We start from the raw sequence: 72,089 nt of genomic DNA, 5'->3' as shown, positions 1-72,089 counted from the left end.
CTCCAATACACAGGGTATGCAGGAAAGCTGCGGACTTTGTATGGGGACCGGAACAGAAAAAGTCACTAGAATTAGCTAAGGAATATGTTCAGACATATACCCAATTGTATGTACCTCAACCTGGTGAAGAAATTATAATTGATATAATATATGCCAATGACTTTGGAAATTGGGGCATATATACTAAAAGTAATAGTCAGACTAAACCAGTTGGGTTTTACTCCAAAAGATTTCCTTTTTCAGAAAACAAGTACTCTTTCTTTGAAAAAACAGTGTGGACAGCTTATACGGCGGTACAGAGTCTAGGTTTTGTTTTAACTAATAGAATAGTTACATTAAGAACTCAGATACCAATTTTGGATTGGGTACGAACTAAGGAGGAAGACTTTAGAGGTTTACCCATGGAACAAAAAGTGTTGAAATGGAAATGGTATTTGTTAACTATAATTAATGATGCAACAGTGTCAGGGAATAATAAGACATTAAGGTTATCAGAATTAGTTTTTGCTCAGCCTATGGTAGAAGTACCGGTAGAGGTTAAACAACCAAAGACACAACCTATTGGAAAATGGGGGGCAGTTGCTTCTCATAAAAATGCATGGTTCACAGATGGATCAAGTAAAGTAGTAGGAAATGTCACTAAATGGAAAGCTGTGGCATATCGACCAAGTGATAAAAAGATCTTAGTTAAGGAAGGCTCGGATGCCTCAGCACAGTTAGCAGAACTCTGTGCAGTAAAATTGGCCGTTGAACAATCTATCCATGAAAAGAAAAAGTATATACACGTTTTTTCGGACTCATGGGCAGTTTGTAATGGTATTGCCATATGGTCTGCAAAGTGGAAGGAATCTGATTATAAAATTAATGGAAAAGATGTATGGGGAATACATATTTGGAAATTTCTTGCGGAGGCACCTATACATGTAAAGATAGCGCACGTTGATGCTCACACAGGACGTACAGATGAAATATCCAAATTTAATAATGTGGCAGACAAATTGAGTAAATTTGACTCCGAAGGGCTAAAATTGGTGAATAAGGCCCCTTGGAAAATATCAGATAGAACAGATACAAAGATTCGGTTGAAACGTGACCCAAATTGGCATATAAAACTTCCTGAATTGAATGCTGATATTTCGGATGATGAGATCCGACAATTGCATAAGGAATTAGGACATATTGGAACACATGGAATGTTCCAATGGTTTCAAGGAAGAAATATAAAACTAACCTGGGGAGCATGCAAGCGTGCGATATCTGGATGTGAATTATGCGCATCCTCGGTACAACGTTTCCGGAGGGATCCACCCCATAATAGGCCGTCACCAAGAGGATTTAATGAAAAGGTACAAATTGATTATATTGGTCCTTTGCAGAATGGAAAATATGTGTGTACTATGGTAGATTGTAGTACCGGATTGGGACATGCATGTGCAAGTAGACATGCAGATCAAAGCTCGACTATAAAAACTATTTGGAGCTGGTGTGCAGCATATGGATGTCCTTGGAATGTGACTTCTGATCAGGGTTCTCATTTTACTGGTAGAAATGTTCAGAAATTAGCTGACGTTTTAGGAATTAATTGGGATTTTCATTTGGCCTATAACCCACAAGCAGCAGGAAATATTGAAAGGTTCAATGGATTATTAAAAACTAAATTGTGGCAGATAGGACAAGATGTGCCATTTGACAAGGCAATACTGATTGCAGTTTTTGAACTTAATTCTAGGCAAAGACTGCACAGGAGATCACCCTTTGAGGAAACATTTCAAAAGGACATCGATGTGCAGGCAGACGGGGACCCAAACCCAGATAATATAAGACCATATAAGGTGTGGATTCGTAACAGAAAAGATAACTCTGTGATTAAAGGTGAGATTGTATCACACGGACAAGGAAATACCCTATGGGTATCAACTGGAAAAGGGGACCTCAGATTAGTAAAAAGCCAAGATGTTGTCACTAGGTAAACGTTTGTGTGTTTTGTTTAACATATGCTTTGTTATCCTGATTGTATATTCTTGCTTGTTTTTGGGTGGATATTTTCATTGTAACGAATGGCAGACAGCTCTTTTGAATGGTTCTACTTGTTTTAATCATAAATTGTTGGTACGAGATTTGCTACCCTGTTATGTACTTAATTATACACTATGTTTCTGGTAATGGCACCTAGGACTTTGTTACTTTTGCTATTTTTGCTACTTTTGATAGCCCTACAGTTCTATTCAGTAATGGGAAATCAAACTACAACTCCCACTACTTTTACTACTACAACTCCATATTATTTTGGTATCAGGAACATTAACCTGACCAAGTATTCTTACAAAGATTGGATCTTCAATTATATTAATTTCACTCATTCACTTCAAGAGTGTAATAATTCTTGTGCAGTAATACCACAATATTGGAGAAGTAACAAATTCCTACAAAATTTTACTGCTATTAGATACCTGTTTTATCATAATTATGCATTTTGCCACCATTATAACAAACACTCCGCACCTAAGGAGTGTGACCATTTTTGGGACATCAATACAGTTGGGGTATATAGCCCAATGTTTAGATCTAGTGCGGATGGAGGATATTCTAATAAATATGAAACTAACCCCCTCCGATGTCATCTGGTACCTGGGATTATGGATATGTGGTCTTATAAGCCACATTTTGTATATTATTATAGGAAACTTGGAGGCAAACCTTTAGTTAAGAGCTATAATGCTACAGCAGCAGTGCTTAATAATCCAAACCTTACTGTATATACTTTTGAGGAGTCTACAGAGGAGGATGACTTTACATGTATAAAAGCAGCAGAAAAGGATGTTGCATCACTGCCTTTTCAGGTTTGGGTGTCCAACAAACAGAATGATTATAATTTATTCGATTATGAATATGAAGAATATGACTATTCTTCATATGATGATGGAGAAGAAGGAGGTTCTGGTGAATTTACAACTACAACCCCACGAACAACTACGTTGGGGATAAATTTGTTGCCATATAATGATTCTAAGGAAATGTTGGATGAATGGAAGAGATTGCCTAGACATTTACAAGGAGCTAGACCGTTGCCTAGATGGCCGCAAGTTTTAGTTGAACCCTATGGGACATGGTGTCCAAAAGAGTTACAGCAGTATCTAGATTCCATGAGCACTAAACAAAGGAATATGTCTATATATATTGAAGATGTGCAAAGCAGAATTCATTTGAATTATACCCATTATGTTTCTTGTGTAGCGTATTTTCCTAATTTACCTATATATGGAAAGTTCGAGATCCTACAGAATCCTGATAGATCCTTAGAAATACGGAACCAATCTTATCTTACTATAGATAATTGGTGGAAGGTCAATACCTTAGGTACCGCCACCTGGCGATCACCTGTTGTGTTGACCGACCCTTTACCACAGCCATTTACCCATAACTTGGTTAAACCAGTGGCCACGCCTCCTAAAATAAAGGACAAAATCGGGTATGTTTGTATCCGCAGCATTTTTGGAGATATGCTTAACCGAACACAGGGACAAGCATTTATTGGTAGAGTTTGCTTCCCTGTTGATTCAACCTTCCTTAAGTGGTGCCAATATAGATATTATTATAAAATTGGTAATTATTCATCTGTAACTTATAAGATTCACACACAGGCCTGTAGGCTGGGTCCGGCTTACAGGACGACTGGGGTATTACATCCTGAATTTGGAATGTTTAATCACTCTGGATGGCTATTATTTGAAAACAAAACAAGGAGGTATGTCTTTAAAAATGCCAATAATGAATGGGACCTCTCAGAGATTGTGGATAGCCCGAAATTGGGACAGAGAGTGCATAGTCCAGGGTTACATGATTATAAATTCACCGTGGACAAATACATTGTTAACCAGACAGTATGGAAAAACTACACACAATATTATAATATATTTAATTGGACATGGTGTTATAATTTTAGTAGACAAAATTGTGTACAGAATCCTCTTCATGCTGTATATTTGAATGCCTCTCATATGCATCTTGAGGTGAATAATACGTGGCATAGGTTTGATAATCAGTCCTGGCAACCTGTATTGGTTGTCACACCTAAGGATATTTTGGAAAAACACTTGTATAATGTTACATTTCTGCAGGTAGATTATACTTATAATGGATCCAAAGGAGAATCTTCAAAGTGGCCTTATTATAAATGCCAAGACTGTACCTTTAAGTTTTATGATAATTTCTTTGGGACTTTGATTCCCGTGTTCAATTTGAGTGATGACAAAATCAGAGTGAATGTCCATAATATGTCAATCCCGATGGGAGTTGATTCTAATTATGTGGACACTAAAAATGTTAGTTTAGCTATGGAAAGATCTATTTGCAGATGGTTTCCACATTCATGGCAATATGTGATTGGTATTCATAGGTCTATTATGCATAATGATTCCACGTACTATGATATTCCTCTTGATGTAAATATAACTGGAAATGTTTCCAAACATTATGAAGGTGGTAATGTTGTATTAGGCAATGAGGAAAAACAAACGAGGGATTATACTTTACATCCAACAGTATATTCTCTTGAATTTGTACCACCAGATTTGGATGAAGTTACTTTAGTGAATTACAAAACAGACACTTACCTGGTAAATGCTGATGACTACTGGTCATTAAAGACCGGGTGCCCTAGAGCACAGCTCTGGGATACTATAATTAGATACCATGTGGATATAGCAGATAGAAAAACTCTGAAATGGTGGTTGACACAAGGAATGGATTTCTCTACTTGGTCTAGTAAAATATATCCAGGAAAATTACCTTATTACTGGTATATGTTATTACCAGGAAGTGACAATGAATGGAATCTTTATGATATTGTAACACATGATGTTTTACATAATAATACTGATGTGTTTGATGCACATGCAGGTAATCATATTATATATAGTACAAAGATGGATATGCAGAAATGCTACATGGAACCGACCTCTTTGAATCCTTGTTTAATCGATAGAGGAGGATTTGATGAAACCAAGGGATGGGTTACTGCCCATTTCCCAAGAGCGGTCCTCTTCCCACGCAAGGAAAAGGACGGTAATTTTATGAAGACTTTAGAGGCTCCAGGATTTTTACCTTTATTACATCAGCCAGTTAGATTTTTGATACAACCACAAGTACAGCCAATTGTGTTACGATTGTCTGTTAGTGATTTGTTGAAAGGTGAAACTGTATGTCCTTCTTTTGAGTCTACTGTGTTGCCAGATTTGTTTTATTCAGTTCAAAGAAATGCAGCAGGACGGAGACCTTTGCAGTTCGCAGCGATTGGCGCTTTCCTGGCCGGAGCAGCTTTGGGGGCAGCGATCGCTGGAGCAATGACGGAGGAACTTCGAGTGGAAATTTCAGCTCTTCGAGGACTTCAGAATAAACAGAACTTTGTTATCTCACAATTATCTAAAAATCTGCACTCCGCATCTTTACTTATGGAAAGACTTTCTGCAGAACAGGAACTTTTGAAACATCATGTTGATTCACTAAGTAAGGTAATTGAGACTATGGATGCATCATGGAATGTACGTATGAAACAATTGGAGGCAACTCAGGAGTGTGAACATCTACAAGCAATGATCACCGCGGGATTAGAAGAAATAAGACTGTTATTTAGAACTGGCATAGGCATGGAAACTGCATCAGCTATAACCATATTAGATCCTACAAAGGATTCTTGGTGTGAAACTGGTGTTTGCATGATTAATTTATGGCAAATGTCGACATCTAAGGTTGTAATAGGATATCCAACTAAGGCTATACCGAAGAAAATTGGTAAAGATTGGATAATACCGTTTGATAAGTTTTATTGGTTAAAATGGAACAATATGTCTTATTATGTGCCTAGTGAAGCCACTTATGCTATAGGTAAAACAACTATTATAGCATATGATCTTTTCTCAGATGAACCTAGGACTTCTGATATAACTATATCTATGCCTCAGGCTACTCTGTTCGATCTTGGGAATTTTAATATGTTGTCTTGTTATCCTGAACCTTACATGGTTCGACGATGGCAAAACATTTCTTATAGTGATTCTTTAAGTTTGAATGCTGGTTGTCATGTACATACTAATGTCATGATGATGGAACATATGAATCTAACTGTTAAGAAACATCTATTTAGGTCTAAGGATTTTATTGCTACGCAAAACTTACGAGTCCTGACTCAGGTGGTTTATATGTCTAATCATACTTTTGGGCTACATTCTTTTGTACCCCAGCCACCTCTGTCAGAAGAATATAAAAATATGATGAAAGCAACAGAGGCAGCTAAGTCCATTTATGCTTCATTAGGAAAGGAAATTGAGACAGTACATAATCAAACTACTGAACTTCTCCAAAGATTTTCAGGTGAAACTCATAAAGTTAAAATGTTAGTTGATTCTGGATATTTGATTCCGCGTGACTTTCAGTATACTTATGATTGTAGTTTTGTAGGTTTCTTTAGAAAATTAGTTCATGCAGATGTTAGTTGCATTATGAGATGGAATCCTTTCCATTGGATTAAGGAAGGATTGCTATATGTATGTTGTTTTGTATTATTAGTATTATGCATTAAGGTTTGTTTAAAGATTAATAAGTCTGCAGGAAAGAAAACTTACATTAAAATGGATAAACTTCAACATTACAGAGACCATGAAGCGAAAGGCACTAAGAAAATTAAATCCAAGAAGGAGAAGGACGGCAAGATCGAGGAATTATTCTGAACAGTTGCACTATGCAAATTGTCATCTTTGCATCGAATTTCATGTAAATACATGGTTTTTATATAGTGCATATACACTGTTTGGGCAGGAACGTTTTTCTCTTTTATGTAGACTAGTAACCTTACGCAGTGGACCATGGTGTCCGCTGGATAATAATTTGGAGGGTATTGTACCTTCTTTATGTGTATTCTTAAATCATGTTTGGAACTGTATTCCTAATATTAATTCGCACTGTAATGTTTATTGTAGGTATGATGTACACTCGTGTGTTAAGGGTTTATTTGGATTGTTCACGGAAGTAATGAAGTCTGATCATGATTTGTTGACACAACAATCTAATGCATTTGCTTTTTACATTAATGGGATTATTTCCCTTAGCTATGATAGATCATCGTTGTTTGGTGATGAGGTATTATGTAGGAGTTTTGCGCAATGCAGACGGAGGAAGACGTATAACCCTAGATCTTTGTTTGATATATGCTTAAGGAATATCTGTAAGCCTTATTTTGTTAAATTGTGGACTTATGTCGATTGTCATCAAAACTTACCCAGACTTGGTTAACGTTATAGAATTTCTTGAGGAACTATGTCTGTGGACCAGATAATCATCAGACGGATATTAGGACGCAAATTGAGGAACGACCTGTTGTTCCGGAAGGATCGCATGACTCCAATTCCGATGTTCTTGGAAAAAGATGTTGATTATCCATTTATGATAATTCACAATATGGTGATAGATTTATCTTTAGTGAAGGATTTGAATTTTGATGTTTATTCACGACTGACACATCCTTTTGTGCCACATGTGAAAGCTCCCTTTTGCTGTGAGATTCGTGCTATGCTTCATCCTTTTCTGCACTCCTGTGTGGTCGGTGGCTGCATGGATGCCGTGGATTGCATCTTCCAATCTGAAGAAGATTGGTTTGGAGGGCCGCGACAGCCCATACGTTTCCCCGAGGACGGGCAACTTCCGAATGGACGACCTAAGACAGGGGACCGTACTTGTCGCTTTGATACATCGGCACCATCAGTACCATCGGCGCCTCCGTATCAAGGGGGTGGAATGACAGGAGTAAACATCAAGGATGAATAAACAACAATGGATCAGCAGAGAAACTTGTTTGGACTTGTTTGGACTTGTTTGGACTTTGCAGTAACTCAGTGACTTTTTAGTGCTGGTCACAAGATGACCAGAGAGTGTGTCTATGTTAGATAAGTGGATGATATAACCTTTTTGAGTGTGGATGATGTAACCTTCTAAGTTGTGGTCATAGGATAACAAAGTAGTCAGGCAGTATGCTTATGTTAGATAAGTTAGGTATGAACAACTTGTAAAGTATATAAGCGCGGGGGAAACTCCATGTAATTGCTCACAACTAACTCTCGTCGCCTGAGAGTAAGATCGTGCAGTTGTGTGCCAGCCACCTCGTGTATTGCTTTGTGTGGTGTGCGAATAAACCAGCATTTCAAAAGGCAATCGAGTTCGTGCTTGGTGTTCGCGTACGTCGCGGTCCGGGGTCCAGTGCAGATATCCGGAAGGGAACTCCTGGTAACCAGACAAGGCTGAGAAGCTGCTCGTGACAATCTGGTAAAGGAGAGAATTATCAGTCCACTCAGGTGAACAGAACATATATTAGGTGTTTCAAAAGTGTGATTGTTAACATGGGACCTTGACTAATAAATATTAGCTGTAAGAACAGAAAAGAGATGTTGAAAATACACAGAGATAGTAACTATAGGAAGCAGTCACTGGCCATAGGACTGGAAAAGAAAAGGAAAAGAGCCTATAATTCAGAGGAAGCACCCCCAAAGAGTTGGTGCTGTGTCTTTGAGGAAAGCACTATGAAACCAGGTCTCTGATCTCCAGGCTGGAGAAGGTAGAGTTAATCTAACAGGTACTAAGAACTCTGTGAAAGGTACAGAGCTCAGTACCCAGGAGCATGTGCCCCAGTTGTGAGGGAACATAGCACACTATATACTTATGTATTGAAGGAATCACATTCTGGTTGCTCACAGAGCCTGTTGCTGGAAGTGGCAAGAAAAGCTACAGACTGGAGCCAGCTGTATGCATTGCTGGAACGCAGCTGCTAGAAACTATAAAACCAGGAAGGAAGCCCCTTTCTCTCTTGTCATTTTTCAACCTCTCTCTAGTGACTCCTACTGGTAGAACCCAACAGGAAGCCAGCTGATAAGCCAATCTGAGAGAGTTATTTGGGGAGTTCCATGCCCAACCTCATAGAAGAATAAGAAAAGGCTTCTTGGAGTTGAGAGACAATAGCTAAATAATCAGTACCAGAGAGGCATGTGTACCAGAAGCTAAAAGAAGAATGAGGTTTATACAAGAAAAGTTAGGAAAACTCCAACAAATGCAGGAAGTAGGTCAAGGAGAATAGACTTTTGAATCCTGTGATTAAGTTATCAATGAAATGATCTTAAATGGGTAAATGTTGAAGTAAATACTTGTTAAAAATCTTAGAAACATATAACTAAAAAGAACTTTTTTAATCTTAGAAACTGCTTTTAATGCCTTTGAAAAACTAGTTATGTCAGTTTTCCCATTACTTTAAGAATTTTAAAAGTATTAGAAAAAACTTTTATTATATCTATAGGGAATGCAAGAACTAATATTCTGGAATACGTATAACCAAAACAGAAATGATGAAAGTATTATTAGTGAAGTGTAATGTTTTAAAAAATCACTTTACTAAAATTGTACAGACTGGTCCAAGAAATGTATTTATAAAATATTTTGTTCTCCACGTTTTTAGTGCCAACACATTTTTAGAATTCTTATCAAATTCCATTGAAATAGTGCAAGTAGACCTTAGGAAACATCAATTTAATATTGTGCTAGGATGCCACTGGCACTGCAGTGGAGATTCTCAGCATGGAAGAGTGGCATAAAGAAAATTCTCTTCCTCCCTCCTGCAGAGACTAAGATTCCATCACACCATCCTCTTTCCCTTTCCGCCTACAGAGCTTAAAAAATCTGCCTAGAATGTACATTCCACAGTCCTCTGAAGTATTATAGCAATATTAATAAATTCTTCACATGACATTTGGACAAAAGCCAATGATAAATATAAAAACTTAGCCGACTTTCAGATCTAAAATGGATTTTTAATATCCATGTTTACAAAAAAAAGGAAAGCTACATTTTTTAATGGCAAATTGCAGTCATTTTGTAATAAGTATCAAGTTAACAGCTTATGCTAAATGCTGTGGGTGCTACTGTATTTATTTGCGTGACAGAGCATGGAACTGGCACTATGCTTTGTTGGTGGAATGGTGGGTCAGAGGTTGAAAGGTATGAAAATATTCTAATTTTATGCAAAAAAAAGAAATGATTGAATGAAAGTAGAGCATGATGATAAAGTTTCCTCTTTTGCTAAATTATTCCTCTATCCTCTTTGGGAAACAACTTACATATACAAGGAGGTTGTTTTAAGCCTTTTAAGTGCTGTTTTCAGAAGTTGTGCCTCCAAACATCCTGGATTGGTTCACTCTTTAGAAAGTGATATGCAAATGGAGTCCACACACACACACACACACACACACCCCTCAACCACAGTTCAAAGAGATTACTGGACAAGTTGCTGTTTGATGGAGAAATGGGGGCATACTCATGGCCAAAGGAGTCTTGTCCAAGTTAATTCATACTGAGTCCATAAGTAATCATTATATAAAATATACATAGTCAGGTAACACGTAACGATTACTACCTATAACTGTAGCCTTGTACCATTTCTGAATAAATATTCAAAATAATCATATAAACCAGTAAATATTATTGCCATTTGGCATATGAAGAATTTGAGGCTCAAAGAGGAACATGCCCAAGATCATAGGGCTAGTAAAGGACAGAATCAGAAAGAGTTCTCCATTCCAAGCTCTTTCCACTAAACTGTACTGCAAAAATGCCTCTGTGCTTCTACCTACATACAGTAACTACTTATTTCTGGTCTTCTATGGTTTACAACACTGTGGGGCATCATTGACTCATCTGTGTAGGAAAACAATGCCCTTGGATTCCTTCTTTGAAATTATTCTGCTACCAAGTATATTGATACTGTCCCACAAACTGCAGTGAAAAGCCCTTCAGGAAGATCTGTGCTGAGCTGGGAGTGATTGTAAGAGTGACTACGGCTCCGTGTGAACAGTGTGGGTCCAAACATAGGAAAGAGGGATCACTGATATTTTTAAAGGAGAAGGATATTTTGTCATGAGGCCAAGAATACAGTATTAATGACACTGAAGACATCTGAATATGGGCTCTTTCTTTGAGTGTTCTTCAGGGAATCTCCACTGAGGGACACAATGCCTGGTACAAAGATCAGCCATTTAAAAAAAAAATTAATGAATTTAAAAAATAGACATACCTTGAATTTCTAAAAAGTATTTGGATATTAAAAGATAATAAAAGCAGGGCTTAAAGGAATAAGATATTTTTCCTGAAAGTTGTTCCTCAGTAAATCTATTCTTAATGTATTAAAAGTTGATTGTTGGACAAAGATTCATAATCGTGAGAGTCTTGTGAGCTAGTGAATGACCAAGGAACAAATGCTATTTTCTTCATTTCAAAGCTAAAGAAAGTCCTGGTTGAAAAGTATAAGACATCAATTCCTTGTACCATCTTAAAATATCTTTATAGAAATATTCTGATTGAAGGATGGAGTTAGTAATAAACAGCTGTAATTTCTGTGATAAAGAGAAAATATTTCAGTTTAGAAATATATTTCAGTTTTCTTTGGGATTTGTCAGATTGAAAAGGTAAGGGAGAAAAAATAAGAAACTGGAGTGTTTTTAAAATATAAAAAATATTTTGGCAATATTCTTCCACATCTAAGTTACCCAAAGCTAGAATTGCTCTCAGTGGACCCAGATCTGTCCACTAAAGCTAAAATTCTGTTCCTTAGCCAATTAAATGCACACTACACTGAGATCCAAAGTGTGTCCTGCATTCCAGAACTAGTAAACTGACTCCTAGAGCAGTGCAGTCTCTATCAGAGCAAACTGCGGCAGCTGAGGTTCAGCAATAGGTTAAAATGTGTGCAAAGACTAAAAAATAGTATAGTTTGAGCTGGGTTGACCAAATGGCTGAAAGTAAACATAAAATCATACAGTAAGACTATAAGAAACAAACTTCAAAATACTGGCACGTGAGTTCAAGTCACATTTCTGAAAGAAAGAAAGAGAGAGAAAAGGAGGGAGAGAGGGAGAAAAGAAAAATTGCAGGTGAAAGAATTATGGAAAATGGTCCATGAACGCATATACATATTAAGCTTTGACTGTTATCTATTGACGGACAACAATATTCATCATAATATATGTACAAAATATACTACATGTTAGACATTATATATATATATATATATGTACAAAATATACTACATGTTAGACATATATAGTCTAACATGTAGTATATTTTAGACTACATGTTAGACTATATATATAGTCTAACATGTAGTATATTTTGTGTATATATATATATATATATATATATATATATATATATATATATAACATATTGTGTTAGTTTTTCATAGCTGGGACAAAAATACCTGGCAAGAGCAACATAGAGAAGAAAAAGCTTGTTTTAGCTCATATTTCCAAGGTTCAGTCCATGGTTGGCCAACTCTATTGTTCTGGGCCTAAGATGAGGCAGAAGATCATGGTGGAAGGGCGTGGTGGAGGAAAGCTGCTCAGCTCATGGCATCTGGGAAATAAAGAGAAAAATAAGAAGCCAGATGGACAAGATCTAATCCCCAAGAGCACAGTACCTACTTTCTCAACCACATCCTACCTTCCTACAGTTACCACCCAGTATTCCATTTAAATTATTAATCTATCAAGTGGATTAATTCATGGACAAGGCTACAGCTATTATAATTTAATCATTTCACCTCTGAACATACTTGCATTGTCAAACATATGAGCTTTTGGGAGAACACCTCATATCCAAATAATATACTATGTATTATGTAAACACATAATCATTTTTTAAACTTATGTAGGTATAGTAACATTTAATATCAGGCAAATTTAGTTTAACAGTTACTGTATATATAGTTGCTTTTATATTATTTTACATCTTTCCCACTAATAGACTTTTTCAAAAGTGGTTTTAAAAATTGTAGAAAATGTGAAATTTTTATGTTAAAAATGATTCCCATACTCTGAAATGTTGTTTAGTCATGGTGCGGGTACCAAATGCAAAATTAGCAGAAGAATATTACATTTTCAAAAAAAGATACCTCCTATGCCATATTTTTGTTAACTGGAAAAAATATATCTTCCTTAAGTGAAAATGTTGATGTGTTACTAATTTCTTAATAACATCATAACACTATAATTTATGGAAGTCTAATTATTTACCTTAAAATCGTAAGAAGTGAAATTTTAATCACAATAATTAGAAACAAGTGACTGACATATATTATTTTCATTATAAAACACTCAATAGACTTTTTCATAAACTTGCTTCTTTATACAAATTTCAATGTGTTCATGTTCCAATATCTTATTTTCTATTAAAAAAAGGTTGCTAAATTTGATAATGTTCACATTCGAGACTTCAAATTATTTTTTAATAAATTTGAATATTAATTTCAAAACTGTTTTCATTGCCATCTAATCAATTATTTGTGGTAAAGATAAATATACTGACAGCTAAAACCATATTCAGAAATATATCTAGTAAATTATTGTTGCAATGCAATATCTTAGGAGAGTACTCACACAGTCTAGGATCCAAAACAAAGATCTTATATGTTCATCAGAAAATTTCATTTGTGATTTTTTTTGTGGAGTTACATTATTTCACTTTCCAATTAACTCTTCAAATTTTATGTGACCTTATATCATCCAGAATCTTGCTTTGAGCAGTGTGACCCTATAATGCTGAAAAGAAGGTGACAAGCTTGCATGGTTATAAAAACCTCCTTTAAAAACTTAAATTATACTATTTGCAGTAGCACACATCCATAATCCCAGCCCTCTCAGAATAAAAAGGGCTTCGAATGTATCTCAGTGGTAAAGCACTCTTGCGTCCAATCCCTGGCACCAAAAAACAAAACAAAATAACTTATATTGTGGTACCCAATACAGAAAAGAATGATTTGATTTTGAAATGCAGATGAATTGATCATAGGATTAATTTTTCCCCTTACATTAATTTTTTCCCTTACATTCTATATTATGAAAAGACAATGACATCAGTGCTATAGTTTAATTATTCAAAGAATTTCTTAATCTCAATATTTTCCAGTGCCATAAGAATACTAAATTTTTTTCTGATACAATGATACTTAAAACATCATGACCAATTAAAAATGAGAAAAATTAAATTTTAAAGTAGACATTTTTTATAATCCCATAGCTTGTGCCCTCAAATCTGTTTTTATTAATATAATCCACAGTTTCAAAAGAATCTATCCATAATACTTCTGTTATTTTCTAGTGGCACAATAATTTTATGGTGATTTTGATAATCACTTCAATTTATACTGAATAGATGTATTTTCTATATTCTTCACATTTTTCACTGAGGCTGGAAGGTATGATTATAGTTTCTGGACAATATTTTTAAGATCAGTGCTATTAAAAATATACTTTTTGCCTTCACGGTGGCACATAACCTGTAACCCCAGTTGCTCGGAAGGTTGAGTCAGGAGGATCTTGAGCTCTAACCCAGCCTCAGCAAAAGTGAGCCACTAAGCAACTCAGTGAGACCCTGTCTCTAAATAAAATACATAATAGGGTTGGGGATTTGGCTCAGTGGTCGAGTGCCCCTGAGTTCAATCCCTGATACAAAAAAAAAAAAAAAAAAAAAACCTCTTTAACAAAGTTGAAGAATGCACAGAATAAAGCACATGATACACCCGGAACTTTTTTCATAGTTTTTCTATTGCAAGTGCTTGTACTTTCCACTCATTTGGGGGCATTATAATAATGTCTTATTTTGCCTGGGTGCACATTTGTGAGCAGCATCAGCGAGAATTATTTTTCACAAAAATAAAAAATCCTAAGGCTGGGGATATAGCTCGGCTGGTAGAGTGTTTGCCTAGCATGCACAAGGCCCTGGGTTCAATCCCCAGTACCACCAAAAAAAAAAAAAAAAAAAAGTAAATAAATAAATAAATAAATCCTAAAAAAATGAAACACTTAGTATTTTTATAAAAAATATTTACTTCCTGTTTCATTTCTGACATGACTTCAGCTTGGAACTCAGCATTCCCAGCCTTTCAACAAGAAAAATGGCAAACAAATTGAAAATCAGTGACTCTCCTGGACCTGACAGAGAACTCGAGGACACAAAGCAAATCACCACCCCAGATCTGGAGAGACAAACAAATATAAAGAAACACAGCTGAGATGAGCTTAGCAAGGGCAGAAACCAATGACTCATACATCAGAAGGGACTTAAATACTAATTAGTGAATTGCTTAAAGCAGAGGACTGCCTTTAGAATGAAAAACTCCTATAGGGTACAGTCTTCTGCAGGAGAGGAGAGTTTCTTGGGTTTTTACCTCCAGGAGTTCAATCATGTATTTATATTGGAGATCAAAGAAAAAAATCATTTTTCTATTTCTAGCAGAGTGAGGGGAAAAGTAACCACTTTGAAATATACCCCATGTGTCCTCCATAACAAAGGCCTATCCCAAAGTGACAACAGAGGACACACAAACAAGGACACTAGATGAAATTGAAGCTCTGTAGCCATAGGTTACATCAAGGTGTGTCATATTGAAACTGCAGAAAACCAAACACAGAGAAAGTCTTAAAAGAAGACAGAAGTGGTGATGTGTGTGAGGCAGGGGGAATCACCTTACCTATACAGTGGGGAAAGTAAGGATGACAGTAGATTTTTTTACTTAAAAAAATATGAAAGGAAGAAGAGAACGTACCAAAGTTTTTAAAGTTGAAAGAAAAGACAAAATAAAAACCAACTTATAATTCTATGTCCAGGAAAATTATCCTACAAAAAGAAAGTAGAACTATAAAGACTTTCTCAAGGAAACAAAAACTGAGAAATTTATTGCCAACTGACCCACTCTGCAAGAAATATTAAAAGATACTGTTTAGGGAGAAAAGAAAAATTATATATAGGTCATAAGCTGAGATTATATAAAAAAGGAAACGTAAGAGAAAGAATATGAATGTAAAATAAAATCTTTTATTTTTCTTGTTCTTAATGTAACAATCAAGTATTAAGAGTAATAGTGTTGTGTGTGATTGTAGCATATGGATGACCATTATTTAAGAAACAGGAGAGATAAATTTCAAATATGATCATAAAATTTCAAATATGATCATAAGCTTTTAACACTACCCAGAAAGAAGTACAGGATTTTTTAAAAATAGACTTAGATTGTGGAAAATTTATACTGCAAACCCTAGAGCAACCACTAAAAGGATTTTAAAAGCAAGTATAATTGATGTGTTAAGAGAAGAGAAAATGAAATCATATAAAATGCATAATTAAAACAAGAGAAGGCAGAAGAGGGGAAATAAAAAAGAAATGAAAAACAAGTGTGACAAATAGAAAACAGTTACAGACATGTTCGATGTTAACCCAACTCTATCAATAATCACTTTCAATATGAATGTTCAAAATACACCAATTAAAAGACAGAGACAGGGTTGATTAAAAACAGCCCCCACTATATGTCATCTCTTAAAAAAATCTTTATGAAGACATGGATAGGTTAAAAGAGAAAGATATACCATGGAAACACCAATGAATAGAAATAGCTAGGATAATTTCAGATACTTCAAAACAAGGGGGGGTATGAGAGAAGAAGAGGCTACTATACAATGATAAAGGAATCATTTTTCCAAGAAAAAAAATCTTGAGCTTGTGTATGACTACCAATAGACCTCGAAGTCTGAACCCATCACAGCCAAGAGGATCCTAAGACATGAAAATTAGACATAATGATATGTCCTGGACTGGACGCTGGAATAGGAACAGACAATAGGTAAAAACTAAGGAAATTTAGTTAAAAATAATGTATAAATATTGGCTCACTAATATTAAGCACAAATGAACAATATTAACAATGGGGAAACTAGCTAGATGGATGTGTCGGAACTCTCTGTTCTAAATCTTCTCAATTCTTCCATAAATCTTAAACTGTTTAAAAATAAACTAACAACTTTTTTACAATAAATCACAATTTCATTTTTTTGTATTTTTTATGATGCTTTATTTTTATTCTTAGGTTTATTTGAAAACCCACTAAAGCATAAAACATAAAAAAAAAACCATAAAACTTCCATGTATATTTTTTAAATTCTACTTTGGGATGGTAAGAGGAAAATGGGTATCAGAAAATAACCCATGTCTTCCTTTTTTTCTTTTTTTTTTTTTTTCCTGTTTTATTGATTGATTTATTTTCCTCATTTTTATTGGTGCATTGTAGTTGTACATATGATGGGATTTGTTGTTGCATATTCATACATGCCTACACTATAACAATATAATTTTGCCAATATCACTTTCCAGCACTTATCATTTTTCTTTATGATTTAATAAATCTCCATTCTGTATTCATCCATTTATGGACATCTAGGCTTGTTACATAGTTTGTATATTGTAAATCATGCTGCTACAAACATGGGTATGCATGTATCACTACAGTTTGATGATTTTAATTCTCTAGGATAAACACTGAGGAGTGTTATAGCTGGGTCATATGGTGGTTCCCATTTCTAGCCTTTTGAGAAAGCTCCATACTGATTTCCATAATGGTTGTACTAATTTACAATCCCATCAACAGTATAAAAATGTTCATTTTTCGCCACATCCCCTCCAGTATTTATTATTGTTTGTATTCTTAATGACGGCCCTTCTAATTGGACAAGATGAGATCTTAGTAGAGTTTTGATTTGCATTATCCTAATTGTTAATGATAGTCAACATGTTTTCATACTTTTTTGGCTATTTGCATTTTTTCTTTTGAGAAGTGTTTGTTAGTTCATTTGTCCATTTTATTAATTTGGTTATGGGGGGGGTGTTTTTGAGTTCTTTATATATTCTGGATATTAATACTCTGTCAGAAGAGTAGTTAGCAAAGATTTCCTCCTATACTGTGAGTTCTCTCTTCACATTCCTAATTATTTCCTTTGCTGTGTGGAAGCTTTTAATTTGATGCCATCCCATTTATTAACTCTTGGTTTTGTTTCCTGAGCTTTAGGGGTTCTATCAATGAAGTCGTTGCCTGTGCTCTTTTGACACAAGTCCTTTACAAGATTTATCTTTGTGAATATTATCTCCTAGTCTGTGTCTAATCTTTTCCCTTTTCAACTGTATTTTGAGAAATGGAAGTTCTAAATTTTGATATCTTCATTTTTTAATTTATGGTTTGTGTACTTTCAGTTCTAAGAAATCTTTACGTAGTCCCAAATCACAATATTTTTTCTGCCTGTTCTTTTGTAGAAATTTGATGGTTTAAGTTTTTCCATTTAGGTCTAGCGTGCTTATTGTACTTATTGAGTCCATTCATTTTCTTTGGTGGTGTAAGATAAGGGTTAAGGGTGTTTGTTTTTTTCATTTAAAAATTCAGTTTTTCCAAAGTGATTATTATTTTTTAACTTAATCACTGAGTCACAACCCCAGCCCTTTTTAATTTTTATTTTGAGATAGGGTTTGTATAAGTCGCTTAGGGCCTGAATAAGTTGTTAAACCTGGCTTTGAACTTGAGATATCTCTTCCTCAGCCACTTGAACTGCTGTGATTACAGACATGTGCCACCACGTCTGGCTCAAGAAGTTTTAAAAAAACATTTTCCCCTATTATTTATTAATTTATTTTGGCAATTTTGTGGAAAGCCAATTGACCATTTATGTGTGGGCTTTTTTCGGGACTCTGAATTCAGTTTCATAGATTTGTATGTCTGTATAGTAACACCATGCTGTCTTGATTGTTTCAGCTTTACAATAAATATTAAACTTATTATTGCTCCTTGTATCACAGAAAATGTTTGGCATTTGGTTTTTTGGGATTGGCTTACTGCACTTAGCATAATATTTTCCAACTATATCCATTTACCTGTAAATGCCATGATTTTATTCTCTTTTAATGTTGAGTAATATTCCATTGAGTATATATACCACAGTTTCTTTATCCATTCATCTATTGAAAGGCATCTAAGTTGGCTCCACAGTTTAGCTGTTGTGAATTTTGCTGCTATAAACATCGATATGGATATATCCCTGTAGTATGCAGATTTTAAATTGTTTGTGTATAAACTAAGAAGTGGGATAGCTGGGTCAAATGGTGGTTCCTCTATAAGTTTTCCAAGGAATTTCCATACTGCTTTCCATAGTGGCTGCACTAATTTTCAGTCCCACCAGCAGTGTATGAGTGTGGTTTTTCTGCCACATCTTCGAAGACAAGATTGTTATATTTACTTTACATCCTGGGATTTTTTTTCTTTTTAAATTTTTATTTGTTCTTTTTAGTTATACATGACAGTAGAATCTATTTTGATATATTTATACAAGCATGGAATACATCTTATTCTAATTAGGATCCGAATCTTGTGGTTGTATATGATATTGAGATTCACTGTGGTGTATTCATATATGTACTTAGGAAAGTTGTGCCAGAGTCATCCATTGTCTGTCCTAGTCTCGGCCCCCCTCCTTTCTCTTCATTCCCCTTTATCTAATTCAATGAACTTCTATTCTTCCCTCCTACCCTCTTGTTGTGGTTTAGCATCCACTTATCAGAGAGAACATTCAACCTTTTTATGCGGATTGGTTTATTGCACTTAGCATGCTAGTCTCCAGATCCATCCATTTACTGGTGAATGTCATAAATTCATTCTTCTTTATGATTGAGAAATATTCCACTGTGTATATATACCACAATTTATTTATCCATTTATCTGTTTATGGGCATCTAGTTTGGTCCCATAGCTTAGCTATTGTGAATTGTGCTGCTATAAATATTAATATTGTTGCATCATTATAGTATGTTGATTTTAACTCCTTTAGATATATATGGAGGAGTGGGATAACTAAGTCAAATGGTGGACCCATTCCTAGTTTTTTGAAGAATATCCATACTGCTTTCCAGAGTAGTTGCACTAATTTGCAGTGTCACCAACAATATATGAGTGTACTTTTTCCCCCCACATCCTTGCTAACTTTTATTGTTGTTTGTATTTTTGAGAATTGCCATTCTGGTTGGAGTGAGGTAAAATCTCTGTGTAGCTTTAATTTGCATTTCTCTAATTGCTAGAGATGTTGAACATTTTTTCAAATATTTGTTAATCATTCATATTTCTTCTTTTGAGAAGTGTCTGTTTAGTTCCTTTGCCCATTTATTGTTTTTTGTTTTGTTTTGTTTTTGTTTTTGTTTAACCCATTTTTGGTTAACAGCTTTTTTGAGGTTTTTGTACATCCTACAAATAAATATCTTATCTGAGGTACAGGTGGTAAAACGTTTCTCCCATTCTGTAGGCTTTCTCTTCGTGTTCTTGATTGTTTCCTAGGCCATGAAGAAGCTTTTTATTTTGATATCATCTAATTTTTTGATTTTTGATTTTACTTCTTGTGGCTTTAGGAGTCTTGTTGAGGAAGTCAGTTCCTAAGCCAACATGTTGGAGTGTGGGCATACATTTTCTTCAAGTAGGTGCAGGATTTTTGGTCTAATACCTAGGTCTTTAATCCATGTGATTGATATATTTTTTTCTATTCTTTCATCTTCAGTCTGTGGATGTCTTTGTGTCTGAGGTGAGTCTCTTGGAGACCACATATCATTGAGTCTTGTTTTTTAATAAAATCTGCCAGACTATGTCTTTTGATTGATGAGTTTAGGACATTTACATTTAATGTTAATATTTAGAGATGATTTTTATTCTCTGTCATTTTGATTTATTTCTAGTTTTTAATTTGTCTGACTATTCTTCTAGTGTAGTGATAGAGTGTTTTACTCCACTCTCAGGGTGGGGTAGCTGTAGAGTTCTGTGAGAAGAGTTCTTACTGTAAGAAGACCTCCTAAAGGTGGGGTTTAGGTCTATTCAGGCAATTGGTGATTTGTCTAAAGATTTTAAATCGTATCTCCAGGGCCTGGCCGCAGCTGCCTATGCAGGCTGGGATACTGCCACCAGTAGTCTCCCCTGGTTTCCACTGCTATGGTGGAAGAGCCAGTCCTTCACCTCTCCACCACCCATGGATCCTGTCCTTCCTGGCTTCCCAGGCTCAGTCCCCAAACACATAGTCACTCCCACTTGGCCCAATCAAATCCCAGCCCACTACAGCTGGTCCTGCAAGCCACCAGACTCAAAGGGAGGGAGGGACCTGGTATTTTTCAGGTCTCTATGACCCCTGTTCTCCTGAATTAAACATTCTCCATGTTTAATCTCCTGATCTCCTAGGCTCACAGTGTTGTGTGGCAGGTGTCTATCAGGTCTGCTTTTCAGACCCAGCTCAGATTTCCTAGGTCAGAGCTCCTGAACTTGCTCCCACTGCCTCAGGCTGCCCTAGTACAGAGGAAATATGACTCCTGCCCCAGATCTCCATGTAAAAACCGGGAGACATGTGGCATCTTTCCCACACAACAATATAGTGCGACACACCCTCTGGATCAGTATGGCAGTGCTCTTGATCTCTGGTTTCTCAGTATCAGAACACGCATGCCACAGTGCCACCTGAAATGCTGGTTCTCTTAGTCCCCTCCCCATTTTACCTGCAGTGGATCAGCTTTGGCACTCACTGGCTTGCAGTGGGCTTTCTTCTTTTGTTTTATTGTATCCAACCTTCTGAGTCCTAAAGCTGTTTTGAGAGTCCACCATTAAAAAATCCTTCTTTTACCCACCTCACTGAGAAACTATTCATCTGTTTTCTTGGTCTCATGCCACAGAGCAGCTTCAAAAACAGCCTTCTCTACTCTGCCATCTTCTGAGGGTCCTCACCTGTGCCTTTCTTGAAAAATATCTTTCTTAAATTTCTAATTATGTAACAGGGAAAGCAGCCTCACTCATGGATTGCTTTCTGTTATCTGTGATGCAGGTTTCTGGAAGCCTGACAGGTCAAGTTCACTGATACTCCTTCCTTTCTGGCTGAATTGGCATAGAAAAGATAGGAGTAGAGACAGACTAGACTATTGCAATAGTTTCATAATTTGGGCAGAAAGATTTTCATGCTTACTCCTTCTCACCCTTATCCTGTCAATATCACTAGAGGTAGATCATAGCTTCTATTTTTCTTGCAGTCTACTACATGGGATAGAAGCTAGACAAATTAGTGGCTAACTGCATATATGTATAATATAATGATATGCATAAGACCTTAGTTTGATTCTCCAAACACTCTGAAATATGAATTATGTGTCTAAAGTTAATCAGGCAACAAGGTAAGTCACACTGGCTTTAAATTATATGCTGTAGTATTTTGTTCAAGAAAAACCAAGGTTCGTGGATTCAAGTTGAAAGAGAGAATATTTAACATAAGACGAATATTTGTTTTTAGGACTCTAAAAGCACAACTCAGAGACAGGTGTGATGATTTGGATTGTGAAAGCTCAACAGTCTGCATCTCTGCCCTTCACATGGTTCTCCAGCATCTGCATGTCATGTGTAATTCTGTCCACTGGCCATGCAGTGCCATCACTGTGATGCTTTCCTTTGGTTGAAGAACAAAGCACTTCCTGATATGGAGGACACATTCCTTGAACAAAAATGAACAGTTCTAGAATCTAAGGCTAGAGTTTACTATAGCTATTTATTGACCAGAGAAACAGAATTTCAGAAGGCTCATGCTGATTAGGTTGTACTAAGCATAACAAAATATGAATGTAAAATACAATGGGTTTACCTATGCAAATGACTTTCAGAGAAACATCAAAATTTTTCTTTCTTCCTTAAATGTTAGTAGTTTGATATTCTCAGTATTTGTTAAAATAATCATTTGTTCATTCAAAAGTTACGCTTCATAACCGAATATTTCTCCACAGCACAATAATCGATGTTAATTGTTTGCTGCTTCTCATTTTCCAATATGTTAATTTTTGTCCATTGAATTTACTACACAACATATGATCAAATACTAGTCTGAATGACATTGCTTCACAAATAAAAAATCTCCCATTATTTATCTCATTATGGCAATGTGATCTTTTCACCCTATTATGAGTCTAAGGGAGTTCTATCATAACAGTGAAATTGGTGAAAAAGTTAATTTTTTCCTACTTAAGAAAATTTAACCATACTTAGTCATATCTAATTTTATTGTATCATGTTTTGGTAACATTGCAATGTTTTCCTGAGATCCTAAAACTTTTATAACCATATACAATATTTATTTGTTTTTTAATAATATTCCCTCTTATCTTTTTTTAAAAAAGAAAAACTTTATTTTATTTATTTATTTTATATGTGGTGCCGAGGATTGAACTCAGTGCTTCACATGTGCCAGTCAAGTGCTCTATCACTGAGCCACAACCCCAGCCCCTATATACAACATTTGTATACAAAAAGTACATCCAAAACGTGGGGTCAACATTCCAACATATAGACACAGTAAACAACATTCTTACTAGGGCCCCTAAAGCTCAGAAAACAGTGCTAACAGTTAATAACTAGGATGACACCCTAGCAAAAAGCTTCACAGCAAAGGAAACAATTAAGAATGTGAAGAGAGGAGACTGCAGAATGAGGGAAAAATGTTGCTAGCTACTTTTCTGACAAAAGATTCATATCCAGAATATAAAAAGAACTCAATAAACTTAACACCCCAAAAACCAAATAACCCAATTAACAATGGGCAAATAAATTAGACAATTCTCAAAAGTAGAAATACAAAATGGCCAAAAATATATATGAAAAAAAAAATTCAACATTGTTAGAAATTAGGAAAAAGCAAATCAAAACCACACTGTGGCTTTATCTCACTCCAATTAGAATGGAAGTCAACAAAAATACAAACAGTAATAAACACTGAAGAGGATGTGGAGAAAAGGGAACACTTTTACATTTTGGGTAAGATATAAATGAGGATAATTGCTTTGAAAATCAGTATGGAGCTTCTTCCAAAAGACTAGGAATAAAACTATCATGTGGCTCTGCTGTCCCACTCCTAGGTATTTATCCTGAAGAATTAAAGTCATCATGCTACGGTGATACATGCATTCCTGTGTTCACAGCAGTACAATTCACAATAGCCATACTATGGAATCAGCCTAGGTGTCAGTGAATGGATGAATGGATAAGAAGTGTATATGCACAATGGAAGGTTTTTTAGCCATACAGAAGAATGAACTTATGTCATTTGTAGGAAAATGGATGGAGCAAACATTATGTTAAGCAAAATAAACCAAATTCAGAAAGTCAAGGGTTGTAAGCTTCCTCTCATATATAGAAGCTAGAGGGGAAAAAGGAAAAGAAAGGTGGTGGGGGGCGAAGCAGGGGTGGGTTTGTGAAAATCAAAGACAGAGCAGTAGAGTAGAAGAAAGGGGGATGAATGAGAGGAAGGAAAGGGGAAATACTGGGAAATGATATTGGCCAAATTATACTGCTATATTGCATGCATGTATGAATATGTAATAATGCATCTAATCATTATAATGCAGCAATACTAAATATGGGAAGAAATTTTAAAATAACAATAAGAACTACATCCAACACAACACAATCAAGACAAATTTAAAGCAACAAGGGCCAATATTAAAAACACAAGCACCCACACATACATATGCAAATTTTTATGTAACTGGAAGCAAGATGAATACTTTCAAAACCATACCTATTTATTAGGCATGCAAATTTAGAGGTAACATAAATCACTTCTAGAAAACAAAGACTACATCACCTCCATGACATAATTAACGAGCATACACTCAGAGAAAGAAAGGAAAAAAACAAAGCAGAGAGAAAGAGAACCAAGTTTTTTAGTGAACTTTGTTATATTACAGCCCATACAGCAAAAATAAACTGGCCATATTAACGTTTCCTAATTTTTCAAAATTGATTTTATTCCTACCATTGTACTGTGGACAGCTTTTAGAGAATATAATTCACTCCAATGTATTTATTCTAAATCTTTACAACCATATTAGAGTTGATTATCATACAGAATTTAATTGCAGGAATTTCCCATTTAACTCACAATAAAATACTATTAATAATTGTGCTTATAAATTTCATTTAAAAAATAATTGTAAAGCACACTGAAGAGAAAACTGATATGCAGGGAAGTCACTTGTGAGGGCAAGACTTTGAGATGGCAAGACAGCAGGGAGAAGGGCTGAATTGAAAATCTTCTGATTTTTTATTCCCTTTCCACATTTACTGGTGAAGAATTTTGGGTGTTTAATCTCCCTAGATCTCAGCTATTTCCCTCCTATAAATGGATATAATAATATTTATTACACAAGATCGTTTTGAATATAAAATGAGATATCAAATATTAAAATCAAATATTAAAGTGTTAAACAACTGTAACTGGAGATATATATTATTATTTAAATAGAAACTTGTGTTTTTTGTTTTGTTTTTGTTTTTGTTTTGCTGTACTAGGAATTGAGATCAGGACCTCACATTGTATGCCAGGCAAGTGCCTTACCACTGAGTGATATCGTCATCCAATTTTAATTTTTACTTTGAGACTGGGTCTCCCTAAATTGCTCAGATTGGCCCTGAATTTGTCAGCCTCCTACCTCAGCCTGCTGAGCAACATACACCACTAAGCCTGATCCTTTGTTCTTTTTAAGATTAACAAATTAGCAATAAAAAGGAGTGACTTCAGTTTTTACCATAATATCTGGCCTCACAAATTCCATTTGATTTAGAAACATGTATGTCATAAGTACCTGTGGAAAATGTATCAAAAGCCATTGTGTACTTAATCAATGGCTGCATTGACATGCAATATGTTGTTAGTCAGCACTGACTATATTAGACTATGATAACAACAAAACCCCCAAGCCTCAGTGACTTGCAACAAAGATCTATTTCTCACTCACATATGTTTTCTGTGAGCTCTCAGTGGCTCGGCCCTGTGCTTTTTCTGTGTTCTTTACTCCGGGCAGAAAGAGTAGCACCACTTGGGAAGCATTCTGCTCTAAGAGAAGAAACAAGAATAATGGCAGCACCGTGTGAGGACTCTGAAACCTTCTACTCAGATATGGAATGCATCCATTCTGCTCACAATCCATTTGCTAATGGAAGTCACATGGCCAACACTGATGTCATCTTGATGGGAGGAACATTTCTGCCAGAAGGAAGGTCAGCAGGGAAGGGTCCCTATAGATACCCATATTTAAAACAAACAATATGGTCTACTACACAATAGATACAGTATAAATAGACACAATTATACCCAACACTTATTCTTACCATCTTCCTATATACTCACTTTTATAAATCACCTGAAAAACAGAAGTAGGAAATCTATTAGAAATGTTCAAACCACCTCTTATAAAATGATATGGATAGTTTTTTGTTTTTTTTTTTTTTAATCTCAGTTTTGAATACTAGTGGTAACCGAATGAGCATTTAAACTTAGGAAAAAGTAGATGGACTTTTCACAATTTCAACAGGGAAGTAATTCTGTGAAGTACCCACAACGGTCTGAGTTGTCTTTCAGGCCATGATGCTGTAGGAGTATTCACAAATATCTTAAGCGACTTAAGGGAGGGAGAAAAGTTTAAGCAGGAATTTCAAGGGAAGAAGTGCACTGAACTTAAATTTGATTTTCTACCTAGGAAAAATGACTTTGACTGGGAAGGAAGCATCAATGAGCTTTCCAACATGTGGTTGGGAGGCTATATTTTACAAAGCAATTGTTTGAGCACATTGACTTCTTTCTCTTAGGAAATGTTAATGAGATATGTAAAAGTTCTTTGAAGCATAGTCAAAGATACTAAAATAACAATTGCTATCAATTTAGTGATGTACCAAATGAATAAACCATTTTGGTTGACTCTCTACTGTAAATAAGTAAATACACTCCCTTGCCTACAGTAGAATTTAACACTATTTTGCAGAGGATAGAGAAATCTATTGGGATCTAGTCTTTTCTGGATATTTATTACAATGAAGCTTTCAAACCATGACAAAGCTTAGCGGATAAAGAATAAATAAATAACTATAAAGGAAAGTACCAGTCTTGAGGCAACTAACCCACAAGAGCCTAAAAACTACACCTGTTATGCTAAGAACATAACATTTCTAAAAAAAACTGAAGTCAAATGCAAAGAAGCAGAATATTTAGTGATATCATGACACATAACCCAGTAGTAAAAGAAACTGAGAACCTAAAATATATTAACATTAAAAACTCTATAACATAACGGGTTTATTAATCAAAATAAGAACAAATAGATTTACAAAATACTTTGGATAAATATCATTATGGCTCAGATTTTTGTTCTTTTGCACATGAGACTCAAGTGGAGAAAATTTTACCAAAAAAAAAAAAAAAAAAGAAGAGCCCAAAGGACAATTGTTTCACTGAAAATGTCAAATTGTACTTGACAAAACATTTTAAAGACTTCCTTCCAGGAGGAAGTTACATCCAGGAGAAGCTGCTTCCAGGAGGAAGTTTCTTCTGATTTGGGATTCCCTTGGGCTGACCCTTTCCCCCGGGTAAGAATAGGATCTCTCTTCTTTGTTATCTCTGAATGTTATATTTTGTTGCCCTTTAGCAGAGTTTGTAAATGGAATTAGCATGGCAAGGACCTATTTCTCATATTTTAAATACCTTGTGTTAGGGCCTGTATGTACTACCCAGGCAACTGACTCAAGTATTCAAAAGCATATGGTGAACATATGTTGGTCATATATATATATATGTATGTTTTCATTTAATAAGTACTCCATCCGTGAACTAAGCAGATAAAGTGAACAGTGGTTTGTACTGTTTAGGTACATCAATGATTTTTGTCCTTGATTTCTCTCTTTTGATTGTCAAAATGTTCATGTAAGTCCCCATTTCACTTAGAAAAACATTAATATTTAGACAGTCCACATACATTTCTTATTAGAAAAGCATTCCTCCTTTAATATGTGGACACAAATCTACAATTTCACTTTTTGCATGAGATTTTTCTTAAGTATAAATAATAACAATCATTTTTTAGAGTTGATTCTTTTACAAAATAAACAAAAGAAGTTCCCTCAAATGTAAATTTATTTCAAAGAAACAAAGTGTACTGTGGTTAGAAAGCTAATACCTTATACAAAATATGAAACAGTCTTATTTAATTATGTCTTATACAATCTAAAAAAATTATTTTCTAAAGGAGTCTTTTTATTTCAATGTCAAGTTTATTGACTAGCATTAAGCAGTATTAGAATATTATCCTATTTTTAAATGATCACTCCAACCTTTTGAAAGAAACAGGAAGATAAACTTAGGATAGAATTGTTTTATTTAATTTTTGTTCTCTTTTGGCATTCTGAAAATGTTTACCTTTTTCAATTTGAGCAAAACTGTGGAAATAATTAGAATAAAAGAGATTTCTATCAGAATATTTGATCATCTTTAATGAAACTCTATTTTTAGAACTATAATTGAAAAAACATAAGTAAATATTTTAAAAATCTAAGTATTTATATAAGTATTTGAATAAGTGCATTCAAAATATTAATTAATAACTGGCAAATTTACTAATTTGTTTCTAACACAAACATGAAAATTAATTAGGACTAAATAAATACATGTATGTTATATCAATATAATATATATGCACAAGTAATATATAAACCACTATTATCAGAAAACAAAGATGTTCTTACCAAAAAGAAAGTACAGAAAATCAACTGTCCCACTATTTTCTTGGGGAATATTTTGATTTTGTTTTTTCATTTGTTTAGGAAAATATCACTGCCTCATAATTCCCTCATTTCAAAATGTTATCTAATTACTACTTGGCCCTTTCTAGCAATCCTTTACACTCCTGTCAAAGTGACATCTTGGGGATGACTGTGTCCTATGGCTTACATGGTTTCCCTTATCTTCAGGATGAAATCCATGTTGCTGGAGCACATCATGCAAGGGTATTGCTCATCTGACCTCTGCCTACACCCTTTCTTATTTTCTATTATTTTCCCCACCTATTAGCTCTTGTCCAAATGATAACACTCCCTCACCTTTCTGTATGTTTTCACATATCTCATTCTCAACCTAAACTAGTCAATGTCAACCTCATCCTTCCTCCACACTTCAACCCAGTTGAATCCTAATGTTTTCTTGATTCAACTCAAGAATCACGTCCCCCTAGATGCTTTATAGACCACTTTTCCTTTCCCATCCTCGTGTCCATTTCCAATCCCCAACTCCCACACTAACATTCACAGTAACCTTTAAAACACAAAAGCTAACATATTGCAACACAGGAAAACTATCCACTGACATGAATTAATCATTATGTAATGCCAAATCTATTCTTGCTTTGGCTTTCTTCTCAGTGACCCAACATGAGAGGGTATACATCATAGACACACCACCACCATCACCACCAGCACTGGTATCAGAGGTTAGATCAGGACCAAAAATTAGCAGATGAGTATTCAGAATAACTGCATCTCTTTTTAGCACCCCCCCATATTATTTTAGTTATAAGTCTACAAAACTACCTTCTGATTGAGAAATGGATGCAAGAATTGCATTCATCAACACTGAAAGAAAAAAAAAATGCTTACCCAGTAGAGAAAATATTCCTCAACCCTGAGAAATCCTATACAAGCCAAATAAATAATGCAATTTCATAGCCACACAGAACTGGCTCCAGGCCACAATTGTGTTTGAAAATGGGTGGGACCTAGTGGAAGCATCACTGTGGTAGAGAAGAAAGAGTTTCTCCAGGGCCTACCTGTGTCAGCGAGCAGCATCAGGCCACACGTGTTCTCTCCCATGATGCCTGTCAGAGCCCATGCACTCTCCTGCACTTCCCAGCTACTCCTGGGGCCTGCGGTCAGACTGGCATCTCAACCAAAAGAAAGGAGACCTCAGCCATTTGGAAGCACTTACTTGGTTTTTGTTGTTGTTGTTGTTTTTTGTTTTTACTTCTGGAGCAAATCCCTATATTGCTCTGAGACAGGGAGCAATGTGCCCTCTTTTTAGATAACACAGCATTGAGATAGCCAAAGAATAAAATGTGAAATGGAAAAAAGAGGCAGTAGGCAGTCCATTTTAAGTGTCTGCCAAACAGAAATGAGCATAGTCACCCCAAAGCTTTCCATTTTCCTTTGAAGCAGTCTACAACTTTTTCAGTTAAAAAAATGATCGACCTAAGTGAGCAGGAAATTGGGTATCTGGGTTATGGAAGAGCCTACCTAAAAAGGCTGAATATTATTTTCCTATTTCTAAACAAGTATCTCCATATTACTATGCCATATCAAAAACCAATTTTTTTTTTTTTTTTGTTAGTGAGGAGTGACTTTTTTTCCTGCTGAGGATAGAGTTTTCTTTGTAATAATTAAAAATGCAAACACGGAGGTATGGGGAATAAAGAAGAAATTCAGTAACCTCACTTTCCTGCCTCTACATAAAACTTGCCAGACTTCAACCAACTGTGTTCTCCACCTACAAAATTCAAACATTTCCTGGATTCAGTTTATTCTCACTGAAAAGACATTTCATGAACTGTATAACATTAATCTACATGCTGATTAAAATAATCTTCCTAAGTTTTAATCTTTCAATGGATCAAGCAGGAAAAAAATGATATATAAAGAACATTTTGAATTTTCTCCCAAAATCAGCCAGAAAGAAAATAACTTAATTACACCTAAAAAGAACTTTTTGCCTATGGTAATCTTTATGTCATGAATGTATCCATTTGAGACATATTCTCTGATTATTTTGTATGTTGAAAGCAAGTTTGGAAATGTTTGAAAGAGCACATTAAAATAGAGTATAGGGCTGGGTTTGTGTCTCAGTGGAAGAGCACTTGCTTAGCATATGTGAGGCACTGGGTTAAATTCTCAGCACCACATATCAATAAATAAAATAAAGTTCCATTGACAACAACAACAAAAAGCCAATTATATTATTTTAAAAAATAGAGTATAATCCTCCCTAAAATATTAGAATGCTATTACTATTACAATCTTAAAACTCATTTTTACTATTCAGTTTTCTTCTTACCTGCAAGTAGAGTCAAGTGAGTGGAAATAAGAGGTTGTGACAAAAATGTTTGATAGTGTTAAGTTTCAGAGCTCAGTCATGGTGGGAAGAGGGGAGTGTGAAGAATTCTAAGGCCACGCTGATGCTCAACAAGCCCTGGACAGAGGTAAAACATGAGTGTGCTTGATAGGAAAGATCCATATTCCCTTTAATTAAATTTCATCTTCTTACTGAACATATCCCCAAAAAGATAATTACTGAAACTCCACTTAGAGATAAGATAATTGAGCCCCAGAATCATTACAAGTTATTGAGCTATTAGCAGATCCAAGACTCAGGCTTCTTGTGCTTTTTCTATTATATCATGTTTTTCTCATTACACCAAGTTTTTCTTTATGAAAGAACTGTGGCATGGTAATGAAAAGAACACAATTTTCAAGAAAGCTTTACTTGCCCAATGTTCAAATCCAGAATGTTCTCTGATAGGAACAATGGAAAACCAGAATTTTTCTTAGAGAAACATTTCAAATTTCAATAATAATGTCTCTCAGTGAAATCTTGTTCCAAATCCCTTTGAACCAACAAGAAGAAATAATAACAGGGAAAGAGCACATCTGAGTCCTGTTTCCCACATATAAGAGCAGATAAAAATGTGCCCTCAAAAGAAGGCACTTCCTAAAAAGTGTAATAGACATTGTGGACAAAATAAGTGACAATAATTGCTATTTTCCCTCTTTCTCATTTTTCCTTTTTGTCCAGTCGTCTTCTCCTATGGCACATGCAATGAAAATAACACTTTTGGACCATGATTTGACAGCCCTAATGTGGAGGCTCTAGTTAATGAGAATCCATACATCAGTTGGATTTCTGGGTCACTAAGAAAGCATGTGGTATGCCCACTGCAGCCACTGTGCCTTGTCACCGAGGCACATATCCTCCACTCCTGTCAGGGCCAGCTGCTTACTGCTCTGTGTCCTCCAGACTCACATCAAAATGCTGAGCATACTATTCATGGGCTCATTTCCCTTTCAGATCTGCTCATAGGAAGAAGGGTTGATCATCATTGATTGACCTGTGGTTTTTCTTAGAGGAAAATTATTATGGGAATACTGGGAATTGAAACATTCTTGTAGTTGATTAGTAAAGTAGTACTCAAATTATTTTCTCAAGGAAGGACATCCGAAAGCAAAATGCATTCAGTTTACCTCTCCCTACAGTAATGATCTTTAGAAATTTTTCCATCTGAACCTACATAAGAGTAGAACTAGATCAGTTAGTTACCTGATAATTCATGCAAATTTTATAAGTCCAGATGCTGGTGATATAAAGGAAAAACTCAAAAGACAGTAAATATCTAAGCAATAAAGAAGCCTCACTTAGATAACTAAAAAGATCACTTTTAGATAACTCCAAAGATCGTTTTTTTGTTTTGTTTTGTTTTGTTTTCTTGTGGAAAGCAAATTACATCTCTAAAATTCACCCCACCAGTGAAATACTTACAGCAGATAAAAATACATGCTTTTGTTTTACTGGAATATAGGAGAACTTTGTGATTGTATTAATGTTGACATAGCAAAACCAGGATGAAATTTCCCAGAATCCTCTTCCCGTGTAAATATGGCAGAGAGGCAGCCAAAAGACAACTATTTGTAATATTTAAAATGCTGGAGTGAAGCTGCACGTGTCTAGCTCTGGGGTTGGTGTGGAGGATCAGGTATCACTAATGCTTGTGAACTCTTCACTAATCTGTGGCTCATTTGCTGGGAACAGGCACACTGCTGCCTCTCCAGCTCCCACCAGATCTCCTGAATTCAGCTTTCCTGAGTCCTGAGTCCTGAGTCGGATGCATGCATGCAGCTTCTTGTCAAAGGGCATTGGCTTCTTCTGCAAAGCTCCTGTACTATTAAGATCAGAAGCAATAAGGGACAGTTCCTCCACTACACCCTCACATGTTCTACATTGTCTACATTCTCCTCTATGTCAGGGCCAGCATTTCCTTATGACAGCCGGCCTAAGGCAACTTCACACCACCAGCAGCCTTCCAGCTGCCACAACTGCATAATGTGTATTTCTCCAGCAATTTCCTTACTCCATCTCACTTATACTGGCTCCACTTGCCATTTTCACCCCTGAATCACACTCAAGAACAGAAATGGATCCTAATCAAGGAACTGGTGACAAGACTCTGGCTGGAATTTAAGAAATGGTATTGACCAATAACTATCATACACCTTTTGTTCTCCCCTGTTGGACAAGGGTGTCTTTTGCAGTTATTCTCTGACTACCCCACCATGTGTATGTGGGAGTAGATGATTCATCTCTATAGGTCACAGAGCTTCATGTTGAAAAGAACTATCCTTAAAGAACACACGAGGAAACTCTGCATATCAGAATCTGAGTAGATGATGAGATCCTGGACTTCAAACCTGAGCCCCTGTTGATGTTAGAGAGATAAGATTCAGCCTTGAGAAGGTATCAGAGAACACTGTATGTGGAATAGATAATAGAGTTGATGTCAGATGGTGGACTATCATTGCTAGTTTCTAAAGATTGTCCCCCAATCAGTCCCAGCAGCCAGTACCCATGCCCTTATGTAGTACCTCCCTTTGAGTCTTGACTATCACTGTGACTCACTTTGACTACTTGAGCAATGGCTTGTCTCTCCCACTTCTCCACTCTTTCTGTTACTTTCATTTCCAGTTTCGTTCACTCCAATCCACTAACCACATCATGGCTAGGTTAAGTCATCTAAGACTATAATCCTCATTATATTCCCTTACTATTAAATAACTCTTCTAGGGAGCCCATTACACATGAGGGTCTTCTCCCATCTCTATGTATACCCGTTTTCTAGTACCCTCCAGAATGATTTTCCCCACTCCAGCCAAGATTATATTTTAATATTTCTAGCTATGCCATGGGTTTGCCATCTCTGTAGGTTTACTTACCTTGTTCTCCCAATAGAAGATTTTCAATCCTGCTTGTTACCTGAATAAGATCTACCTTTCAATGTTCAACTTAAGTCCCATCATCTCTATGAAGTTCCCTAGATCCTTTTTCTGCCCTTTCTATCACAAACTTCTTATAAAAATCTTAATAATATATACATATGTATAATTTATTAATTAGCTTATAGTTATCTTGGAGAATTGACTATGTTTTATTTATCTTTGACTTTTCAGGGCAGACAGAAGTAAGTACCTCTTGGATTGGTAAACTTGTTTTTCATTTTATACTCTTCAATTAAGGTATTTTAAGGGAAGATAAATTTCCCAACCCATACTAAGACAATTGTACTGATGACTTTTAATGAAATTTTTAGTAAAACTATTGCTATCTCTGGTATTCACACTCAGAAGATGACCACAGAGTAATTATGCTTAATCTTTATAAGTATGAAAATCTCTTTTTAATTAAAAATGTTATGAATTCCCTTGCTGCCTGTGATTGTACTTTTGACAAAATACATAACAAAAAAGTCACTCTGCATTCCCTGATAGTGTACAGTGAATGCATTTTTATTAAACCCAGTTTATTAAACCCATAAAATTAAAAATCATAAATCTCTGTCATCTGCTATTTATTTATTTTGTCTATAGTTAATTATTGAGAAAATTATCAATTCTAGAACACCTTGCAATAATTTCATTGCCTCCAAATTCCACTCTTTCATTCTATATTGGCATCCCTCTATTGGATTTTTTTAAAAGAAGCATGACTGTTTCCCTCAATATCACTCTACAAAAGCTCAGCCTAATATAATGAAAACCTAGATGCTCATAAATAAATGATTGGGTCCATTATAATAGATATGTGCAGTGATCATGAATGTAATAATAAAATTAAATTTTTATAATAATGTAGAAAAATTACTTTTAGCGCTCCATTAAATGTGTGTGTGTATATATATATATATGTATACATGTGTATATATATAAACATATGTATATAATAAACAGACTTTTTAAAATTTTAATCTAATTTATTCTCTTAAACTCCCATTGATAAACTTACAGCTCAGTGATAGCATGTTCATGTAGCAACAATTCAGATGAAGTTATAGAACATTACTGTCATTGCCAAAGTCTCCATTTTGTCCCCTCCCAGTTATTACCACCTCTCAAAGGGAATCACTACTTTGATTTCTGGCAGTGTAAATTTTTCTTGCCTGTGTTTGAGCTTTCTACAAAGGAAATCAGATAGAATGTGTTATTTTCATCTATATTTTTCACTCACCTTATGTTTATGAGATTTCTCATGTTGTTTCACATAGCCATAGTTTACAAATCTATTGTTGATGGATATTTGCCTTGTTTGAAGTTTTTAGAAAAGTTGCCATGAGCAGTCTTGGTCTAATTTAATAGTGAATGGGATTTATAAGCTGAGCTTTTGTAAATATTGTAAAAGTATCTTCTAAAGGACTTGTACCAATTTACATTCCAACCAGTAGAGAATAAACTTTCTGTGTGCTCCATATCCTCACCAACTCTTGGATATCATCTTCTGTAAAGGGTAAGTTCAAACTTTATTGATTTTATAAAATTCACAACATCCCTTTTTTATTTCCTTTAAAATTTATTTATTCTGCAAGTAAGTCCTTTGTTATATATGAATATATATTTTCTTACTATATGGCTTTACTCTTTATCCATTGGTTTCTTTTGATGAACCATACTCTCTAATATTAATGGAATGCAATTATCAATCTTTGTCTTTACTGTTAGAACTTCTTTTTCCCCCATAGCTTTATTGAGATAAAATAAAATGCACATATTTGAAGTATGCAATATGATCAGTTTTAACATGTATGTAACCAATACAATCAATATAAAAAGTATTTCTATTACTTTTTTTAATTTGAAATCATGCAGACTAGAACACATTTTTTAAAAACTCTGTGTGTGAATACCAGAAATAGCAATAGTTTTACTAAAAATTTTATTAAAAGTCATCAGTATGATTGTCTCAGTATAGGTTGGGAAATTTATCTTCCCTTAAAATACTTTAATTGAAGAGCATAAAATGAAAAATAAGTTTACCAATCCAAGAGGTATTTTCTTCCGTTTGCATTGAGGATATAACACTTTAATCTGCTTTCTCTTTGTTTACCATATCCTTCATGAAGTGGACCATTCATACTCTAAGGAGACAGCTGCAAAGTTTCCTAGGTCACTTTGCTGGGTCTAGCTAACACCTTGAAGCCATCCATTCTCTGCCTTTTTGTTTGTTTGTCTCTATGTATTTCTTACCTACATATACATTGCAGTTCATCTGTTAGTTTGTTACATTCTATAACTGAGAATTCACCTTTAAATATATTCCTGCACCTGGAATCTTTTAGTCAAAATCATGGGACGGACTTCTATTGGAGATTTGATCATTCACACTATTTACTATAAAGTTAATAATCATTTTAAATAATATTTATTCCCTCAAGGACCTCACCATAACCATCCTCCACCTCAGAAAGTGCATATTTATTCACATTCTTTGTTTTCTCTCTCTAAATGAGTACTTAGCCCGCACACACACACAAAAAAAATATTTTTCCCAAAGCCATGGTAACTATTTTTAAAAGGTTCCTCTGCATTTTGTCTTTATCTAATAGCTTATTTTTACAATGTGTATTAAAGTAATGTGACCATATATGATAGATTCTAACAACTTGTCAAACATATAGTTGAAAGTCATTTATTACATATTCCCATTAAATGCATTAAATTCAAAAGATTCTAACTCAGAAACTTTCATTGGCACCTTAACAGTTGCTTATTAGAAAGTTTTCCTTCATAACTCTGTGTTCTGAAGCTGAGTGATTCTAGAATGAATTAAAGTACATTGGAAGGACATTGCTTCTTAATCTCTTCTTACAGCTGACCATTCCTTGTTTGTTTGTTTGTTTTGACTTTTTTCCTAAATGATGTAGTGTGAATATTGTGCATAATTTTATAAAAGACATAGGTGCACATATCAATGAAGTTATAGATACAGGAAAATAATCAGACAATATTTTTCCAAGTCTCTATGCTACTAAATTCATCCAAGTCTATGATCAAAACGATTGTAACTCATGTGGTAAGAAAGGAAAGTCCCAGTTTTGCATTTTACTCCTTAAAATCTCTGGAAATTGAGAAGGGTTATTTATATATTTTAAAAAGCGAATATTGACTGTTACATAGCACCTGACAAACCTCAAATGATCATGGAACTAAATGTTAAAAAAAAACCACAAAACTCTAAAGTTTCCAGGTAAAATGTCTGAGAAAATCTTGGCAAACTTGGATTCGGTGCAGATTTTTAAAAGACAAGGAAAAGGAGAAAACGTCAATGACAGAATTGATTTGAGGCTTCATTAAAATTTAAAACTAATATACTTCAAAACATACTGAATTGTAATTAAGCTGTAATTCCTAATGTGATGCTATTTGGAAATGTGGGCTTTGGGAATTCACTGAATCTAGATGAGGTCATGAGGGTGGTTTGGTGCCTCATTATAGGATTAGTGTCCTTATAAGAAGAGACACCAGATAGCTTGCTTCTTCTTTACCCTTCAACCATCCATAGAGAAGGTAGCTGACTATAAGCCAAGAAAAGAGGACTCAGAATGAAACCTACCTCATTACCACCTTGATCATAGACTTCTGAGCATCCAGAACTGTGAAAAATAGATTTCTAGTGTTTAAGGTACCAAGTTTATGCTGTTTTCTATGATACACAAGCCTTTTAGTTTTTAGAGTTTCCGTTAAATGTGAGGAGGGACTTGGAATGCACTATAATGTTCAAATACCTTGATTCCACGCCAGACCTTTTATAATTAATATTAAATTATGATGGAGCTGTGTTGTCTTGAGCAAATTATTAAAAATCTTAAGCTCAGCCTCTTCACTAGCAAAAGAAAGAAAAGGGTTTTCGTGAGCATTAAATGAGATAATATATGCATGAAATGTTTTGTATACAGCAGGTGTTCAATAAATGTTAGTTCTTCCTGTGTAGCAAAAGCTGACCCTAGGAAGATAATTCATTGAAGTCCAATAAAAAAATTTCAATGAACTCTGTCAAATACACATAAGCTGGAATCCATGCCCAGCATTTACCCTTTTAGGTAATACTTAGAGTAGGTGAATCCTTGAAGTTAAAAATTAAAACACAGTTCCTGTCATATTAGATGCAAACTACAAATGTTTGTAGTAGAAATGACTGAAGCTCAGTGGATTGGTTTAGAAGGACAAATGTCAAATGACAGAATTACAAGTCTCTGTATCTATAAAGTAGAAACACATTTTAGGTTGTGTGAACATAGAACTATTATCAATGTACGCCAAGTCACACCAACTCTGACCCCTCCATTTATTTCTCCATTGTGGTTGTAGACTGGCACTCATTACAACGTGTTTAAAGAGGAGCAAGTAGGGAAACCTAGAGCTCACTGAGATATCCCTTGGAGCAGGAATTTGTTGAAGTTTCTAAACAGTAATTTTTTATATTTATCTCCAGGAAAGAGAAATAATACTAAATAATATTCTTGAATATAGTCAGCCAAATTCAAATTAGTTTTAGTAAATCCTTCACATAATATACAATTCATGACGGACTCAGCATCCGTTTAATCCCAACCAACGGCACAAAAACCTACTCTTGTAACTCTGGACATCCAGAGTACAAAGGCCATTGCATTGGATTCACTCTGTGAATGGTCAGCACTGACCTCTAGTGGCAAGCATGATGAATCGCAGCTCTGTCCTTCTTCCGTGACCCCAGGGTAGACACCCACTCCAGGGCGAGCTTTGGTAGGGAGAACAGTACTGGACCCCTGCAGCTCTAGGTGCCAAATGCAATCACGTTTATACTTTTTTTTGTTTGGGGGTAATGAGTACTTCTTCCATTTCCTAGTAGAAATCTGAAAGGGGTGGTTTGTCTAGCTTGAAGGGAACACTTTAAGAAACAAGATAATCACTCTGACCTAAGATTTAGAACCTGGACACTTGGCCTCAGGAGCGCAGCACCCATACAAACTAAGCAGAATAAACACAATGATTGTACATATGCATCTATTTGTTTTCCTTACGTTTCCTAGGGAGCATGTAAAGACAGTGTTAGAAACTGCTCTATGCAGAAAAGCAATAAGACCTTGTAAGGAAGGCACAGAAGAAACAAAAGCACAGCGCTGCTCCCAGGCACGTTGGAAACTAATAGGGAAGAGAAAACTCAATTTGATTTTTCTACCTCTCCTACAGGAATCCAACATGCAAGCGACTGTAAATAAAAATGAGGAAGGAGAAAGAGGAAATGGAGAAATAGGAGGTAACTTTAAACTGAGGCTCTTAACTTTTATGGAGCAGGGAATACACATGATCTTAAAAAGTTATCTATCCCAATCCTATCAAAGACAGGAAAATAATAAGTAAAGAAGTTGACTCTTTTTTTTTTTTTGTGGGGGAGGGTACTGGGGATTGAACTCAGAGGCACTCTACCCTGAGCCCAGCCCCAGCCCTATTTTGTATTTTATTTAGAGACACCGTCTCACTGAGTTGCTTAGCACCTCGCTTTTGGAGGCTGGCTTTGAACTCCAGGCTCCCAAGCTGCTGGGATTACAGGCTTGTGCCACCTGGCTAGGAATTTGACTCTTTTGAAGTCCCAAATCTTTAAATGGGACAAAGTGAGTCAAAAATCCCACTGCAGTTTTTCTGCCCCTCGACCTACCTTAAGTGAACTAAGCTTCTGTTCAGTTTGGACTTTGAAAGGAATCTGGAATGTAAAATGGGCTATTTTAAAGAAAATCATTTCTCCTCTAACTATAGAGATAATGTCATTTCATTGAAATATACATTTATCACTGCTCAATGCAAATAGGAAAAGGATGAAGGGAATATGGGATAATTTGTTCTTATTTTATTTATCTTCTGTGTTACACATCAACATGACTCCAAATTTACCTCATTCAAAGTGCAATGTCCTCTTCTTGCCTTCTTCTCTTGAATATAAATATCTGCAAAATTCAAATTATTTCCAAGAGAGTCTCCCTGGCCTCTCCCTCATTAACACTACTTATTTTTCTGTTTTCACTTCAGACAGCAAAGCAAGAGGGGCTGTTGAACATTGTTCCTAGAACAACATTTAAAAGTGAGAAATAGGAGAGTAGAAATTTATGGGAAATCCCTTTTCTTCAAGATTTCCATCTAGGGGTTTTGGAGTGTTTGGATAAGTTTCAAATAAACATCCTTTTTCTTAGAATAGTCGATGCATTTTTTTAGCCTCCAGGGGGGAACACTGATCTGTTAAAATTGTCATTTTTTAACTAAATTATAATTTGCTAATCCCTTAAGGACATCTGACAGGCTTCATGGCTACTCTGACAGACTTCAATATGTTTTAAATAAAATTGAGAAAAGCTTATTTGGAGAACGTACTATAGCACAGAATGGGGGTATTGCTTATACAATACTTCTACTTTACTACAGTAAGTAGGAATAAAATGCATTCAAGGATGTAATAAACTCTGTTGTTAAACTTAGGGCTGAGCTTTTAGGATCAACTGACTATTCATTATAAATAATCAAAAGGTAACATTCAGAAACAAAGGAATTGTTATTCCAAAAGAATTAGAAAATTAGAGATACACTAAATTCTATATAAATAACATACAATATTAAAACACATAATACAAAAACTGTTGAAGATAATTTATTCATTTTTGGTGACCTATTTTGGATTTTGAAGTCTCAGTATTACTCTGCAAGTATCAATTATCATTGGACAAGGATTCTAATATCAATTAAAATAAAGATTTTATTAACAAAATATTGGAAAAATGACCATCAGACTTGATAAGTTTAGACCATTAACTCCTATAGAAAAGAATGACTTTCATTAGAAATTCAGTCACTCAAAGTAACACAGGCTGAAGATGGGTGTCAAACTGGGCTTTTTTAAAGAGCCTGAAACGACCCGGCAACTTTTATAAAGAAACTTTGTGAATGAAACATGCATAGTTCTGACTATGAGAACTTTTTTTCTTTGTCAGTCATTTCACTTCTAGCAATACATCCTAAGAACATTCTGAGGCAAGCAAACATAAAATATATATATCTGAAAATCATCATTTCAGCATTATTTAAAAGGCCAAAAGATTAAATGACGCTAAATGTTCCACAGAAATGAATGGTTACAGACAAGTGTACAGACATGGGACAGTTACCCTGTGACCACTCTAAATTTTGCTTCATGATAAAAAAAAAAATGAAGAGAAAAGACTAATAATAAAAAACTAAGAAAGGGCTGCGGTTGTGGCTCAGTGGTAGAGTGCTTGCCTAGCATATGTGAGGCACTGGATTTGATTCTCAGCACCAAGTATCAATAAATAAAATAAAGGTCCGTTGACAACTAAAAAAAAATTTTTTCTAAAAACTAAGAAAGAAAAAAAATGTGTATAAATTTGAATTTGGTTTTATTAAAATACACAAGAAAAAAATACTAACAACATATTAAGCATCATTTTAACATGAGAGCAGATTATTGATTTTTAACTTTCTTCTATAAAAGGCTGCATCTTCGAGATATTTTAGGTCAGAAAAACAATAAATATAATTGCATTTGATCTATAACTAAGTCACCACATTCCTATCTCTTCAGATGAAATTGCATACATAGTTCATTCATTTTCTTTCTTCTCTCTCCCAGCATGCATCCCATGCCAGATTGTAAGGACACACAAGAAAAATGAAGCCTTAGTGCACATGATTCTTTATAGAGCTTACATTCCTTTCATTTCTTATTTTATCTTAATAATAATCTCAATAGGAGTCAGGGTGTAGGTATTACAAAATTCTTGGATTTTTCTGTTATTAATGCAGGCATTTTAGTATTTTCATGACCATGGAGTAACTATTATAAAAATAAATTATTAGAGTATTGAACACCAGGCTAATCATAAGTTTAAATTCTAGTTACTGTTTGGACAAGATAGATCTTAACTTGTCACCATTCCAGCGAGACCCTCTGATGTGCACCCCCAACGCCAACCAATCTTCACGTTACCTTGTATTGTCTTCATAGCACTTAAAAGTATCTGAGATTATTTGTTTGTGGGTTCATTACTTGTTTAATGCTTGTATCTCTTGCTACTACCATGCTCTAGAATGCAACTTCGTGAAAATGGATCTTGCTTCCCTTCTCCCTGCTATTCCTTTTGCCCCAGTAACTGGGTCCACGCCTCCTAGAGAAGTCATTTCATAAACATGACCAACCACACAAATGAGAAGGCATTTCATAAATATGACCAAAAATACAAATCTCTTTGAGATTTTCCCCTTCTATAAAATACGGACAATCATATTTTCCTTATAGACTCATCACAATTATCAAATTAGACAATATGTGAGAAAAAATAATGTCAATAATGTCATCTCTGTATTATTCTCCTGTTTAATTATTATAGCGTGAGGGACCCTGCACAAAGTTTCTGTCATGTCCTGATAATGTTGCCAGCATTATATCCTAAGCACTTTCATGGAACTTTTTTTGAAAAGGCAAAATCTCATTTTGTACACTAATAAGTATTCCTATTAAGTAAGTCTAATTAAAGCCACTAACTGCCATATTCATAAGCAATAACAGGAGTCAGTATTGGCTCTAACTATACTGAACATGATCTTTGAAGAAATGTATGAGCCAAAGAAGCTTCTGTAGATGGCTGAGGTCATGCTTGATAATACCCTTTAAGGGCTGAGAGAAATAAATAAAAAGGTGTCAAATAATTGGCAATCATTTCTTCAGGAATTAACCTGCTAGGTGATGTACTAATAAATAGAACAACTATACATTCTGGCAAGTATACAGTTTATTTCTTTTGTTGCCACAAAGGGATACTTGGTCCCAAAGAAAATAAAGACTATGTTTTGACTTTCATGATTTGTGAAGCCCCCAAAGATTTATAATTCTATAAATCAAGACATTGTCACAGTTCAGAGCCCCAGAGAGGCTAAAGGAATTACTCAAATACAAATAGATACGTAGTGGCTCAGTCATATACACCATTGAATTCAGCTAAACTTGACTGCCATTAACTGAGGGCTTGAAGGGTCTGTCCTTGTTACTAACCTGTTGTGGTTTGGAAACAACCTAGCAACATACAGTGTTCAGCATTAAGCAAACAGAGTTCATTGAGCAGTTGCTTGGTTAGTAGTTGGTTAAATGAATTTCCAAATGTCTCTAATGTATCCTAACCTGACCATAGAGATAATAATGACAATTGTATATTTTCTTACCTAGTACTTCCCAAAGGCTTACTCTATCTCCTAACTTCAATGTAGCACTCACATTCTTTATTCTAAATGTTTTGCACAAATAAGTATCTCTTAATGTCCTGCCTTCAGAAGAAGAGAACTCTCACTCAAATGCCTTAATTGCAAACCCATGATGTAAGGATAGAAATCTCTTAGCATTTGTCTGCTTTAAGTTTTAAGAACTTTCTATATGTATAATTTGCCTTAACTTTTTGCTAGATTATATTTGAACTCTTTCTCTGTTAGACTATTCTAATTTCAAGTGAATCTTTAAAAAAAAAACTTATATTTGTGGTATGTATAACTACATAGCTACAGACAAAATAGAAAAACATACAAAAGATTTGTCACACATCTGGAGAAAATAAATTCTTTTCAATGCAGGAAGAGACATTCTACATTATAAGTTAATGTCTCATTTTGATGTGCTACTATGTAAAACAATCAAATAAAAGTGAAAATGCAGGAGTCTTTATAATGTGATTTCTTGTGATATTAGTGTAATATTATAGGTAACAGCTTTTGTGGGAAATTCATGATTGTATAAAACACAAACACCCAGAAATTCCAGTAATATACTGCTTGAAGTTTTATAAAATACAATGTGAAGGCTATGTCAAAAGTCCAATTCTATTATTTTAGTGTTGGAATTTCAATTAAACTTTTATTACCTATTATGTAAACCATAAGTGTATAGAAGAATCTTTTGCTACTCAGACTATTTAATTAAGCCAGAATTGTTTTCTGTTGTCTAGACATTTGAATGTATACTAGATTACTGACATATGAAATCAATAAGAATTCAAATGTTCTTTCTTTCATTTCTGCCACTCCCCCCGCAAAAAAAGCTTCAACTTAATTCAAATCAATAATTATTTTGTGAGTCCCTAGTATGTATATGTTCAGCATTGCTCTTGGAATAAATATTGTTTATAAATTCTTGGAACATCATTGTGTGTGAAAATTCTGAGCTACTTGAAATTTGTTAGAAACTTTAGAGTAATTTTTTACTATCAGTCAAGGTTGCCTCAGGCAAAAAATTCTATCATTTATATATGGTTTAACTCAATAACAGTTAAACCATATATAAATAATAGAGTGGTGTGAGATTTAGAAAATTATTTTCAGTATGTTATAATGTAATATGTGTTATGTTTGCATTTATACTGTAAAATAATTATCCCCAATTATACAGGTGACATAAGACAGCAGTTTAGTCATAGATCGTAGTCCTAACCTTAGGAGTAGAAGGTACTGATTAGCTGGAATAGCCTACTATCTTCAAAAACCTTTAGACGCTATCACTTGGAACTGATTTCAGAGAAGGTTCCTCTGTCTCAGATCACTCCATCCTGATTTCTCATCCAGAGGAGAGCCAACCATCAACCAACTAGGAAACTGGATCTTAAAACTGCACTTAAAATCATATTACTTGGAACCTTAGCCTAGAACAGAACTAGAACATACAGAGGTGAAATGATTGGGTCATAAGAGCCTTAACTTGATCAGTGAGTTTTCCCACTGATAGGGATTATTTGGATGGTGACTATGGGCAGATTGGATGTGGCAGGAGGAAAGAGGTCACTAGAGGTTAGTTTGCCTTTAGGGTACATAATTTTTCCCTGATGAGCAGAGTTCTCTCTGCTTCCTTTTGCCATGTCCTGAGCTGCTTTTCTTTTCCACATCTTTCCTCCATAATATTCGGCCTCATCTCAGGCCCAGAGCAATGTAGTTTGCTGTCTATGGACTGAGAACTCTGAAATAATAAGCCCCAAAATAAACTTTTTCCCCATCTAATTGTTCTTATCAGGTCACAGTGACCAAAAAAAAAAAAAAAAAAAAAAAAAAAGCTGATTAAAACACCTTGCTTATGTGTGTTCACCTCCTCTTAGTTTTATCACATTCATTTGCAGACAGGAATAATATCTTATTTACCTGTGTACCTCATGAAAGATTAAAACAGAGGTATATGTGTAAATTTCCTCAAGAAATACTTTGTGAGTTCAATAGAAATTATTAAGACAGAAACAGCCAGTTACTGTGAAATATTTTTTGTGTGGCATTTTTTTTAATAATGTAGTTTATTTAAAAAAAAAAAAAAACATTGTTTTTAGATCATGATTTTATTAGTTACAATATATGCTGGACTCAGTTAAATGACTTTGGCTTATACATGCATCTGCATTCAACTGGAAGGTCTCCTAAGGGTTGGCTAGTTCACAGAGACCTGAGATGGGATGATTCATCTCTGCTCCACATGGTCTCTCAATCAGGACAGCCTGGGTTTGTTCTCATGCAGTGGCAGGACTCCAAGAGACAGGGCAGAATTATGTAAAATCATTGGAAATCTGTATTCATAACTGAGGTACAGCAATTTCCACATAATTCTATTGTCTAAAGAAATTCATGAAACCAGCACAGATTCAAGGAATGAGGAACTAAACTTCACTTCTTGATGAAGAAAACTGCAAAGATTTCTTGCATAAGGGGTGCATATGGGGAGTGAAGAAGATTCAGGTGCATTCTGGAAATCAATTTAGTGCAAGCATGTTTCACTTACAAATATCAATTATCATAGAAGTATAAAGAGTTCCATGATTAAAACATCAGCATTCCAGACTTTCTATAAGGGTATAACTTTCTCATTTTTCTTTCTGTCTTAAGGCAAGTTTTATACTTCACAGAGAGTACTATAATATCCTAAATTCATTTATTTATGTATTTTTTCACAAGAATTTATTGAGTAAAAGCCACATTCCAGGTGCCATATTAAGTGCTAGGCATACTAACAACATGGTTCTCTTCAAACTCCAATGGAGGAAGATATACAAAGAAGTAATTAAAATAAATTGTGTTTTATTAGTGCTCTGAAAGTATACAAATAGACATCTCTTGAGAAAGAGATGGCTTCCCAAAAGAAGCAATGGTAAAACTCGTTTTTTTGGCCAGCAAGTAGGAAATTCATGCAGGAGAAAGAGCTGGCATCTTGGCTGTTGTATCAGCAGATGCTGGGGATGGAAATATCATGGAGGCTTCTGGGACCAGTAAGTTGCTCAATTTGGAATTTAAATACATGACAGAGTGGAAGAGGAAAATAATAAATTACAGAGAGGAGGCCAACAGTGAAGGGCTCGAGGAATCCTCCTATGGACTTTAGATTATTAACCTTTGTTAATGAACAGCATTTGAACAAACTTTGAGCAATGAACTTATGTGGTCAGGTTTGCAAGTTACAAAGTATTTCTGATGGCAGTGTCAACAAAGAAAGAGAAACTTAAGTGAAAAGTAAGTTTAGAAATCCAGGTGGAAAAAAGAGAGCCCCAGTGAATGTGCAACTTTACTTAGCAAATGGAGTCTTTCATTCTATTTAACAGTGTAGACATTTAATAATCACACAGGACATTTAATAATTACACAAATTTTTAAAAATAACTGACTTTAAGAAACTGATCTCCATTTCTATTGAGAATGTCATAAAAGGAAACAAGCATCTCAAAAAGCAGGGGCTTAAGTTCATTGTAACAAAAGACAGGTACCACACTCTTCTTGCCTGGAAGAATATGAAGTTCCCATTCTAGAAGTTGTTCTTCCTAAGGATCCAGGCTCAGTGATAGAAAGACATCTGACAAGCCCCTCTGCTAGACTTCTTCTCTACCTAGCTTTCATCAGTTCTATGAAAAGTGTTACTATTGCTTTTGGAGGCAATAAACTACTCTGTGCTAAGAAGTAGCAAAGGTTCTGTCATGGTCATGCGTTTATTCTGTCCTCCATTTGAAGTTGAATCCATCCCTTCCCCTGTGTGACTTCTATTCTTCTTCAAATGTTGTAGCTCAGACAATGTATCCCTGACCCCAAACTATACAAAGTTTGTTCTGTTATAGACAACATGTTTTCCCTTTGTAGCATTTATCTCAGTTTGCAAACTGTGTGATCATTCAGTTGAGACTTGTCTGTCATAGACTAAAAGCTTCCTGAGGACAGACAGGATTCTGGTCCTGGTCTCCATTGTATTCTTGTTGTATCACACCAGGCTTAGCTCATAGCAGATGCTCCCCATGTACAGGGTGTGATTAATGAGTGAACACAACCATGAATTAACAAATAATTAGGGGTAGGTTCATTTAAGAAGATGTAATCTTAACATTTATAAAAGATACACTTTAAATATGTTAATGCTGTGAAATCAGGTGTTCCCCATGTCCAGAGAGAAGATATTGTTTGAAAATATTTTTCCCCAATCTGCTTCCAGATTGGGGCCGACAGATCGCCCAGATTGGAGACAGGGTAGTTCCGTCTCAAGGATCACTTGGACTCAGGCTCCAACTTCTCCCTGAATCAGTGCCAGGTGTGGTGGTGGCTCTTGAGAAGCACATGGCTTTCCTATGAGGTCATTACTGATGGAAACTATCAACACCTCTGCCCCTTAGGGAGGGTAAGAAGTCAGCTCCATTCAAATAAGCATTCCTTAGGCTCCTGCTTCGGAAACATTCTCCTGTTCCTACTGCAGATGTTTTAGTTTGGGGGACAGAATAAAGGATGACACTGTGGGGTGAAAATCAGAACAGACCCAATGCAGCTGCATAGGGAATGGAACCATGGATGAGTTTCCAGGTGTATTAATTCTATTTTTTATCACCCCTCAAGTCTGAGCCACTTAGCAAGGAGATGCCAAGAAGATGCCAATCTATTTCGAGTGGGTATCAAAAAGTGGATCCTCATCCCATCTCCCACAGGATGAGAATTTCTGGATAGAGAGTAAGATGTTTTCTTAGACTGCTAATGCCATAATATCTGTTTTTAGGACTAGTTTAGTCCATCAAAACAGTAATTGTATAGTTCTAGACATTATTATTGTTGTTGTTCCATACAGACTGGTAATAACCAAATGGATATATAAACCAATATTATCAAATAATACAAAGTACATAGGTGATAAGAGGGGAACGCAAGATGGAAAATATGACCAAAGAACAAATCTCTTTAGTTATTTGGCTATCTTGATTTCCTCAATGGGCCATTTGTGATAGACTAAGATAGTCTGCCTAAACATGGGATCTGATTATAAAAGGACCATCTGTCTTCATTCAACAAACATTTACTGCATACCCACTATGCACTGGGAACTATGCTCTGTATAGGATCCAAAAACATATAAGATATTCCCTGATCTGAAGGAATTTACAGTCTGGTAGAACTGTTTGTCAAATGAGGAGTGAGAGGGTGGCTGTCTGGGAAAAAAAGAATGTAAAGAAGATGAAGTATTACTTGAAAGTGTAAAAACAAATTATGTTTGGCAAAGAAATTTTAAGAATATGAACATAATTGGAGTGTTTATGAGAAGGAGAAAGCTCATATTACTGCAAGTGATTTTCAAGAAGCTAAAAAGGAAAAGCTGGTATTTGGGAGAATGTAGACTCTCAGAAACCTTTGGAGGAGCCTTTGAAGTGTTAGTGTGTGGGGTTCTGGTTAATGTCACCACAGCGTGGCTAGGGGACAGGCTGTGGACACAGCATAGGGGGAATGAACACCTCACCCAGTCTTCAAAGCTGACTGCTCATAAGGAGGCTATAGCCCAGGTAAAGTCAGAAGACACCACGGGTATTTCTCCTGGGCCAGAAACTGAGGGACTTGAATAGCCATTTGTAGATAGAGAATTACATACTTCAAAATTAAAAGTTTCACACAACACAAGAGTACAAAAAGGATCCTATCTTAAGCAATAAGGGGTAAAAGGGAATGGGCGATGGGGGGAAATATGGAAAGACAAAGAAGAAAGAGCTGACTCCTGTTTCAAGAGAAAAATCAACCACAGTAACAAGCCTGCTGTGCAAAAACCCATTTAGCAAGAACAGCCCAGACCTTCATTCCAAATTTTATCAGAAGCCATCGGCCTTAAAGTATCACTGGCGCCTACTGAATTTTCACCAGGGACCTAACAGAAAACATCTGTTCCCTTACTTAAAAGTAAATCAATTGATTAGATCAACGTTTGCTTGCTTTCTTCTATTAGAAGCCCGGCTATTTCTCTTTTTCTTCTGTCCCTGACTACTTTAATAACTTACTTCTGCTTGTGAGTTAAAATCTGGGATAAAGGTGTGTCTTGTTCTTTGCCTACATGGGGAAATTTACCACAGGTCAAGCTAAAATCATGTCGGAAATCCAGGGATGTAAACAATTTGGTATTATTTCATATGTAAATTGAAAGCTTACCTAACCACATAAAATGACCTCAGGCTACAAATATGTGTGTGCACCAGCATCTGTGTGTGTGTATGTGTGTGTAGATATACACAAAACTCTCACTGCCTTGAGAAAACTCTGACCATAAATAGTAAAATTTTTATTTTGAAATTTGACCTTCTTGTTTAAACTCATTCCATAGTTTTAATAAAGGAAATTCTACAACATGAGAGGATTGGGCCTGAAGGTTTTTAATTTAAAAATGGAATCTCGGTGGTGAAACTTCTGTGATTGGGATCCATATTGTCTCAGTATTTGAGTTAACAGGAGTACCCTCTTACCTGTACCAGTACCCACCACACAACAGGATCCATAGAAAGGAGGACATTAGAAACAAGCGGCCAGGACTGGTGGCTCAGGCCTGTAATCCCAGTGGTTCGGGAGGCTGAGGCAGGAGGATCGCCAGGTCAAAGCCAGCCTCAGCAACAGTGAGGCGCTAAGTAACAGAATGAGACCCTGTCTCTAAATAAAATGCAAAATAGGGCTGGGGATATAGCTCAGCGGTCAAGTGCCCCTGAGTTCAACCCCGGGTAACCACTGCCCCCCCCAAAAAAAGGGAACAAGTGTAAAAATAGCAGCCAATGACGTGGCATGGAAGCAGTCATCTACAGAACTAACTCATCCAGCACATAAGACGTGCCAAGCGCTGTTTCAGGCCCAGGGGATCCGTGGATGAATGGTAGAGTGTTTGCCATGAAGAGTTTCACAAGCTAACAGGGAAGAGAAATAAAACTCTAGTCATCATATCCTGAGATAAATGCTGTGCTGAGGGATATATAAAGTGACATAAGATAATACCGGCCCAAGGGAATAACTAACTCTGCCTTTAGAGAATGTGGAGGGGGACTCAGGAAAGACACAGAGGCAGTGAGATTTGAGCTGGACCTCCAGAGGGATAAGCTCTGTTGCAGAAGAATTCCTCTGTCATATGTCAATGAACTTGGCAAGCCATTTCACTGCGCTTTTCCTTAATTCTTCATCAACTAACCCAGAGAAGTCTTTGTAAGTCAAGTGTTGAAAAGACACATTGGAAGAGTCTACTTCCCAATCATGGTAAACGGGGAAGGGAGTGACGTATATGAAGTTAGGGTCAAGGGTAGGGAGAGTAGAATGAGAAGAAACAAGAATAAGAAGAAAATACAGGGGTAATGGGGACAGGAAAGATGGTGGAATGAGACAAACATCATTACCCTAGGTACATGTATGATAGCACATGTGGTACAACGCTACATTGTGGACAACCAGAGAAATGAAAAGTTGTGCTGCAATTGAGTGCAATGAATCAAATGCATTCTGCTGTCATATAAACCTAATTAGAATAAATAAATTAATTTTTTTAAAAGAAGAATAAGAAAATACAGGAGGATGGTGTCTGAAGAATGGGGAGAAATAACTCCATATGCATTTTACCTCTTTTTCCCTTTGCCACTTGGGGTTTACTGGCAGCATCAAAACCATTGAATGGGAAAAAGAAATAAGATGAATATTAATAATCCCTCAATCATCATCCAACAATAGGGTATAAAGTAGACATGATGTATTAAAAGCAAAGGGGTTTAAGACTGAGAAAAATCACATATTATGGCAGGAATAGACAGGAAATTCCAGGTTAGCAAGCAGATGGGAAGAGCAAACAGAGACATCTGGAGAAATTGGGTGAATAACACTTAATTCATATGCTTTCTGTGTGGATTAAATAAAATATGTATGTAAAACACACAGAACCTTGCCTGGCACAGACGTAGCATGCAGCAGCTAATTATTTTTGTAGTTGTCATCTACCACCATCTAAAAATGTACTTTAATAAGAAGACAGGGTCCTGTTCAACCTCATCATCAACGATGGAGGAAAACTGAGATGAGTGGTGGAATAGGAAGAGAACATACACACAGACTGCTGGGGCTACCTCACTATTCCTCATACCCCGAAGCAGATCGATCAGAACCCAATATGTGACTCTAAGGAGGCTCCCAGGTGTGATTCACCACCCTGAGATCTTGACTTGGCAACACCTTTCTGTAGGCACCACAAGAAAAGAATAAAGAACAAAAATGACTAAAAACAAATGTGCCAAGAGAAGTTCCACCAAAGAGAAGGATATAAAAATATGAAGATTTTAAAATGAAGAAAAACATATGATACTTGTCAACTGCTATACCTATAACTAAATGCTGGCCAACCCTTAGGAGCATTGGTACTAAACGGGATAGCAAATCAGTAGTGATTCCTGCCCAGAAATAATATAAAACACAATGCAGATACATGGTGGCTGAATTTGCCAAAGGATTCTGGAACTAAAACAGGAAAGAAAATAGTTGTTTTGCTCACTGGAATGCCCCCAAACTACTCTGTGGTAAGTATACCACTGCCCTGGCATCTGTCACAGGACCTTTGGTCATCTCCACAGGGTATGCGCTGACACTCGATACGACCACAGCTAAACATAGAGATGCACATGATAGAAGGAAAGTAAATGAAAGGGATTTGTTTTTCACATCAGTGTCTGAGGTGGGAAAGCCAGACCAGGAAAGAGATAAAGTATCAGAATCTGACAAAAAGATACTGAAAGCTCAAAGCTTGGGATGCCATCAAAGCCAAGCACAGTAGGAAAGAAACTTCAGATACATAATTCATACATGGAACGGGAAACAACAACAACAAAAAAGCTGGTCTTAGTTACCTAAAAACAGCCAAATAATGAAATCTTTAACCCTGAAGAAAGTTTTTAATGAAGCCTCATCCAAAAGTAACTCCTAAAACGTATGTTGTGGTCCAGTGCTGAGTGGCACACCTGTAATCCCCGCTACTGAGGAGGCTGAGGCAGGAAGATCTTAAGTTCAAGGTCAGCCTGGGCAACTTAGGGAGACCTTCTTTCAAAAATTTAAAAGGGCTGTGGATGTAGCTAATTGGTAGAGCACTGCCTAAGCATGTATGAGGCCCTGGCTTTGATCCCCCGCACCACACACACACACACACACACACACACACACACAAATGTTACAATAATTTAATGATTTCTTAGACCAGCATATATTAAGGCATTAAGGCACTATCACATTCTCAACATGTTTCTCGGTTCTGGGAAATAAGCTCCCTGCCTTGTAGGAACTTACAGTAAGGTGTGGGAGGTAAGAGATACATTCCCCCCCAGCCCGGGTGGTTTGGGTGAGGAATTCTTCCAGATGACATCATATGGCCAGGTATACATCTTATGAATGAAAGGCTGGAGCTTAGAAAGGAAACCATTTAAAGGGCAAAGTGTGCAGCTCAATGACTCCAGAAAAACTCTGCATAGGAGAGGGAAGTGTGTGTTCTCGAGAAGGTTGAAAAGTGTTGACATAACAGCCGTCTTCTATTTCAAAGCATTTAGACACTACAGAAAATTGCTGGGTAAATAAAGAGCTTGTAAAAGAAACTTAAAACCATCAGCTCTCCTGGAAAAGTGGAACTCTGGCTGGGTCAAGATGGTTGTATAAATTATTTTCTTTCTCCCTGACTTTCAGATTCCCTAAGAAATATTGAGCTTACAGCGTTTCTTGAATTTGAATCCTGTTATTGAATCTGACCCTGTGTTCTATGGATCTTTAAGAACAGAAAAAAAAAAAAAAGGAATACCCTGTGATCATAAAGGCATGATGTGGCATATAATGGAAATGAGGTAACAAACTACAAATACAAGAAAGGTAATTTACACAGGGTAAGTGAAAGTCTGGAGTTTAAGAGCTGAGGAGAAAGGGTTCCTAGAAGGAGTGGCAAGGTGAAGGATCTTCAGGGAGCAATCCTAGGGAACACAATTGGTGGAGGTTTCATGGTCTACCTGGAAAGACAATGGGGTATATTGATATAGTCTAAGAAAAATAATAGGAGAAGACAAGGTGATGAAAATCCAGACCTGAATTTAGACAGAAAGTGTGGGAAAAGAGGAAATAAAGAAACTTAAGAATGCTTCTAGGAAAAAGTCATCTTATTTTATAACTCTAGTCAAAATACCTTGGTGCAGAGAGGAAAACAACTTTTGAGAATTACATGAGTGTCCAAAAGTTAAGATTTAAGAATGAAATGGAAAATATTATATAACACACAGGTTCCCTAAAATATTTATAAGTTCCATATATATGTTTTCATCTGTTCTAAAACTGAAAGTATTATTGAACTTGTTCCCATGGATGAAATTGCAGAGAGAAAGTCTGGAAGTCCCTCTGATGAAGTCTAAAACAAATTCAAATGAGGGCTACTTTTACCCCCATAAGTATCCTGTACACCAACAGAAACCACAGTCTTTATACTAAAATTCCTTGTAAACTATGGCATGCCACATACCATGAAATTATATGTGTGATTTGGTGTTTGGAATATGAAAAGACACATGTACACACGTGTATAGGCACTTTCCAATTGGTGATGAGCATACAAACAGTGTAAGGATCAAAGACTGTTAGACTTTAAACTGGATCTGAATGGACTTGAAGTTTGGGAAATAACCTTGCAATTAGGGTAGAGGTTGAAAACTCCTCAGTGACTTTATTCATGGTTAGAATTCCCAAATTTTAGAATTTCCATGAGGCTTAAAGATCATCTAGTGTAGTTATTTTTAAAATTTGCTACAAGGAATCCTTGGAAGTCAAGAATATGGCTCAGTGGTCTACAAAGTAAATATCTGCTAGGGAAACAACAAAATAACTTTACCCAAGAAGCATATTCATTACTTTTAACTATATTTGAATTTAAGGGTCTATTTAAGATTTAATTTGTTTACAAAAAATAGTTCCTCAACTACATAAATAGGAAAATTATCAATTTAGTCTAAATGTCTTCTTTGATATGTTAATCAACTTAGAGCCTGAAAAATAAAATGATCTCCTCAAAGTTTTAGAGTTATTCAAGTATATAGTTGGTACCATGTGTTAGTTTGTATTCTCCTCAAAGCAAATCCTAAGACTATGGCTTGGGTTCAAGTGGTTTCTCTGGGAAGTAATCTTCAGAAACATGAGAGACAGTGATATAATGAAGGAAAAAAAAAATCCAACAAAAGGTATCCAAGTGGAACAACAAGAAGGGCAACAAGTTTCTCTCTGAGAAACCATTCAGATCACTCCTCTGAATTGTCCCACTATGGAATTGGCAGACTGTGCTTCTGTCTACTCCCTCCAATCCCCTAAGGACTGAGCATTGTCATTGGGGTCTTCAACACCTCTGCAGTTATGAACACAGGGTAAGCTCCCAGTGCTCCAGAGAAAGTGCTCCAGGAAGTAATAGAGAACCACATATATTTGACATGAGAATCATCATGTAGAAAACTATCCATCACAGCTGCAGATGAGCTCAGGTAGGTTTGGGAGCAATAGAGCAGGGTATTCACAGCAACTGCTATCACCTGGAACCAAGATCTCCTCATTGCAAACCCCTGCCTCATTGGAGTGGCACTAAAAGAATGTGTTTATACTACAAGAGGCTCTTTTATTTCTCATCAAGCACCCCTTCCTGATGAACTATTATTTTCAGATGCACAGTGACCAAAAACTACTACTTCTTTCCAGCGTGCCACAGAATAAGCATGATTTCACATATACTTTAGCAATAGATGCATTTGACTGTTTCAACTTCAACTCGTTGAATGCTTCTCTGAAAGAGGGATCTAAGATTTCATCAAATGAAAGGGAATTAGGTGATAACAGAGATCCAGCCAGCACTTTCCTTCCAAAGGAATATTGTCCTGTGACAGGGCCAAGTGAGAAGAGTTCTGAGAGATGCCTCAGGAGTAAACAGAGCTGAAAAGCTCCAGTGTGAGCTCTGCATGGGTTTAGCCCATGAATTGGACCAGAGACTGTAACAGAGAACCTCCAGGAAACCACAGTTATTAGGGATGACAAAGTGAAATAGAAGGCAGAGCGATTAGATGAGAAGATCCCTAAGAATGAGAATGACGCAGATGCCTGTCATTTCCTTCTCTCCCTTTATTTAAGATGCTGATGCTTTTACCATCATCGGTGCTGATGCCAAAATATAAGATGTTTTCCAGTCCCTACACCACTAACGATTTTTATCTTCTTTGCAGGATTTTAGAAAGTTTTTCACAATTAAATAAAAATCTTGGGCTGGGGCTGTAGATCAGTGGCAAAGTGCTTGCCTAGCACGTGTGAGGCACTGGGTTCAATCCTTAGCAGCACATAAAAACAAACAAATAAAAACAAATGCAACTCAAAAAAATTTTTAAAAACTTAAAACCTTGGAAAGGTCATATTTTCCTGAGTAAATCGCTTAATATAATAATTTTGAATTAAGTGGGCATAATTTTTTTATGTAAATAATGCTTTTCTGACACAAATATTTCAGTGGAAAGAAATTTATCAGATGTTCTTTTTCAATGATATAAATCATGGTTACAGAAAATCCTTGTACTCTAACTAAACATATGTTTATGGAACTTTCATCCCATACGTATTCATGTGAATCCAGATATCCACACATGGATATCTGGATTCATATGAACACTCACAAGCTAAACCCGTGACAGAAGCTGCTGTGCAAAGAAGTAATGCCAAATAAAGTACAATGAACTCTAGACATTTGCTGAATTCAAAGAACTCAATGATATTATTTCCAATTCATGTTAATTAAACACATTTATCAATAGTCCAAATACTGGAAGGTATAATGCTAGACTCTGTAGTAGATTAAAAATGGATCCAGAATAATCCTTATGCTCAGGAAGTTAGTCTAGTAAAATCAAAGAACTTTAATATAAGACTTTATTTAAGATGCTGATGCTTTTACCATCATCCATCTGTGCTGATGCCAAAACATAACACTGAAGTTATTATAAATAAGTGGTATAACAGTTCAAATATAAAACTGTTGTGATGTGGAATGAGAAAGCTAATCCTGTTGTGGAGAAAATGATAAAGTAAAAAAAATACCATAGAAGGCCTTGGAAAATTTGCAAGTACATCTAACATTCTTTGTAGTTGTGAATTTCTAAATTTCATTTATTTTCTGGAAAACTGCCTGAGGTCTAGTACCTTTATAGACTTGACTCTGTTTGCCCCTATATTTTTTTGTCATTAGGCTTTAAAAATGTTTGAAGGCCTAAAGAACAGATTTTAGCTTGGTCCAACTCATTTCAGACTCACAAATATTTTCTAACCTTCCTTAACATAAGTCACAGAACACGTATCCAAATTACATGTATTTTAAAGCTAAAGAAGCACAGACCAGTGGACTGGGATCAGGTGCATGAATGTAATAAAAATTTATCCTTTGTTAAAATTACTATATGTCTAGAAGAATTTTTTTCATTCTTTTCCAGTGAAATTTTTTCTTAAAGTAATATTCCAATGGTTCAAGTGAAATGAAATTGCCATTAAATCAAACTGAATATCCCTTAACATTTCTGGTAGGAAATTAAACAAACAACAAAAAGAGCCCACTTAAAAATTTTATCATAAAGAGAAAGAAAATATAATCAAAATTAGTATGTATTATAAAAAGTAGTTATAAGAACTTTTCATTTATCACTTTTTCCAATCCTTAAAACAAACTTGTGAAATAACTGCTCATATAATTATCATTGTATGAATGAAGAAACAGCCTTAGAAAAATCATCATGTGTGAATGCCATAGGACGCAGAAATTTGACTCTAGATCAGTATGCTCTTAATCTTGTAAACTTAACCACTGCTGTTTCAGGTTCCATTAGCAAACCAGAAATGAAATTTTTCTGATTATCAAACCAGAAATAAAATTTTGGGGGACTAAGTATATATGCACAATATTAATTAGTATGCCAAAGAAGTTGATTACTAGATCAAGATATAACATCTCGTTAATGTCACCATATTGTGCATGGCTTAATCAATATCAATACAGGGTAATATACTGAGAGAAAATAATAAAAAAACTTTAGCGTTGTCCCTTGATTCATTCCTAAACCTGCAAGAACTTCACCAGTATGAAATGTTACTATGTATGAAGCATGTAAAAATACCTGCTACTCAAATATTTTGAGCTATTTGTGAAGAAATGTCCAAGTCGAGTATTAGTATTAACAGTTCTGAGAAAACTAGTGTTATTGATTGCAAAAAATGTATAGTAAGTTCCTTCATAGAAGAAGTCTTGAATAACATGGCCCTACCCTTAACACTCATGCAGGTCTATTGCTGAGGGGGGTGTCTGCGTATGTGTATATGTACACACACACACTCTAACTTCATTCAAGTGTGATATTCAAAACACTGTAACTGGTATGACATAGACACCAACTATGTAAATTAGTGTATCTACCCTAACAGGGGCTTCAGAATGCCTTGCTATGCAAGATGTTAACAATTCAGTGTCTGCGTGGAGGTGAGGTTGAAATAGACCAAAAAAAAATAAATATTATTATAATGATGTAATTCTAATTTCACCATATTTGCCAATTTTTCCCAATTGCCACCAATCTGTCATCCCAATATCTTTCCTACGTAGAAAATGCCACAACGGAAAAAAATAATAGATGCCTTATATATTCATCAATAAATTACTATTGAATCAATGCGTACAGAGAGCTAAAGGTGAAGTGGCAACATGGCTTAGAGGTACAGCATTTGGCTAGCATGCATGAGGCCCTGGGTTCAATCCCTAGCACTGCAACAAACATACAAATGAAAAATGATAACTAATGCTGCAAGGTCATAGTGTCAACTAAGGACACTCAGGAGTTGAGAATAGAAATGTAGACTCAAGGCCTCTCAGCCTCTGGTTTAACTGGAAAATCCAAGAAACATGTAGCTACGTCTTCTTCTACTTGTGTATCTGAACAAATTCTCCAGAATTCTACCCACTTTGCCTCTCTTCCCTTATATTTTAAAGTATAATAGGATAGCCCTGAGTCTATTTTCTTCTCCTTCTACCTCACCTGCTAACCAATCACATTCACAAAAGCATAGAATGTCCTGTGCTTTGCTTATGTGCTGTACTACTGGAGAAAAGGAATATATGTGACGAAAATTTGAACTATTGTTTCCATCTCCACTCACCAATTGCTAGCCATACTGGTCCCCAAGGACAGATGGAGCATAAGGAAAAAGAAGGACTTAAGAAAATATAAACCATGAACATATTCCTACCCAGAGCATGTTCACAGAAGGACACTGACCCTTTCCTTATTATTTTATTACTCAGGACAGTATAAATAGCACATTTTCTTTCCCATCTTTTTACTGCATGTTCTGAGGGGTTAGTTGTTCTACCATTAAAGATATCTGTGGCTAATTTTAATGATTTCTTATTCTGTGATTAACACATAGAAAAATAATGAATGGAGAATATCCAAATGTATTGTGGTCACCTCAGCCTCTTACAATCAGTATTATTGGCAGTTGTCAGAATCAGTGACAGTTCACAGGTTTGTTTTTTGTTTAGAGATATAGAAACATGGGGGATTAACAGCTGCGTGTAGCACAAATGATAGTATACATTAGTATTTCCATAGAACCTGCGTAGAACGACATAGCTCCTTTAGCACGAACCTATTATAAATTACAAGGATAAGGCATATACTCACCTACATGTGAGCACACATACACACATGCACACTATTTGGGTACAGAAGGACAAAATTGTAAATTGAGCTGAAAATGGTCTGGCTACTGTTCATAGGAGGTCTGGGGGAGCCCACCAAACAACATTCAGTTGGACCACATCCTCTTTCAAAATGCTAAAACAATTAGGATGTTCTTTACTTGGCCCTTAGCATTTGTTCTCTGGTACCTTTTCACGGCCCAGTTAGAATACTGGAGGGAGGAAGCAGTCAGGGAAAACAAGATGATGAAAACTGCAAAATGGCTTTGTAAAATCAAAACTATGTGGAGTCACTGAAGCAGGGGACAGGGTATGAATCTTTCGGGACTCAAGAATCCTGTCTACTATAAAAATAATCCTCTGCTATTGCTTACAACAAAGACAATGATGTCTCCAACACTGTAGCATAGCTGCCTAAGTTTGCAGCCAGCACTGCATGCAAATGCTACTGCTGGAGTCCCTGAAATGCCTGGAGACTGGAAGGAGATCTGCATTGACAGGGCCTCAGTGGCTTTCAGTCTTGTTTGCCAAATCCACTGCCATCTATGGACATAAGTTACTGACATATTGTCAAAGTTATGAAAACAGAAGAAAAACAGCAACTGTAATCACTTCAAGGAGTTTTGAGACCAGAACAGTTGTTGTCTGTTGGGAAGCTAGTTGAGGGGCCACAAGCTGCTGCACTGGACAATTAACCCAGCCTGTGCCCTTGGCAAGGGAGCACACAGCTGCCCAGGCTCAGAGTGAACAGCACCGGTGTGGGTGTGCTCACTCACCGCTCACTCCCCAGTTTACACAGGACTTCATCACGATGACTTTGGAATCTGAGCTTCCCTCTGCTGCCTCCTGGTTATTCTGTGTTGGGGTGATCTGCTGTGTCTACCTCATTACCAGCTATTACAAGCCTCTTGTGTACATTCCCATTTCTTCTGCTGCTGACCAGCTAAATTACCACGCACATGGAATAGATAACTTTGTACTCTTTGCTGAATATGCTGACAAACCTCTAGAAGAGAAATTCCATGTGAAAGAGCTTGCCAGGGATTTAATCTGGCTAGCAGCACAGAATGTTTGCATCAAGACACATTTGCTTCCCTGTTCAAGTTCACGAGGCAACCTGAGCTCACTACTGAGCTTCAGCATCACTGGTCTGGGGCTGGAGAGTCCAAACTGAGAAGGAGCAGCTTTGGATGAAAAGAAAATTACATTCCAATAGTTATATTTCCTTCCAAGGTACCTGTTTCTTGATATCCACTCAAAAGGCCCAATAAAAATGATGAAAGTAAGCAAACCTCAAAGAGCAGCTAACTTCAAAAATAGGTGGGAAATGAGGCATTTATGTGTTCTTATGTGTTAGTAGCTATGTATCTGATCAGCCCCAGAACATGGGCTATGAGAGATGGGCATGGAAGCAGCAGCACAATTTACTGCATTAAACACACTGCTTTCCAAAGTCTGCAATGGACAATTGAGTCTAAACCACCGTGTGAAGTGTGGATAATAGAAACCGGAAACCTGGGACTTCCAGTGGAACTAATCTCTGTAAAATAGTCATAGCCTTAGGAACCCATAAAAAAGCAAAGCCACTTCACCATGTTATTTATTCCATACTAGCATCTTCTGGATAAAAGGAAAAAGCAAAGGGAAAGAGGAAGAGAAAAGCACATTAGAGCCATATAGGCCAAAATTTGAAAAGCCCGTTCACGTTTAAATAGTTGTCTATTTCCCTGCAAAGCTTCACTCAAAATCTTTGCTGGCTTTGGGCTTTCCTTGCCCCTTCACCAAAAAAGTGATAAATATTATTTTGCTATTATGCTATTTTTTACAATAAAAGTTATTTGTTTTGATGACTAAAAGAAACCTTGGTATTTCTTATACTGAATAATATCCTAACAAAGTAAGCATTATAATTAGCATTTTCGAAGAGAATGAAAATCATTTCAGTTTGAGAACAGCCATTTGTAGAAATAGATCTAGAAGGTGGAGTATGCTAAATCTAATATGCTTTCACCAGCTGATGGTTTTACTATGTCAGGATTCTTCTAGGAAATTTCTTCTGTGAGAGATTTTTTTATTCAAGTCCAAACAATCAAGTGATCTTACATGATGTACCGCAAAGCTCTGTCCCCAGCACAGCACATGGCATGAAGCTAGCATACAATAAATTCAAAGAAACCACAGAAAAGTAACATGAAATAAAATAAAATCTAACACGGCATGTTGTTTTACTTCTTCTCAGGCTTCAAAATAACCCTTTTACTGCTAAATTAAATCAGGACAGTTTTTACTCCCAGTTGCGAATTAAAACTGAGTGATAGAGCCAGTAAGGTGATTTTGCCCATTCATTATGAACCCACTTAAAATTCGATTAAATGGAAACAAGACAATGCTGTGGTAAAGACCTCAGGTTCTCAAAATGACCTTTTCAACTCACCTGGCTTTAATTAAGTTATTATTAAGCCTAACTCTGGGCAAGGACACATTGATTGAATATGACTTCTTCCAATATTCAGTCAACTGAAGAACTTAAAACGACATTTTCCAGTGCTGTTTTCCCTGATTATTTTGTCGTTGTTTTCTGGGCAACATATATCTATGGCATAAGAAGTAGATTGAGAAACACCTGTAGGCAAATGCTGATGATTTCCTCTAGTGAGAGATTCAGACAGTCCAACAGCCTTTGGTTTTGATGAGAAATGGTGGAGCAAGTAGCATTCAAGGTCATCAAGGGCCATTATATCTTTTTTTTTTTTTTAAAGAGAGAGTGAGAGAGAGAGGGGGAAAGATAGAGAATTTTTTTTTTAATATTTACCTTTTTTTTTTTTAGTTTTCGGTGGACACAACATCTTTGTTGGTATGTGGTGCTGAGGATCGAACCCGGGGCGCACGCATGCCAGGCGAGCGCGCTACCACTTGAGCCACATCCCCAGCCCCCATTATATCTTAAGCACTTGCTTTTCCCACTTGTCAGTAAATGTCTAGGATAAGGCTGTGCAATACCAAGATGGTCCAGAATGGAAACTAATTTCCCAGAGTTTTGATTGCTGCCCATTCCCACTGAGCTCCTAAATGACTACCTTAGGGAGACTGGAATGTAACTTGGACATTACCTGAATGACCTCATCTTACTGCTTGTCACTCTAAAAGCACTCAACCAGGAATTTGGGCTACATTGACTAGAGCCATTGGCCCCTGGGCCCCTACACAGGCATCCATGCCAAGTGGCCCCCCTGAGTTAACCTAAAGACTGGCCTTGTGCAGTCATTGGTTTGCAGGGGCATCAAGGTGGCAGAAATTAGTAATGAAGCAATGAAATGGGCAGATGATTTTTCAACCATCTGTTCTGCATATGTCTAGCAGATCATTGCTATCCTGCATCTTACAGTTTGTACAGATGTTATTCTCCAGAGGGAGAAAGAGTCTGAAATGAGTCAGTGCAAAGATGAGTCTTAGTATGAGACAATAGATAATTGCCTTTCCCATCATGTTTAAAATGAATTATCTTGTAACCCACCACTTTGAGCATGTACTTTGAAGGTTTCCAGTTGTTAATTTGAATTTGCTGCTATGTGACTCTAAACTCATGCCCCATCAAGTTTAGGGACTTGTTAAGATTGCTGTTAAAGACTTCAATTTTATTAACAATGTTCACTAAGATTATTCATTCTTTTTGCAGTAAGAGCTGGACTTTGATTGCTTTTGCCCCTACAATAAATGAGGTTTTCAGTAGTTTGATAAACATGTATTCTACCTCTTTGGATCTGCTAAGAAAAAAAAAAATATGTGCTCATCACAGAAAAATGTACTGCAAATGAGACCCAGAACTGGCTACTTCTTAGGGTGCCAGGACATCCAACTTCCGGACTTTCATCATGAACTTGGCTCTTGTAGATAAAAGGAAGATAAAATGCATTAATCAAAGAGCAAAGATCCAAGAAAGGCTCTGTGAAGTTGGGGGAAAGGATGAGTGAATGCTGACCAAAGAGAGATACCTGGACTTCAAAAGATCTCCGGAAGAAGATATAAATGAGTACATTTTGAAAGATATCCAGAGGATTTTTCAGAAAAGACACAGGGAAGTAGATGTAGACATACACATCAGAACTCTGTCCCTATGTCTTCTTGAGTCATCATAAAAATGTAACTTTGTGGAATATGAGCACCTCTTAAGCTAGGGCCCTGAGTTAAGTAGATAATCTAACTCACTTATTTTCAGTCTCTTTATCATTCCTATCTCTGTAGAACAGATGCTCTGGAATTTTCCATTTTTCTCTACATTTATATATTTAGAAGAAGACAAAACTTAGAATATAAATGCATGCTTGTAGAGCAACAGATTTAAGGACAAGAGAAAATCAAATTAATGGAACTGTCCATAATGACTTCCGGTGGAAGGTTGGCTTCAAGATGGCTTCTGAAGGCACTTGGATGTACCAGTTGGCAGCACGGAGTGGACAGGAGAGGACAGGCTGGGGCTGCCTTCCACAGCCTTCTGTGCTTCTCTGTCTTCACAAACTTAACACTTTACTGAAGATGTTTAAAAACCTGACTACCCCCCAAACCATATACTCTGCAAGAGCAGACACAATGACAAAATTATTTAATTTGATAGCTCTAACAGGATGTCTCAATTAATGTTTACTGAATAAATAGAAGCACAATCACTTTCTCTGATATAAAATACCTCCACATACTAAACTTCAAAATTATTTCATGGTTGGTTATCTCTGTTCTCTTTGACATGTTTAGCTATTTCTCCTTCTTTTACCATCACCAGTCCAACTTGTGGCCATGAGTTTCTTCCCAATTGTGAATAGTTTGGCCCCTAAACCTAAGGTTGGAACCACAGCACCCAATGGCTGCTGATCACCTCTATCTGTAACTTACTCAGCTTGGCATTAAAATTTTCCATGCAGAATCCCTTCCTCACTTAAAGCACCCATATAGCTCCTCTTTCCAAAACTGACCTTATACTTTTATTTTATTCCCACTTATTAAGTAAACATGATGATGATGATGATGCTATCCATGCACATTTTTAGCACTTTGTGTGTACTAACTTGTTTAATTTTCACACCACTGTGAAACAGGCAAGGTTATTATGCTCAGTTTAAAATGAAGAAACTGAGATACAGAAGATGTAAGTAGTTTTTCCAGTTATAGACAGAAGAAATGGGCACCACTTAGATTTGAACCCAATATCCAAAGTTCATGCTCATCAATATTATAACTTTCTCCAATGTACCTTAATGAATGTCTACTACATTCGAAGATATCAAGGATCTTTTTTTATCCAATATTTGCTTTTCCTGTTTCTCAGCTTGTTTTTGCTACCTAGATGTCTGTTTAGGATAAGACTGGGCAACATCAGGTTGGTCCTGAATGTGGAATAAAGTTTCCAGAGCTTTGATTGCTGGTCACTACCAGTGAGCTCCCAAACAACAACCTTAGAGAGACTAATGTAACTTGGGCATTACCTGAATGACATTGCTATGGCTTAGATGTGGTGTCCTCCCAAAGCTTACATGTGAGACAATGAAAGGTTTGAAGGAGAAATGACTGAGTTTTAGCCTTAGCCTAATCAGTGAATTAATCCCTGATGGGATTAATTGAAGTGGTATCTGGTGAGTAGAGCCTCTCTTTCTCTCTGCTTCTTCATCACCACCATGTGAGCTGCTTCCCTCTGCCACACACTCTGCTCATCTTGAGCCCTGAGAAATAGAGCCAGTCTTCTATGGACTAAGGCCTCTGAAATCATGAGCTCTCAAATATACTCTTCCTCCTCTACAGTTGTACTGGTCAGATCTTTCAGTCACAGCAGTGAAAAAGCTGACTAAAACAGACATCATCTCACTTTTTGTCACTTTCTAAAAGCACTCAGTCAGCTGGGTGCCATGACACATGCCTGTAATCCCAAAAGCTCCAGAGGCTGAGGCAGGAGGATGTGAGTTCAAAGCCAGCCTCCGCAAAAGCGAGGCACTAAGCAATTCAGTAAGACCCTGAATAGGTATGGGGATGTGACTCAGTGGTAGTATGCCCCTGAGTTCAGTCCCCAATTACCCCCCAACAACAAAAAGCACTCGGTCAGTGATTTAGGAATATGTAGCTATTGCTAAGGGAGACACTAAGATTGAGTGGAAATAGACCTTGTCACTATGGCATTAAGCATGAGAAGACTTGAATATAATAAGCAAAACACATTGAAAAATAATTTTTCATATGATGAGAAGGATCAGAACCAACACTATTTCTTAGAATTCTTAAGAGCCCCTTCCATTCTCACAGAGTGACTAAAATTTGGTGAAGGATTGTGGTCTGTCTACTGGATAACCTGCACAAAGTCTACACTTCCCTCAAGTCTACTCTAAGTCTTCCCCTTCTAAAACGTTACCAGTGACTAATTCAGTCCCACCATGGCCTTTCTCTTAATCTGAATTTCCTGCATATGCATACTCCGAGCCTGACTCACCCAATTCAAACCTAATCCAATATTGGTTAAGAATTGTGTTTTAGATGGTGAATGCAAAAGCTATAACCATAAAACCACCTCTTAAAGTTTTAAAATTCTCAGTACAGTGCTAAGCAACTTAAGTATTCAATAAGTGATGAATGTCTAAGCAACAAATTAGTAAGTGAGTGAATGGATGAGTTGTTCTGTTTTTCTGTTTTGATTTCATAGTAAATGATATGGAGTTTAAGGGGCAAGTGAGAGAGAGAACATAGGAAAGGAGGCAACACAGGCTCTGGCCCTATTAAAATGTTTAATCAGACAAACAGCAGTGTCTTAGCAGCAGAACCCCCGCCCCCCCCCCCCCACACACACACAATTCCCCTACATGCTTATATATTTGGTGACAATAGTCAATTTCCTGGCACACATTTCAAGTCTTTTCTGGAAATAATTACAGTCACAAATACACTTTTAGTCAAAAGTGTTAAAAAAAAATAAGAGAGACCAAGCAATTCCCACTTTTTATGATGAACTGCTAAAAACATAATACAAGTGGATAGAAGATGAAACAGGAAGGGAAAAAGAGAAGTAAACTGCAGGAGATCAAATAAAAAGTTCAAAGTAGCAAGCACTACAAAAATAACACTTCATCATTCCCAATTTTACTCTTGGGTGTTGGCTAATTGGAGTATCATTATTCCCCATGAGGGGCCACTTCCAAAGAGTTCAGGGTATTCCTTTAAAGTCCTTGGACCTGGGCTCAATTTCAAGGATATACAAGTAAAGCCTTCAACCTTTAGGATTTGCCCATATAGTTCTACTAACCTATCCTAGTAAAAATATCAACTGACTCTGAATGTTTAACAGGTCTCAGTGAGCAGGTCTGGGACATTCAGAAAAAGACACCATTATCCAAAAGAGTGGTGAATATGCAAAGGGCAGAAGTCGGAAGCTTTTACTTTATAAGGACATCCTCTGAGGCCTTTTCTAAAAGAGGAAAGTCTAGGACATCACTACCCACTCTTACCAACATCCACTCACTCACATAAAGTCGTCATAAAAATCTAAGCATTTGGGGGGATAAAAAGCACTTCTCTCTTAAGATAGAACGTTTAGTTAAGCAGAGAAACTAAGCCCATTTATTCCCCATCTCTTTGTCATTTTTATCTCTTCAGGACTTACTCTCTGGAATTTTTCTCTTTTCCCCTGGGTTACTTACCTCATCTTATCCTTTAAACGTCCCAAGAGCATCTGTATGTTATTAATTCACAGATTATCTTTCCTCTGACCTGATACCTAAACTCCGAACTTCTGTGCTGAATCACCTATTGGACATTCACTTTATTTTTATTTAGAATCTCAAGACAAATATAACCAAAGCATGAATCTAGATTTCCACTTATTCTGGCAAAGTATTTCTTGCCCAAACATCTACAGCCCAGTAAATATCAGAAATAGTCACCAAACTGATAAAGCCTAAAACCTCCAAGCCAATCCTTAATTTCTTTTTCTTCCATCTCACATTCCTTTTTTCTATTCTGTTGCATTTCTCTCTAGATAAATCCTGAATTTTTTTGTTCCTCTGTCTGTAATGCTATAGCCCTAGTTCAAGCCACTATCATCTCTTACTTGCATTACTGCAAAACCTTTCTTAACTCATATTCCAGTTAATGTCATGTTGTGAAGTGAATCATAATCATTAACTTGGTGCCCAAAATAAAGCCTAAATCAAGTATTATACTTACTTGTAAATTCATTGTGTCGATAATAATGCAATTAACCTCCATGTAGAGAAATTGATTATGTAAGACAGCTATAATTATTACAAATACTCTACATTTTATTTAGCTTTACTATGATTTCATTTTCCAGGAGAGAATTAACACTAGTTGCTAGTCAATGTGCCAACACCCAAGAAACCACCAACATTAGCTATCTGACTACAATAGTCTCTTAGTCTCCACATTTCTGCTTTTGCTTGCACTAAACTCTGTTATCCACAAAACTGTTAGAGAAAACTTTCTGAGACACACATTAAAATATATGACTTCTGAATTTAAAATGCAGTGCAGCAGATACCAGTCCCCCAATCTCTCTACCTCCCTTTACATAATAATCCCTACTAACACCAAGTTTTAGGGAGTACTAGCATTCTCAATGGGAGAATTATCTCTCTGCCTCTTTTATTCTAAGGTGAAGAGGCCATGTAACTAAGTCTGGGCTACTGTCTCTGAGCAGAATGTGAGCCACTTATCTGAGGCTTCTCTTTTCCTCCTTCTTGAGGGATAGAAAGCAGATATGGTAGTGACAAGCCAGCAGGAATCTTATCTGTCTTATTTGCAGACAAAAAAATAATAATAAAAAATAAATAAAAGAGAGAGAGAGAGAGGAATAGTGCAAGATATCCCCTTGGTCCACATAGTTACTGGAAGTCTGTCTAATAGTAAACAACATAGTATTTCTGCAAAGAAGCATTTGGCAAAAATGATGAGGAAAAAAAAAGGTAATATATTCAAATTTGACAAAAAAATTACAAGAGAGATTCTAATAATTATGGAAGACAGGAAAGCAATGGCCAATTGCATGCCTAAAGAAACTGAGATGTGATCTGCACCCAAGATCAAGACAAAAGCACTATAAAGACAAGGCTTCATTAAATGAGAAACCACATTAAGAATGCAACAAAATCAAAAAGGGAAAACAGATCAAACTGACTTATCTTCAAGGAATTCTACATTAGTAGGCTCAGGTATACATTGCCCAGAGTAAAAAAGGAGAGATAGAGAATCTTATTTTAGTACTTTTCAGAAAAGAGGAAATGTATCTCACGTGGCTATACTGTCGGGAGAAGACTGTCAGGCTTCAGACAGAGCTGGATCCAAAAGTTAAAATGATATCATTAGGAATATATTGTTCTCTCTATTTGGAGTGGGGTGGGTACCAGGATTTGAACCCAGGGGCACTTGGCCACTGACCTACATCCCGTGCCCTTTTTTGTATTTTAGTTCTCACTGAGATGAGAACTACATCCCCAGCCCTTTTTTGTATTTTAGGGTCTCACTGAGATGCTTAGTGCCTCACCATTGCTGAGGCTGGTTTGAAATTGCAATACTCCTGTCTCAGCTTCCAGAGCTGCTGGGATTACAGGCATGCGCCACCACATCTAGCTGTTCTCTATTTTTTTAACATTTTATTTGGAAGTAAATTTACCCCTTTTATTTACATCTTATATAAGCACAGTACAAAAACCAAAGCTAAGAAATTCATATTGATGCAATTCTATTAACTAACCTTGAGACCTTACTCAAATTTTACCAGATTGTTCACTAATTGGCATTTTTCTTTTCCAAGATCCAACCAGGACCCCACCTGCATTTAGTCATCATACTTCCTGAGTCTACTTTTATCTATAACATTTCCTCAGTTTATCTATGTCTTTCTTTATATTGACACTTTTGAAGATTACTGATTATTTTGTTGACTGTTTCTCAATTTGGGTTTCTCTGGTTTTTGACTCATGCTTGGAATAAGGTTCTACATCTTTGGCAATAATGTCCCAGAATTGATGTTATTTCTTTTTCAAGCAATAAGATCAATGTTATCAATGGTATACCTGTGTTTCATTACTTATGTTGATCACTCAGTTAAAGTGATATAATGCTGAGTTTCTCTACTGTAAATTTACTATGTTTCTCTTTGTAGGTAATAAATAAATAAATACATACATACATACATACATACATACATACTTTGGAGGAGATTATTTGCAAGTCCTATTTCTTCCCCAAACCTCTGCCTACTAATTTTAGTAAGATACAGAATCTAAAATAGGAAATTTTTTTTTCTTTTAGTAGTGCTACATGGAAAATTACAATCTGAAGCTTATTGAAAAATTATACATTAAAAATTCATGCATATATCAACTTATCTTTTAAAAATTATAGTACTAACTTTTGTTTTTCATTATGCGATTAGTGGTCCTTGTACTTTTCGAGGTCATGGAACCACTAAATGATCTGGTGAAAGATAAGAACTCACTCTCTCTCCCCCAGAAAAATACTAATAGGTACATGTTGACAATTTGGGGAATTCATAAATCATCAAAGCTCATTCTTTGATTTCTGAGGGGCCTAGAGGCAAAATACTCCATTCTTAATACCAAGAATAGCTGTGAGTTGATTTCATAAGTTCATGTATACATCCTTCATGATAGTGTCCTTTACTTAGGAAGAAAGAATGAAAGGAGGGAACAAAAGAGGAAGGGTAAGAAAGCGGGAGGCATAGGGAGAAATAACTCCTACTAGCCCATGTCTCATTACTTCTCATGACCAGAATAGAAAACATTAGTCTATGAAATAAAAGCCAATTCTGCTCTTTAAATTTTTTCCTGGACTACTTACTAAGTTGAATCTTAGTATGTAAGAGAAACTATCCATTGTGCCCCATTCATCTTTTCTTTCCTCTCTTATTCCATTCAGCTAACTCTCTTACTCTTTTCCTTTGTTAGCCCATTGTTCCCCAAAAGCCTTTTGTCCACATGTTCACAGAACTTGTGCGGGAACAATAACCATACACCTGCAATGAAAAAGTCGAAGGAAGTTAGGCAGACATCTGCTTTTAAAAACGAATTGTTACCAAGATTCAACGGTCGTTGTGACCACTTTCCACATATTTTATTAAAGGCCTAAAATAAAAGAATAGGGGGTCTTTTTCTTCTTTGAAATATTTCTCTTCTAAAGCAACTGACCCATCTCGTGGCATTTTTGCCATACACGCGAACTGTGTTTAGGCAATTTCATGAAACTTCTTTCTGTTTTTGCAGTATGTTGGGATGCTGAGAGTGGGTCAAATGCATTTCATTTGGAAATTAAAATCAAATTTCATAGGCTACTTGCTCGACAGCTGAGGAATCTGGGTCAGTTAGCCAGAAAGACAATGGGCTTCTTTCCATGGTTTTGATGTAAGAATGTCATGAAACTTCCACGACTTTCCTATTAGGTCTCTACCCCTCTCACCTGAGAGAGTTCTGAGTGTTGGTTATTGCAACTATTTATTTATCCTAGGGTCTTTGGGCCTAATCATTGTTCTAGAAAATCTTAAGGCAAGTCTACTGCTGTAGCCTTTTACATAATATATTTTGGAAATATTCTTCTCAGCAAACCTAATTCAAATGAGTCCATCTGCTAAGCCTAAAATATGAGCTTTTCATAAAATGCAGATGCAATAACAGACCCAAAGCATAAAAGACAACATTTATACAATCCATTAAACAATAGTCAAACCCTTCCTTTTGTGAGGAGAGAAACTAAGTGTATCATATTCTAGCCAATACTATAAGTCCTACTAGTTTAAGCTTTGAAGTTGCCATATCAAGCATTCTTTCTCTGCTATGTCCAAGACCATGCAGAACCCTTTGATAATAAGACTTGTCTTTATGACCTCCTTTGATTTCCTGCATTAATACAAAGGAAATAAAGAAGGGAACTTTTGAAGCCTAAGCTCCCCATTAATCCATGGAACATTTTGCTTCATTGAATTTTTTTTTATAAGTAACACAAGAACAAATATTCACCAAGCAGTTTAGCCCCACAATGTCCTCAAAAGGAAAATCTAACACCAGATTTAGTGATAACAGGAACTTGGACATACACAGCTGTATAATATAGAACCTGTTCTCTATTTAGCATCTGTACTATTAATTTCAATAATATGACATTTATGGGTCATGAATTACACATACCTTTAGCTATTTGCTTTCTGAGGTGGTTTTTCGGTATCCTGAAGAAGTGACTTCTCTTGGGGATAACCAAGGAAAAACCAATCTGGATTCCAACACGTCTCCCATTTCAAAATTATATAGATTTGTCTTGATTCAAACTTTGCATTTGACTTTTCAAATGAAAATGCTGTTTCTTTTCATCTTGAGGAAAGGAAAGTTTTAAAGTTGAAAACATTTTGGATACTGGGTGAAAGGCCTTATGATTCACAGCATTGGGAGAGAAGGCAGAGTGTCTGTTGTAATTCTGCAGCAAAGACTGCAATTCTGAAAAAGTTCAGCTGCATCAGTTTTCTCTTGACTTTTGTCTTAAAAGTGACAGCAGAAAGCATACCACATGCCCAAGTTTAGAGCTGGCTTTTAGGAGATTATGCTCTCAAAGCAGAACAAAAGGAAAAAACATTAAATTACAATGAATTGTTGCTTCCGTGGCCTACTTTACTAGGATTGGAAAGAGAATAAAAATGGTGAAATTCTTAAGAGACCCATTGAATTCACTAGGAATTTTCTAAACATAAATTCTCTATCTACATGCTATGGAAAAAAAAAAGTGTTAGAGGTTCTGGAAGGGCGCCAGTTGTAATTGTCATTTTAATTCATGGAGTCAGGGTGTGATAAAAAGAATACATAAAAAGGATTGAGGAGATGATTCTCTTCACCAAGACAGCATATCTTAGCTTCCTTGTATCTCTCTCTTCCAATCTATGAATAATTGGAGTAAATTCTTGGGGTCATTTATCATTTATAGCTGTTTGAGTTCTATCATTATTTTCCAGGTATGTATAAGAGATTTAAAGACAGCTCTTCTTTTTGCGGTATCACAGTAAGCCTTAAAATATACCAAATGGCTACTCATCACTCCAATTATGCCTCATTCCAATGTCCCCCAACATATTTTATCCATTCATCATATGGAGAAGTCCATAATGGAAAAATCTCACTAGATGACACATTCACTAGTTTCAAGGAACAGCAG

General features: G+C 36.0%; 2 long non-coding RNA genes and 1 other non-coding gene across 4 annotated transcripts in view; 2 read left to right on the top strand and 1 right to left on the bottom strand.

The window, feature by feature from the left end:
* Nucleotides 1–7,472, top strand: part of LOC139706434 (uncharacterized) — a 10,799-nt gene extending 3,327 nt beyond the window's left edge. The window contains exons 2-4 of one of the 2 annotated variants that reach the window (XR_011708004.1): nt 1,730–1,832; nt 6,650–6,768; nt 7,296–7,472. This is a non-coding gene — a long non-coding RNA (uncharacterized lncRNA). The remainder of the gene's footprint in view (nt 1–1,729; nt 1,833–6,649; nt 6,769–7,295) is intronic. The other variant, XR_011708003.1, reaches the window with a different exon arrangement.
* A 4,883-nt stretch (nt 7,473–12,355) lies between these two features.
* On the bottom strand, nt 12,356–71,250 carry LOC139706532 (uncharacterized). Its single transcript, XR_011708150.1, has 3 exons — nt 71,078–71,250; nt 13,464–13,625; nt 12,356–12,441 (listed from the first exon to the last, which is right to left on the bottom strand). It is a non-coding gene; the product is annotated as an uncharacterized lncRNA (long non-coding RNA).
* On the top strand, nt 14,757–14,829 carry Trnaa-agc (transfer RNA alanine (anticodon AGC)). Its single transcript has one exon. It is a non-coding gene; the product is annotated as a tRNA-Ala (tRNA).
* Nucleotides 71,251–72,089: the final 839 nt, after the last annotated feature.

Source organism: Marmota flaviventris, chromosome 7 (assembly GCF_047511675.1).
Source record: "Marmota flaviventris isolate mMarFla1 chromosome 7, mMarFla1.hap1, whole genome shotgun sequence".
NCBI lineage: Eukaryota > Metazoa > Chordata > Mammalia > Rodentia > Sciuridae > Marmota > Marmota flaviventris.
This window is presented reverse-complemented; position numbering and strand designations above follow the sequence as displayed.